The sequence below is a fragment of the Salminus brasiliensis genome, chromosome 2 (assembly GCF_030463535.1).
Source record: "Salminus brasiliensis chromosome 2, fSalBra1.hap2, whole genome shotgun sequence".
NCBI lineage: Eukaryota > Metazoa > Chordata > Actinopteri > Characiformes > Bryconidae > Salminus > Salminus brasiliensis.
Genome location: NC_132879.1, coordinates 9,452,268 through 9,523,072, shown reverse-complemented (window position 1 = coordinate 9,523,072; position 70,805 = coordinate 9,452,268). Strand labels below are relative to the sequence as shown.

Genomic DNA, 70,805 nt, shown 5'->3' with positions numbered 1-70,805 from the left:
TGGTCACTCCACACCAACAAAGCAGTGAGGTCTGCCCGTCTGCGCCTTTCCTTCCTGAGAAGGCTCAGGAAGTTTGGTCTGCCTCCTGACATTCTCCCCAACTTCTACAGATGCACCATAGAGCGCATCCTCACAGTCTGCATCACTGTCTGGTACGGCAGCTGTACTGCCTACGACCGCAAGACCCTGAAGAGAGTGGTGAGGACAGCAGAGTCAATCATAGGCAGCAAACTTCCAGACCTGCAGGACATCTACCGGTCCCGCTGCCTGAGAAAAATTCAGAAGATCCGGATGGACTGCAGCCACCCAGCACACGGCCTGTTCACCTTTCACCAACACCACTGCACTCGGACACTTTATTATTAATACTCTATATATCACTGATATGGACAACATCCCTAAGTCACTTTATACAACAGGAATAGACATAAACATACATATTTATATTTAGGTCCACTCTCTCTCAGACTATACCTGTCTCATAAATGTACATATCAGAGAATGTATCATATCAACCTGAGCCTCACCACAAGCATTTCAATGCATAAATGTCCTGACATGTTCCGCAAATGACAAATAAACCTGAAACTTGAAACTTGAACTTGAAACTAATGTATTTTATCTATTGTTTAATTGACATTTTTTATTAGTTTCTTTTTCAACTCCCAAAAAATCCTGAAAATGTTTCACTGCTGCCTAACTGCAGTATCCTGTCTGTTCAAACTTCAAAAACCCTGTACATCTCATCTATTATGAACTATAGGAAAAATAGTTCTACTCACCTACTGTAGATGCAGGACCTACAGGAAAATCGGAGAGAGAGATATAGATTTCCTATCATATCGCATATCAGTCTCATCTGCTGTTCAGGGGGGAGTTTCCCAAAAACTAGATCTTAAATATGTTTGTTAATTAACTAGCGATTCCCAAAGGGGACTTAAGTAGTATGTGAATTTGCTTCCCTCTTTAGGTGAGTTTTGCCTGCAGTTCAGCACCTAAAGCCAGGGGCCGCTAATTCCCAGGGAAAGGATAATAATTATATTATTATTGCTGTCATTATTATTAATTGTAACAGTCCTCACAATAATCCTCACATCCTTTGTCAGTTGGTTTGTTCATCAGTAAAAATTGATTGCTTTCGGGAAACTCACCCCAGAATGTTGGAATCAATGTTTTAATGCACTGTGACACCAGGATATTTGTCCCAGGACAAATGTATAAATACATTAATTCAATTAAAATACTTGAATATACTATGAAATGATTATTTTATTATTATTATTATTGATTTGTGACTCCATAGCCCATCTGTGCTTTAAACACTAATTCATAAAATATTTATAATATGTTAGTTTTATCCCTAGGTTTTTACTCATTTCAGTAACCCTATGACATTCCCGCTTGTGGAAAATTTGGAAAGAGCCACAAGTCAGCAGGACGATAACTTATAACTTATTAAACTTACGGCCCAGCAATCCATTTCCACTTCCAGAGTAGCAGCGCCGATATCGCACTCTAAGTGATGCTGATGCAAAGAGAAGAGAGAAATATTTACAGAAGAAACATGATAAACACAGCCCAGCTCTAGTTCAGAGTAGAAGATGAAACATTCTGTTCAACAATTTGAGCAAGATTAGCTATTTTTGAAAAAGTAGACTCCTGTGCATTACACTTTATTATGCAATAAAGCACTAAGGTGTACTTTTAGCCATGCTAATGGTAAGTGCACTTACCACAGAATGTTAAATGGAACAAATATTTAGCTTATTATATATATACACACACACACACATTTTATATACATTATATATTTTATGACATTAAGTTTGCATTCAGTGAATTACTGTGGTAGCTGTTTTTAATCTGCTTTGCCAAAAAATTTACATTTTTACTATATTGTAAATACGTACATACTAGTCTGCTAGTATATTTACAACAAACTTAGTATGTTGCCAAAACCTTTGACTTTTCTTTATTTTGAAACTGTAAAAGATGGAATTAAAAGCATTAAAAATCTTGTTTAAAATATTAAAGAATTGTCTCATCTTTAACAGGTCATATTTTACTCACTTAGCTATTCACAATCACATCTCAAACTTTCACATCATTGTATCTTCCTCTTTTTGTTTCTGGTTCACCCTATACCTCTTTTGCTGTGAAGAAGCACATCCTTTCAACCCAGATATTTCACAATTACAAACACACACACACACACACACACACACACACTCACACGCATAGCCATGTAATCAGAAATAACAAGATTTTTTTTTTTATTTGATGTTTGGCTCTCTTTTAAAAGAAAAAAAAACATTATTCTCATTGTTCTTTAGAAAAATACAACATGCATGCACATGTCCTAGTTCAGCATGTAAGCAACTACTTCTTTAAAATAAGTGTCTTCTTGAGGGGTACACACATTGGTTTTGTTAAACAAAGTGACAGAAATTTCAGAACCTTGTGAAATCTAAAACAAAGTTTCCTGAGAGTGAACAATACACATTTCAAATAGTTAAATATGTGTGTTATTGGATTCAGACAAAAATACAAAAAAAATATTTTTTTTTTTTCAATGGTTTCATTTGATAGAGTTACTAGAAACAAATAGTACCCATTCTGTGGAAAGGCTTTTAGTCATTCTGTATTTGTGTATACATGTATAACAACAATGAAGTTACTTGCTCGCTTACTTAACTTAGAAATTCCTATAGAAGATCATTACAGGACATTACTGTATGTACCCATCACTTATTATTAACCTATTATTGCTGCCAAAATACATTCAATTTGGATTAGAGCAGCAAAACATACCCTATGTTGTGTAATTTAGAATATTTAGATTTGCATTCTGTTGACTGTTATTGTACATAAAAGCTAATCACTTTAAATTAAAAGTATAAATCAGCACTGTCCTTTAATCTGTGCATACACTTAACACACACACACACACATAATAATATAGAAGATGTAGCACTGATGTCACTGAGTAAATTTGTTTTTACTTACCAGCCTCAACTAAGAGCAGGAGAGAGAGAAAGACACCACACTTCATCACACACTCCATCTTCTAGAAGTAAATGACTGAACAACCACTTGAAAGAGGAAGCCGTGGAGATGCTGTGGTCAGTGTGTGAATGTTTGGTATGTGTTTGTTCTGCAGTTGATGGCTACAGAGAACATGCAGATCTGCACATGCAATGAGCACATTCACAAGACCAAACCAAGGTTCATGTGTATTGTGTATATTTGTGTTCAGAGAGCTTAGAGAATGTGCAGAGCAGCTGGCAGATGTTCTCTCAGTCTTCAACATCTCTTATCCCTGCAGTCATCCCTACGGGCTTCAAGAACACCACCATCATACTTGTGCCCAGTGTACAGCCCTATGAAAAAGTCTATGAAAATTAACAAATGAAAGTCAGACATTGATTTTGAACCATGATTCAACAGAATTATTTTAAAAAGTAAACTCAATAAACAGGCCTGGACAAAAATGATGGTACCCCTAAAAATAATGTGACCAAAAGGTCATGTTAAATCAAGGTGTGTCCACTAATTAGCATCACAGGTGTCTACAATCTTGTAATCAGTGAGTGGGCCTATATATAGGACCACACTCAACATGGACCAGAGGAAGCAAAGGAAGGAGTTGTCTCAGGAGAAGAGACAGATAGAAAGAAAATTATAGACATGCATGTTAAAGGTAAAGGTTATGAGACCATCTCCAAGCAGCTTGATGTTCCTGTCACTACAGTTGCACATATTATTCAGAAATTTAAGATCCATGGGACTGTAGCCAACCTCCCTGGACATGGCAGCAGGAGCAAAATTGATGACAGATCAAAGAGACGGATAATACGAATGGTAACAAAAGAGCCCAGAAAAACTTCAAAAGCTCAAGGAACATCAGTGTCAGATCGCACCATATGTCATTGTTTGAGCCAAAGTGGACTTCATGGGAGATGACCAAGGAGAACACCATTGTTAAAAACAAATCATAAAAAAGCCAGACTGGAATTTGCCAAACTACATATTGAAAAGCCCCAAAGCTTCTGGGAGAATGTCCTATGGATAGATGAGACAAAAATTGAACTTTTTGCCAAAGCACATCAGCTCTATGTTCATAGACGGAAAAATGAAGCACATCAAGAAAAGAAGAGTGTCCCTACTGTAAAACATGGAGGAGGCTCTGTTATGTTCTGGGGCTGCTTTGCTGCATCTGGCACAGGGTATCTTGAATCTGTGCAGGGTACAATGAAATCCCAAGACTATCAAGGGATTCTAGAGAGAAATGTGCTGCCCAGTGTCAGAAAGCTTGGCCTCAGTTGCAGGTCATGGGTCTTGCAACAGGATAATGACCCAAAACACACAGCTAAAAACACCCAAGAATGGCTAAGAGAAAAACATTGGACTATTCTGAAGTGGCCTTCTATGAGCCCTGACCTAAATCCTATTGAGCATCTTTGTAAGGAGCTGAAACATGCCGTCTGGAAAAGGCACCCTTGAAACCTGAGACAACTGGAGCAGTTTGCTCATGAGGAGTGGGCCAAAATACCTGCTGAGAGGTATAGAAGTCTCATTGACAGTTACAGGAATTGTTTAATTGCAGTGATTGCCTCAAAAGGTTGTGCAACAAAATATTAAGGTATGGGTACCATCATTTCTGTCCCGGCCTGTTTCATGAGTTTATTTTTTTGTTATAATTCTGTTGAAGCATGGTTGAAAAGCAATGTCTGATTTCATTGGTTAATTTTCATTGTATTTTTATTCATTATTACTTTTGTGAGATTCAAGTTATTTCTGTGACCATTGTGGGGTTTTCTTTCATTAACCGAGAAGTACCAACAGTTTTGTCCATGTGTGTACATGGACTGTGTCTCCCTGTAGTTTACATTGATTGGTTTGTAGATGTTGGAATGTTGTCAATTTGGCAGGTTTTCTTTCCTGGAAAAAACAATGAACAGAGTGATGTGGTTTCTTCATATGGCCAGAGCAGAGCAGAACTTAAGGCTAGTTCCATTTCTCCAAATAAAACATGCTTGTCTGATTTTCCAGTTCTGTTTCTTCTTCTGTTGTATTGATGATATCATGCCTCAACTTCCTGCAATTGGTTCGAAAGTTCAAACCATCTAAAATAAAGTGCTTTTTATGCTGCAAGATATACATACATGCACACATACCCACACACACAAAAAAAAAACACTTTTGCTTAACCCCTAAGCCCGGTGGGCTAAAACTTCTATTACCGAAGAATAGCCCCACCAGTTTGTACAGAAGCTTCTGTAAATACTGAGTAATACACCTTAGTCTGTAATAAGCTTTGCTGCATTAAGGGGTTAAATGGGTGGTTGTGTTGAGCTTCACAGATCCTGTCTAGCAAAAAAGATTAACAAATAAACAATCTTTTTGTTGTTGTTTATAGATTAAAGTTAGTGTGATGGGATGGAAAGCCAGACTGAGGGATGCACACAAATCACAAACAGTAATGTTTTTATTTGGAATAAACATAACTTGATCACTTACAAAAAAAAAGTATGTTATTCTTTATAAAACAGTATTGTGTCATAGGATATTAGCAAGAATGCCTAAATTAACAGCTTGAAGCTTTGGCAGATGTTTATTTCTTAAATGAGAGCAGAGTAGAATAACTCAACTACTGCAAACCATGTATTAAAGCATAAAATGTAACATCACAACAATAAGTGAACATGATAACAATAACTAAAACATGATCACTGATCTAAGTCATTATTCCAACATGTTTATTAAATGCTGAGAGGGAAAAGAACCTTTGACGTCTCAGTATGTAAAACAAATCTATTATCATGAATTTTCCTCAAAGATACATTGAGGAACAATCTAATTTCCAATATACTTGAGTAAACCATAAGAAAATAAATAGAAAACAGATCAATTATTAAAATAGAACCTTAGGAAGGATTTCTTTTTCAAAAACTGTTACAAATAGCACAAGTGACCTGTAAAATAGACTGAAGACTATAGTGTCAGTCCTATAGCTCAAGTGACCAGACTGAAGACTATAGAGCCAGGCCTATAGCTCAAGCGACCTGTGAGATAGACTGAAGACTATAGTGCCAGTCCTATAGCTCAAGTGACCAGACTGGAGACTATAGAGCCAGGCATATAGCTCAAGTGACCTGGGAGATAGACTGAAGACTATAGAGCCAGGCATATAGCTCAAGTGCCCTGTGAGTTAGACTGAAGACTGTCATACCAGTCCTATAGCTCAAGAGAACCGAGAGTCTAAATACTATAGTACCAGTTCTATAGCACAAGTGACCTGTAAGTTACACTGAAGACTACAAACACAAGTTTGACACCACTGTAAAAAAGACTAAATGAAAATCAAGAAGAGATAAGCTTACTATTCTGGATTTTCTGAAACACAAAGATGTCCCGGTGGTCGAGCAAGCATCACTCTAAACACTCTCTCTACCAGTTGAGATTCACCTAACACTAAGATGGTTTTGGAAAACTGGACCCTGCTTCGCTGCATTTACAGATCACACTATAGATCACTTGATAAACATCTGCTCTGTAAGCATTGCATTTATCAGCTTTAAGGGAGGGAGGTTTTCTCTATGCCGAGAAGCTGATTTGAGTTGCCTGTCTCCCTGCTCTCCAGCCTGCCAACCAGACTTGATGGAGCATCACTCTGACTGCAGCTACTGTAGCCAGGAGAAAGACCAGAGCAGCCAGTCCAACCCCACCAAACATCAGCACTCTCTCCACCTCAGTCACTTCACCTGTAAGGGATGGTGGGGGTAATTGGGATAAGACTGCATTACAGAAAATCTACAGTGTTTTTCAAATATGGGGCAGTGCTGGCTCAGCGGTTAGGGATATCGATAACAGGGTTGTGGGTTTGATTCCCAGGCGTGTGTGTGTACTCACTGCCCCTAACACATGTGTGTGTGTGAGTGTTTTAATTCTGATCAAAAAAATGCACCAAAGTAAATGAGAAATAAACTGTAATATAATGTCACACTAAAATGATAAGAAACTGACGGACAAGACTCAACATCTGACAAGATTGGCTGAGAGAAAGCAGTCAGTTTCCTTGCAGTCCTCGTATCTCATGCCCTCAGTAAAGTTAGTGGCAGAGCTGACTAGCTTATGGATCCACATGGCTACCAGATCCGCAGAATCTAGAAGAGGACATTTCAGTATTCGGATATGGTCAGCAATTTGCTTCAGTAGTCTGACCTAAACACTGCTTCAACTGCTTTGACAGAAAATGTACATAATTCAAAATATTTCTCACATTTTTCCATCATTAAATAAATAACATGCTATAATGAAATGTCACTTAAAGGTTTGTGACCTGTTTCAACAGTACGAAATATTGAAGAAATGGAAATCAGATTCACAAAAATGACAGTGTATTGGTCTCTGAAGGTTTAGAAAGAGTTTAGCATGTGAGAACAAACGATTAGTCAACATATAGTCCTTCTGAAGGATTCAAGGATTCAAGGAGACTTTATTGTCATTCGCATCACATGTGGTACATGGGGTGGAACGAAATTGTGGTACCCAAGGACCCAGTTTTACCCAGACAGCAGTACTTAAATAAATAAAATATACATAAATATATAAAAATATATGTAAAAATGAAAATAACAGAAAATAACTGAAATGACAGAGGCTTTAACTGATCTAAAGTGTTATGTGTACCTGTAGTTGTCAGGGTGGACTCAGTGTGTAGGAGGATGGATGTGAAGCTGGGCATGAGACTGGATGCAATACTTGTTAAATCTGTTGTTGTCTCAGTAGCAGAATGCTCTAAAGACGTGTGTGGAAAGATTATTGTATTTCAGTTTTACATTTAGGGCATATTTATTGGTCCATTCACAATTAAATGTGCACACAGTGACATTTTAATGACATATAAAAATATATATAAATAAATAAACTGAAGTTTTTTTCCATCACATTATCAAACAAAACCCAAATATGATAATGTGATGTATCTGATGTAGTCTGCATGTTAGAACATGAATTGCTCCATAAGTTGGGGTTGGAGGCTACTTGTTGGGAAACACACGCATAATATTAATGATAGATAGATAGACTGGTAGATAGATAGTGAAGTGATATCTATCTATCTATCTATCTATCTATCAATCTATCAATCTATCTATCTCTGTCTGTCTACCTGTCTTCACTGTCTATCTATGGCAGATAGACAGTAAAGCACTTTGTAAGTCGCTCTGGATAAGAACGTCTGCTAAATGCCTTAAATGTAAATGTAGACAGATAGATAGATAGATAGATAGATAGATAGACAGATAGATAGATAGATAGATAGATAGATAGATAGATAGATAGATAGACAGACAGATAGATAGATAGATAGATAGATAGATAGATAGATAGACAGACAGAGATTGACAGACAGATAGACAGATAGGTAGATAGATAGATAGACAGACAGAGATAGACAGTCAGAAAGATAGATAGATGAAGTTCTATCTATCTATCTATCTATCTATCTATCTGTCTGTCTGTCTATCTATCTATCTATCTATCTATCTATCTCTGTCTATCTATCTGTCTATCTATCTATCTATCTATCTATCGACTATTTATCTATCTGTCTAACTATCTATCTATCTATCTATCTATAGATAGATACTGACTATTTATCTATAGACAGTGAAGCACTTTGTAAGTCGCTCTGGATAAGAGCGTCTGCTAAATGCTGTAAATGTAAATGTAGACAGATAGATAGACAGATAGATAGATAGACAGAGATAGACAGACAGAAAGATAGATAGATAGATAGATAGATAGATAGATAGATAGACAGACAGACAGACAGATAGATAGATAGATAGATAGATAGACAGACATAGATATAGATAGATAGATAGATAGATACAGACAGAAAGATAGATAGATAGATAGATAGATAGACATAAATAGATATAGATAGATAGATAGATAGACAGACATAGATAGATAGATAGATAGATAGATAGACTCATCATCTACCCACCTTCTGGAGACGCAGAACCCACAGTGAGATTCACTACAGGAACACCATTGCAGTAGTAAATCCCAGAGTCAGAGTGAGAGACATCTTTGATTACCAGTGATAGATCACTAGTTAACACTGTGTATCTGTCTTCTGGATCAGGTTTGTGTTTCATGGGATTTTCTCCATGTTCAGCAGTGAGGATGGCCACTCTGCGTCTATCTGTGCCTTTTTCCCATGTCACTTTACCATCATTAACACAGACCAGGCGGGTGGTTCTTCCCTCTGTGGCTCTCTGATTGAACTCAACTGACAAAACAAATATAGATATGTCAGAGCTGACTAGTGTATGGATCCACATGGCAACCGGATCAGCAGAATCTAGGAGAGGACATTTCAGTAAAGTATTCAGACACAGACGGTCGTCAGCGGTTTGCTTCAGTAGCCTGACCTAAATACTGCTTCAGTGATCACCACAATAAAACCATATTTCTAAACACTCAGGTCTCTGCCATAGCCTGTGTCTATCTGTGCCTATGGTCTAGGTCACTTTACCATCAGATGGTAATCCCCTGTGTGACTCTTTGAATAAACACAACTGACGAAACAAAAAAGCTCTGTTTACATAAACAATAATAAAACAACAAGTTTTGGACACAGTATTGGATGCTGCTTACAGTGTATCACAAACGTGAGTACACCCCTCACATTTCTGCAGATATTTAAGCAAGTCTCGAAGTGTCTTTCGTCACTTCGAGACTTGACTACTGCAACTCTCTTCTGGCTGGTCTCCATCTGCACACCATCAGACCCCTGCAACTTATCCAGAATGCAGCGGCACGGGTCGTCTTCAACGTTCCTAAATTCAGCCATGTCACTCCACTGCTGCGTTCTCTTCACTGGCTTCCTGTAGCTGTCGCCAGCATCAGATTCAAAACCCTGACACCCCCGTACTTGATGGCAATGGTCAAAAGCCGATCCGAACCAAGAGCCCTTCGAGCTTCAAGTACGGCCATCCCTCAAAATCCACGGAAGACAAGCGTCCAGGCTTTTTTCTGTGGAACAAGCTTCCCCTGTACTTTTCAGTCTTTTATCAGTGATGAGTAAAACCTCTTTTTAGACTATGAAACCCTTCTTGAGATATTAGTGGTTATTAAGTTCAATTATTAAACTCAATAAACTCACATAAATCAATAACCCTGACATCTAAAACCCACATTATTCAAAGTGCTGCCAATTATTTATTAATACAATTTTAATGTCTGTAATAATTCATGCTCAAACATTTGCAAAACAGGGTGTGTATCCTTCATTATTACAACTACCAATAAAGTAATTTGGACCTCCAGTTATGTTCTACCAAAAGATCATGATAAATAGATTTTAATATATAAAAAATAATATAATTTAGAAGTGTCTAATTCAGGCTGCACTGAAGAACAAGGTCTTATTAAACCTCTTGGGTTCCCTACAAAAAAGTGTTACTAAGAATTTTACCACATCGATCTGATTATACTGATGTTTTCAAATCTGAGTGAATCCTTCTCACTTACCAGCCTGAACTGAGAGCAGGAGAGAGAAAAAGAGAACACACTTCATCACACTCTCCATCTTCTGTCTGACACAGATCTGCAACCCTTATAACTCTCACACTAGTGTGTTATTAATTTTCCTCCTGTGCAAAGTTAGATGAGCACGGCAAAAAGTAGGAGTGAACCAAACCCCTGTAAACTACTGAACAGAGACCTGGAAGAGGAAGCAGCAAAGCAGTGTCCTAGAGCTGTGTTTCCGGTGGGTGATGGTTACAGAAACCACACAGATCTGCACATCTGTACATTTTTAATAACTGTTTGTCAGGCACTCGGTATCGCGCCCTCCCCCTGGGCAATTCCGAGCCGCCGTCCACAGGCCCAAATAAGGACTTCCGCCTTATTTACGTTCATGTGTTTGGTTCAGTGTATCGATTCATGTTCATTTGGTTCATGTGTTACACCTGGGACTGGGGGGTACTTAAGGAGCCTCGACACCATCATCAAGTGCCGAGAATTTAACTTATTGGAGCCTTCAGGACGTCCTGCCGTTCCTCTTTGGTCTCAGGTGTGTTTAGGTCAGCTCAGGCGATTCACCCTCGTTCAGGAGTAGGATATCCCGGTTACTCACATGTCAAGCAAGGCTCACTCGCTTCAGGTCTGGATACTCAGGTCACCCATGCCAGCGCACAGCTGGTCCCAACTCCTCCCGGTCCCAGGTTTGTTATGTTCACCGTTTGTGTTGTCACGTTTCGGTTTTGTTCAGGGTTTTGCCCTCTCATTGCTGCTCATGTTTTTCGTACCCTTGGTGTTTGTGTTTGTTTTTTTTAATAAACCCTCTTGCATTGGATTCCATCTCTGCAAGTGTTCATCCTTTCACGTCTGGCCTAGCACGCCATGACACTGTACCTGCATAGGATTATGACACCACTGCAGAGGATTATACACCACTGAAAGTCTTAATATCGCAGGAAAAGCTGACTGTAGCCATAACTTAAAATACGAGTATTCATGCTGAATATCTGAGCAAACGAACAGAGAGTTGAATTGAGGGAGTAAACTGAGAATCACGTCTAGCAAGTGAACAGAGAGAGGAGTTGAGCGAGTGAACAAAGAATCAAGTCTAGCAAGTGAACAGAGAGAGGAGATGAGCGAGTGAACAAAGAATCACGTCTACAGAGAGAGGAGTCGAGCGAGTGAACAAAGAATCACGTCTACAGAGAGAGGAGTTGAGAAAGTGAACAAAGAATCATGTCTAGCAAGTGAACAGAGAAAGGAGTTGAGAGAGTGAACAAAGAATCACGTCTAGCAAGTGAACAGAGAGAGGAGTTGAGCGAGTGAACAAAGAATCACGTCTAGCAAGTGAACAGAGAGAGGAGTTGAGCGAGTGAACAAAGAATCACGTCTAGCAAGTGAACAGAGAGAGGAGTTGAGCGAGTGAACTGAGAATCACGTCTAGCAAAGTGAACAGAGAGAGGAGTTGAGCGAGTGAACAAAGAATCACGTCTACAGAGAGAGGAGTCGAGCGAGTGAACAAAGAATCACGTCTACAGAGAGAGGAGTCGAGTGAGTGAACAAAGAATCACGTCTAGCAAGTGAACAGAGAAAGGAGTTGAGAGAGTGAACAAAGAATCAGATGTAGCAAGTGAACAGAGAGAGGAGTTGAGCGAGTGAACAAAGAATCAGATGTAGCACAGCAATTCAGTGAGTCAAGAATAAATCAATGTGAAGATACAGGAGGGAGCAGAGAAGTGAAGAGCCAGGTCTGACAGTGCCGGGACAGAACAGCCGGAACACTTGAGAAAAAAAAGAGAGAGAAAACAGAAGGGCGGGAAAACAAAGGGGTTAGGAGGAGCGCAGCAAAATAAGGGGGGTTAACTGTGTTAGCGGTGCAAGGATGACCAAGAGGGTAGGCACCAGCACCCAACCACCAAGAGCAGCATTCACTGTAAAAAAAAACAAACAAACACCATTTACAGTTTTGGCAAATCACCAAGGCCCTGGATCCACACTACCAGCACCATTATTAAAAGGAAGGAAAAACAAAGAGGTTTGGGGGGGGGGGGGGGGGGGGGTACAGTGGAACAGGATGACCCAGAAAGTTGGCACCAGCACCAGCCACTAGAGAGCAAGAGCAGCATTCAAGGTTCTGATATTTATAGCAAATCACCAAGGCCGTGAATCCCTACACCACCACACTACCACCACCATGTTTGACTATACATTGGTACAAGGTTCTTATTGCAGAAGTTTCAAATGAATCAGGGTAAGCTGACTATATGTAGTGTATCACAGTTCTTTGTAACCAAGCTCTGTAATTTTTGTAACAATAATAAAAAGATGAAGCTCAGAAATAAGTGACTAAAACCGTCACCATGAATCACTTAACCCAGGTAGAAATGGCACCCACCTGCTGCTGTTGCAGGATTCACCATCAGAAAGACCACAGGGATGTGGTTGCAATAGTAAACCCCAGAGTCAGAGATGGAGATGTTCTTTATCACCAGTTTTGAATGTTCCGCTATGCCATACCGCTCTTTCACATCCCGTCTGTATTTAGTGATGTGTCCATGTTGAGCAGTGAGGATGGTGGATCTTCTCTTATCAGAACCTTTTTCCCAGATCATTATACCAGTGTTTTCACAGGCCAGGCTGACGGTGCTCCCCTCGGTCTCACTCTGATGTAATATAGTAGCTGACAAACCCAACAGGAGATATTGTCTTGTTATAAAACCTCTCATCTCAGACACTCTCATCCAGAGTGACTCACGTTTGAGTCATGTAACACACATATATAAACTTGTATTTATATATACAGCAGTTAGTTCCGGCCACACTAGCTGATCTAACCGTGCTGTTATTTCCCCAAACACTGTAGAATTCGCTGAGTGCTGTTGCTAGAGCACCAGGCTATTAATGACAGGCTTGTAAGTTCGATACCTAGGCTTGGTGAGCTGCCACTGTTGGGCCCTTGTGTGATGGCTGACCACCGCTCTGACCATGCACTTGTTCACTAGTGTGTATATATGTGTGTGTTCACTGCACGGATGGGTTAAAGGTGGAGGCCATATATTATCTGTGTCCAACACTAATGGTGAATATGATTGTCTTGTCTGGTCTATAAATCATATAATAGCTAAAGTAATATAAATGCCCTGAGCAGAAAGAAAACAAGCGTGACCTGAAACAAACGAGGGGGAAACCGTGGTGAATTTGTTGGTCTCTGTAAGGAGCTGGGCCCGGTTACACCAGCTGTACGTGCATTCAGACACAGGCTAGTTGTAACGTAGCTAAGTGTGTAGTTCAGGTTAGTTTAGGATTACGCAAACAGGTATGTACGTAGGAGCTAGTAGCTACAAAATATTTACACCTGAGCAGGTAACCAACGGCAAACATTGCTCGTTTGGAGACAGGAATCACTTTTGCTGCCGAGCGTTAAGAGACAGGCTACGTCCTTTACATAACTATGGCTGCTTTTCCACCGCAGGGCCGAACAGGTCTGAGTGTTCCGGTGGCTTTCACATACGGATGCGGTTCAGCACCGAGCTGGGCCGATTCTCAAGCTGCGTTCTTGTCTGTATTTGCGTCCCTGTGGACTTGTGACATGTCATCAGTTGCAGCCCAAAATTTCACATCTGGCCAAGTACAGTCCAAAAGCCCAGGTTTGTTCTTGTTCCGCCCGTGTTATCGAAGACACCTCAGGACATGACTTGTGTGGACTTGGCACAGTCGAATATCCCAGAATGCATTACGCACATTAGCGTCCTCCCGTCCAAGTTGAGCTTGCCAAGTCAGTAGTACTACATACACCAGTCCGAACCTGCCATACTTTGCATTGAGAACCCCCCTGGGTCCGGTTTTCTCAGAACGGTTAGCTAACCGTACTTGAGGCCACAGGACCGTTTGCTGTGAGGGCTTAATGGCTTAGACCTGGAAGAGTCTGATTGGTTCCATATTCACATCACCTATGCTATATAGCTTAGCATACTTCGTTGGTTATGCCAAGGCGGCGTTGGCACGGCTCGGCTGATGGATAGTTTAACAATGCTACCGCAGCGTTATCACAGCCACCCTTCCAGGCTTATAAAACATCAGCATCGCTGCGTTAGCACGGCCCAGCTCGCTTAGTTGAAGCTTGCAAATATTACCTTCGCGAGGCAAATACTTATAGGTTTGCAGGGCTTCTGCATGTTGGTCTATATTCATGTTTTGTGACTGTATATCATCTTCTATGCCAGGACCACGCCTAGAGCGTAGTGCTAACCGCATGCCAAAGTCATCACATATTCGCATCAAATCCCATTGAGTTAGTTTCAAGCATTGCATTCTATGCATTCAGATTACACAATGCTAACGTATGAATCACGGCCTCTGTGAGTCAGCTAGCGGTAGCCTACAAGTTGTAGTGCAAGACTAAAGAGCGAAACTGTTGGATAATTATTGTGAACTTGTGAACTCCCTGGTCCTGGTTTGAGGCCTTTTTAACAGTAGATCTACAAAAGCAATGAACTCACAAACAAACTAGCACAAGCTCTTGCAAGACTTTCTTATTACTCCAGAGTTCTGTGTTTTCACTTACCGGTCTGAACAGAGAGCAGGACAGACAGAGAGACAACACACTTCATCACACACTCCATCTTCTGTGGTGATACAGAGAGAAGGGAGAAGCTGCAACACTGTCAGGTAGATGGAGATGGAGAACCATTAGTGAGAGAATTTTAGAGGAAGACTGAGCTGTGAGGTGAGAGGAAACAATATAGATGCTGTGGTCAGTATGTAGATGTGTGTGTGTGTGTGTGTGTGTGCCTTCCTGTAGGTGATGTCTACGGACACCACCCAGCTCTCGATGTGTGAAGTGGGTAGTTTGAGTGCCTCTTAGAGTTAAGAAAGTAATTGATTGTAACATTTTTAATTAAATAATGAATCTAATTCATTGTGAATTGTAGATTTCACAAAACACCCATAATATGAATATGAATCAATTATGAATGTATTGTGATTTGCATCCTCTGAATCACTACAGTTAATAATCATGAGACAAAAAAATCAGTTACATTAGTCTACAAACGCCAGGACTTTTTGAAAGGGGCCATCTAAAAATTACAGGACTTATTTTCTGAAAGGGACAGTCTACAAAATGCTGTACTTAGTTTCTAAAGGAACTATATACAAATTGCAACACTTACTTTCTAAAAGGGGCCGTCTACAAATTACAGCACTCACTTTATAAAAGGGGCCGTCTAAAAATTACAGCACTCACTTTTTAAAAGGGGCCGTCTACAAATTACAGCACTTACTTTTTAAAAGGGGCCGTCTACAAATTACAGCACTTACTTTTTAAAAGGGGCCGTCTACAAATTACAGCACTTACTTTTTAAAAGGGGCCGTCTACAAATTACAGCACTCACTTTTTAAAAGGGGCCGTCTACAAATTACAGCACTCACTTTTTAAAAGGGGCCGTCTACAAATTACAGCACATACTTTTTAAAAGGGGCCGTCTACAAATTACAGCACTCACTTTTTAAAAGGGGCCGTCTACAAATTACAGCACTCACTTTTTAAAAGGGGCCGTCTACAAATTGCAGCACTCACTTTTTAAAAGGGGCCGTCTACAAATTACAGCACTTACTTTTTAAAAGGGGCCGTCTACAAGTACAGCACTTACTTTCTAAAAGGGGCCGTCTACAAATTACAGCACTTACTTTCTAAAAGATTTGTTTATCCTCCACGTCTCCTCCCATCGTTTGACCATATGAAACATAAGGGCTTCAGTCATTTTGTCATTAACTGCATAACAATAATAATTAAAACAGTAGTAGTTTTTGTGGCCTGTATATTATTAAATATTTGATTTTATTTTATTTTTTCCCCCAAACCATATCAAGAACCAAACCACAAGCAGGACTCTGTAGCCTGCACATGAAAATGATATGTTTACATTTACTAATTCCATTTATTGAAAAAACAACAACAAAGAAATACATAAAACTCATGATTTCACATCGGTAGAAGGTGGTAGAGTTTGACCATTTCAGCCCGCAGCATCTGCCAGGACACAGCTGCTTTTAACCACCAGGCGGCGGCAATGTACACCGATTAGAAAACACTTTGGGCTTAGTGAGCTTTAGACTGTGTACCCACAAGCTAAGACACAGTACACAAAAAGTAAAGGAGACAGTAGTAGAGTAACAGCCATGTAGCAGCACCCAGTAATGATCACATATGTGACAGAATTTAACCTTCGCTACGTGAAAAAGCTGCTTCATCACGACCACTTGAGTTTTAGGCTTAATCGTGGGCTAGGAAATTGGCCTAGACTATTCACACAGTTTGTAAAATCTCCATAGAAAAGCACAGAACAATAAAAAAAGAGACACCAAGTAGCTGTAGATGATCCTAAGATCATCATACCCAATGCTGAGTGTGGTCTAAAGGGGGTACAAAGCCACCCCAGCACTGAGCTGTGGAGCACTGAAACTGTGCCGGTTCATATTCAGTACAGAGACTCATTTTTATTGGCTGATATAGTTTTTCCAATCATGAGTCATGAAAATCTGCATATTGTAATAAATACTGAACCCTCAAAAAGATTCTGGAGGTTATTTCTACTCTGGATTTTGTGATTTGTATGATTCTGACTTGTATAGAGTTTTTTGATTGGACGTACAGGTTCTGCATAGCAACAGATGTTTCCCCCCCATAGGGGTGAGACAAAGGTTTGTGCACCCTTCCTATGCCACAATGATACAAATACACTAGTAACACCCAACCAACCACACGAGGTACCACAATAACCACATGGAAACACCCTAGTGGGATACCATAGCAACCACCTGAAATGCAATAGCAACCACTTAGCAAAACCCTAGTTACCATGGACACAGTTACCATTTTTCTTACTTTGATAATCAGACTGTTTAATGTAAGAAATCTATATTTGTGGATTAGTGCAAATATAGTGTATACACTATGTCCAAAAGTATTGGGACACTTGCTCATTCATTGTTTATTCTGAAAACAAGGGTATTAAAAGAGTTTACCCTGCTTTTGTTGGATTAACTGTCTCTACTGTCCAGGGAAGGCGTTCTACTAGATCTTAGAGCATTGCAGTGAGGATTTGATTGGACTTGGCCACAAGAGCATTAGTAAGGTTGGGATGCCAGTTGATCACCACCTCACCTCAAGCCCAACTCTCCAACTCATCCCAAAAGTATTGGATGGAGCACCAACCATCATCCCAAAGGACACAGTTCCACTGCTGGGGGCTTTATAACCCTCTAGCCCACACCTGGCTTTAACCATGGTGCCATAGGCATAGGTTCCTGCTTATCCTCTCTAGAGAGTCCTATTCTATTGGCAGTACTTCTCTACAGGGACTAGGCAGGCCTGTGTGTGCATTTGTGTGTGTGTGTCAGCAACTATTGCAACTTTAAGTTGCTGAATGCATTTATTAGGAGGGGTGTCCACAAACTTTTGAACATACAGTAAAAGTGTCTATATGAATGTGCAGCGCTCGTGCTTGCTACATTACGATACATCCATATAAAATAAATTAGCAAAATGGAAATTTAACAAAAAAAGGAAACAAGTATTTGCTGAAACTTAACATATACAAGGAAAAGTCTAATTCATAAAAACAATATTTTTCTTATGTTGTTTTTCATTGTTTTCCAATACTGTTTATCATCCTTACCCTTAATAGTGAGGCGAAGAGATGAACTGAAATTCATATTTACATCTGAATTTATATGAATTTACATAATATATGTATGTGCATATCACATACATCACACTGCCATCTGAATTTATTTATTTTTTTGTTTTCCTTACATAAAAAATCGTAAAGTCGTATATTACGGTAAAGTCGTATATTACGGTAAAAGAAGTTCAAGTACTTTAACAGGCTCTTCTTGTTGGGCATCCTCCTCATCCTTAATAGTGAGAGAAAGAGATCAACTTTGTGTAACGATTTCCACAAATTGCACTTATGTATATAATATTAAAACATATAAAATCACATTACCAATATCTGGATATTTATAAATGCACTTTGTAGCGTTTTGCAGGATTGCACTTGTGCATACCATGTGTATCAATATAAATCATATTTAAAATGTAATCTGGGTTATTGATATATGATATATTACCTCGTACAATCATAATTGATAATGGCATTATCAATTTTTTCCTTCATTAGAAAACTCACAAAGCTCACACGATGTAAACAAAGCTATTGTCCTAATGTCAGCTGCGCTCCTTCTCGCTACATTACGGTAGGGTTTGGTCTTTGGTGCTGATCCCTGACAGGGGAAGCCCTGCCCACGTGTTCACTCTTCCTCCTCCTCCTCCTCCTCACTTGCTGCCGTGCTGGGGATCACGAACTCCGTCCAAATCCCCACAAAAAACGTCCAGCAGCTCCGATCAGACCGTCCGTCTGTGAAAAGCGGCGGAGGGAGAGGCTCGGGAGCGCGCACAGGGCGCGCACTGCACACGCCTGCCTTCTAACTTCAGCCCCTGCTTATAAACAGGGCTGCATGACGCTGCTGTCCCCCCAACGCCTTCTTCCTCCACTCCTTTATGACCTGGACCTACACCTGGCCGACGTGAGCTTCAGATAGCTTACAATCATGATTTTAGAGAAACTATCGAGAGCAAACTTCGTCCTGCGCTCCACGGTAAGCAGCCAGGCTCGGGTCACGTGACCATCTGTTGTACACTGTTGTTTTTATTGCACGTGCGCGAAGTTAAACTAATGCAAAGTTAGCAAACTAGTGCACAGCAGCAGAGCAGATGCAGATTTGGTGTTAATAATCTTGAAAGTTGACGTTAATAATGCACTAATATTACATAGCCTGCAGTTTGATTATGTATGCAGTGCATTTTGGCAGTAAACAGCCCAGTCTGGCCTGCTGCTTCAGCCTAACAGCTGACCTTTAATGCCCTACTTCTGGTCCAGACAGCTGTAATTGACTTTTAGGGTCATTTTGTCAGTGAAATCAGTGTGTTTTCTTCAGTCATTCCTATGAAATGACTGTCGTTTGGTTCTGTAAGGTTTGGTGAGATGCATAAGGTAAGGCGACAAATGTGCCAAAGTGTGTTTTCCCAAAGCTTAAAGCTTGCAATTCAGTGAGAATATGGATTATTAATATGGAAGAGTAACATACTATTACATATACTATCATGTTTTATCAGCACTTGTCTGTTTCCACATGTCCGTGTTGAGCAACATGATGCTAGTATTTCTAGTATTACGAAATAAATGTTTTGTGTGCGTGACTTACCACCCCGTCACGCTAACTTATTTCGTCTATAATGTGCTGTTGCTTTAAATTACATCACAAAGAGGAAGTGATATCATTGAAGCCTTTGAGGCAGCCAGGAACAAAATCTACAAAACCCCATCGCCCCAGAATATCTGGACAACAGCATTGCGGTGGTCAGGAACTGACCATAGACAGATGGGGTAGAGGGTGTGACAATCTATGCAGCAACAGATGGACTAATGTTTCACACTCGGTGGACTTGGTAAGTGTTTCCAGGGAAGTGGCTGTGAGTGAAAGTAGAAGAGTGGTGTTTCTAATAAAGTGTCCACTGGATGAAAATCTATCAAAATCTACCATTTTAGGATGAAACCACCACCCCGTCACATACCGGCCAGTCGAATACCACCCTGTCACATTTGTATATGATTATGGGTCCATATATATAAATGATAATGTTAATGAGGACTTTATACCTAAGGTGGGAAAATGTTTTTTGGGGGTTTTTGGAGGATCAACTTGCCTTTCATGTTGGGGATGTTGATAAAATTTTTTGAAACTTGCAAAATCTTTGTAAAAGTGCCTGAAGCTAAGCTTAAGTTTTTATTCCTTTGTCTTCTTTCAGGCCTTGGTGAGACAGGCCAACTCTTCTTCATCCTCTACCTCGGTGCCTCCTCAGCCGGTGCCTCCCCTGGCCCAGACCCTGCAGAAGTACCTGAATGCCCTGCAGCCCCTCTTGCCGCCCGATGAGCTCGAGCACACCCGCAAGATGGTCCAGCGCTTTAGCAGCCCGGGAGGTTTGGGTGAAAAACTGCAGCAGGGCTTGGAGAAGCGAGCCAGGCACTCCCACAACTGGGTATGTGTGTGTGGGTGTGGGTGTGGGTGTGTGTTTTTTTTTTTTTTTTGTTTGTTTGCCAGTTTCATCGGAAATCAAGAGCATTAATTGAGGGTTTGTCCCTCTTTACTACAGTTAAGTATTTGCACTAGATGTTGGAGCATTGCTGTGTCTTGAGAATTTGAGTTTAGAGACAAGAGCATAGTGAGGTCAGGTGCTGATGTCGGATGATTAGTTTTGCTACTCTGACCCATCTTAAAGGTTATTAAGGGTCAATTCATGTTTTTTTTTGTTGTTGTTGTTGCTTACGTCAGTGTATAAGATGTAAGCAGACATCCAGAGTGGGGGGTTGGTGTAAACTGAGTCATTATAAAGAAACCTACTGACTCTTATTTCTGAACAGTGGTGAGGAATGGAACCAGGTGTTGCCATGACGACAGCACACACATACTTAAAGCCATTGTATTTCCTAAACCCATCAAACCCACCAGTGAAGCTACCACCACCACGTGTCTTCTTAATATGATGATGGTAAATCAGTGGCAAATCTAAATACATATACATCTATATAATATATTTGTGGACTATGATTGGCTGTAATCCTGTAGAGTCTACGAACACGCTGATGTGTCAAATTTAATGTTTCTTGCCATTTCTATTAATATCTTTTTGATGACCCGTCACACAGCACAGCACAAAAACAGCACAAATATCGTTCATTCATTTACTGAATCTGTAGAGCCCTCATTTGCAGATTGTATGTGACTCACATCCGAAGTTTTGGGGCTATGAAGACAAGTCGAGAGACTGTTCTCTGCCTCTCGTCGTGTCTAACTGGTTGACTTGTGTGTCTGTCATTTGCCTTTCGTCCGTATTTTCTGGATTTGTGCTTCCATCTATGTGTGAAACTGACCAGTGGACAAGAAGAGACACGTCTTCTGCTTCTGCTTCAGACACTTCTGTATGTATTCGCACATTCTGGTGCTTTTGTGAGACCCAAACAATTCGCTCACATGAGTAAAGGCATGTTTTCCCAAGAAATGTCAGAGTCAGATTTATTGGCCAAGTATGTTCACACACACAAGGAATTTGTTTCCGGCTGTTAGTGTTTCTCTAGTATTAGCAATAAACAGACAAACATATAATTTACAGGTTTGGGGTCAAAGTGTCTCTTTACACAGTGCTTTTGTGGGTATTCTCTTCTATGCAGGTGCGTTTTTAAGGAGAATTTAAGAAGATCTGAAAAAATTTAGAAGTAGTTCTATTATGGCTTAATTTTGGGGGGAAATGGACCACATCCTTACTCCTCCTGCTCCCTGCATAATCCCTCCACTCTCACTCCATCTTCATGTTAAACAGCATCACACCCACTACCACCCCGTCCCCTCCCTTCTTCCCCGCCATTCACCTCAACCACGAGAGTGCAGGTAGGTTTGAAGCTGCCCTGCACTTCTGCCCAGCACACTTCTGAGTTCGCCTCCCCAGGCCAGCTCTAGAGTGTGGTCCTTACTCGCAAAAAATGCCCATAGACTCCAAGAGGGGTAAATTAAGAACAAGTCAGGCCAAAATCTTCAATCTCAAACCCATCATTAAAGACAGTGTCATTTTTTTTTTCATCATTCATCATCAGGCAGCAGGTTCATAACCATGTACTGTAATGTACTGCATTTATCAATTAGAAATAGTGTCTGGATGTGTTTGCATGTATAGCGTGCATTACGTAAGCAAGGATTTGACTGGGAGAGGTTGTTGGTGCAGTAAGAACACTGCTGATCTCTACTGCTGATTTATAGACACTTACCGTTCACTTTATTATAAAGACTGGGTCAGTGTATATACACTCCCACTCACTGGCCACCTCATGTCCACCTAGCTTGTATGCACATGGATTAGCCCTGTGAGTTAGTTGTTAGTCATTAGGCAAAATATTTAATTCTACCACCGTCGGTCCAGCCACTAATGACTCTAATTAAAGATCCTCGCCGTCCATGTTCTTAGAAAGGCATGTTGACCATAGATGCTGTGTGTTTTAACCTACTGGTCACTTCATGAGCGTCACCTACCTTTTTAAGTCTACTGTATAGCTGTGCTGGTACAGAATGGTGGGCCATTCTCAGCACAGCAGTGACCCTGTCTCCTTGAATCCCTACCTTCTTCTCCCACTCACTGGCCCCTTTATTAGAAACACCAACCTTATACCAAGTCCACTAAGTGTGCAAAATTAGTCCATCTGTTGCTGCATCTGTCTTTGGCCAGTTTATGACCACAGAAATGCTGTTGTCCAGTTATTTTGGGGTTTTGGGGTTTTTACACATGTGTGCTAGGTTGAGAGTGGGTCTGCCACCCACAAATATCCAGACAAGAGTAGCTCTGTGGTCTGAAACTGACCACTGATGAAGGTCTGGAGGAGGATGAACACAAACTGTGCATCAACAGATGATCTATAGTCTCTAACTGAACACCAGCAAGGTGGAGCTACAAGAGAGGGGTTTCTGATAAATTGCCCTTTGAGTGTGTGTGTAACTCGAGGTGGATTGTGTGTCAGTGTGTTTGTCTTTTGTTCTTCTCTTGGTTTAGTGTGTGCTCTGTGGACTGAGCACAGCTGCTGCTGATATTTTGGTAACAGAATGTTATCTGCTCTGCTCTGCTGTGTGTGTGTGTGTGTGTGTGTGTGTGTGTGTGTGTGTGTGTGTGTGTGTGTGTGTGTGTGTGTGTGTGTGTGTGTGTGCGCGCGTGTGCGTGCGTGTGTGCGCGTGTGTTCACATGTACCTCTTCTTCTTTCTCTTTTTTTTCTATTTTTCTTTTTCAGTATTTTTCCTTATTTCTTATTTTCTTTCTTTCTTTCTTTATTTTTCTGTCTTTCTTTTACTTTTTTGTATTCATGGCTTTCTTTTCTTTATTTATTTTTCGGCCTGTTTATGTATTTATTATTCTGTCTTTTTCTTTCTGCCGCTTTCTTCTTTCTTTTTGTTTTCTTTCTTTTTTTTCTATTTATTTATTATTTTTCTCTTTCTATTTTTATAGTTTTCTCTCTTTCTCTGTCCTCTTGTCCTTTTCTGTGTTTCTGTCTTTATTTATTTATTTATTTTTAATTATTTTTTTATTTTCTTTCTTTCTCTGCCTTTTTTTCCTTTTCTGACTTAATTTCATTTTTCTTATTTTTTTCTTTCTGTTTTGTTCATTCTCTCTATTTAATTTCCTCTTTCTGTAGATTACAGACTGGTGGGTGCAGTGGGCGTATCTGGAGAGCCGTCAGCCACTAGCAGTTCACTCCAATCCAGCGATCTCCCTACCCAGACGAGACTTTACTGACTGGAGGGGACAGTTAGTGTGAGTCACAGCCCCAGTCTATGAGCCTATGTATACACACACACACACACACACACACAGACACACAGACAAACACACTCAGACATATAGATCTGTTCCTGCACATTCCTATTTGTATGAGGGTCATATAAAGGCCGTCTGGGTTATAGAGTCTCTATGGTTCTCAGTAGACATTGTGCGTCAGTGTGAGGTCAGCAGTTTGTCCAGATAAGAAACTCTGAGCCTGAGCTGGTTTTGTTTATGGTGAAAAATAAAAGGCACTTATTAAGGTTATAATTTTGCCTATGTTTACCAGATTGTCTGCTAGTGTAATTGTCTTCACAAGGTGCTGTGAATAACTCAAACTGATGTCATGAGTATTTTTTTTTGTGCTGACTGGTCTGATCAAATCAAGGACTGTGTCATCAACATGCGTCAGCACGCATCACATAAAAACACACGTGAGCAGCTGAGCTGCGTTTCAAACTGTGTTCTGAATTAAAGTCAATAAAAGATTTGTGCTAAGCAACCTAATCCTACTGTTACCTACAAACTACATGGGAAAATATCTGGAATCACAGCGTCCAGTGCTGAGAGTTACTGGACACGTCATGAGCAACGCTGTTCACTAGAAATTACCAGGGCAATGTGGGACACTACAACACTACTGTTGCTTAGAAACAGCTGGAAGCACAGCCCAAAGCAACCTTTAGAAAAGCGCAGTGTGAAGTTACTATCCACCTTATTCTGCCACCTTATTCTATTTCTGGTAATTTCATATCAGATGGTTTTATGGTTGTATCTGGGTGGCTGGGAAGTGCAACAAATGTACTAAAATAAAACACGTTTACAAGCTGTGAAACACTTTTACCAGCCTGAAACGCTTTTACAAATGGCGAATCAAACGGAAAGGGTCGGTACAATACACAGACAGTGCTGCTGGTGTGTCAGTTACACTGCTTCGTGGGGAAGAAGTGAGTGGAGTTAGGAGGGTAAGTTCAAATAATGTTTAAAGGAGGAACGACCGGAGGTTGGAGGTTCACAATTTGTCACTTTGTACTGAACTCTCATTATTCAACTATGCCAGCATAACTACAGTTTTCCATTCTTGGCCTTTAAGGAAAGATTGGCTTTGTCTTTTCAGGTTTGCAGCGAAGCTCATTTCCGCAGTGCTGGACTTCAAGGCCAGAGTGGACAGGTCTGTCCTGCCTCTCATTATTACAACAGAAAGATTTAGTGAAGCTCAGCTGTGATCAGCTGGACTGTCACTAAATCTAGATGCTAACCTGTGGTTATATATATATTAGTGTGTGTGTGTGTGTGTGTGTGTGTGTTTCTCAGCAACAAATGCTAAGAGTGATTTTAATGGTGTTTCTAAATTTAGTGTTTCAGTTACTGGATCTGTATGAAGCCGTCTGTCCGTCTGTCACACTCTCTCGCGCTCACTTGCTCTCTCACCCTTTGGCACTCTCACTCTCTTTCTCTGTCTTGTGCTTTTTTTTCCACGCCTGTTCTTTATTGCTTACTTTATGTCACTAATGCTCTCTCTCTTGCTTATTTCACTCACTCTCGCTTTGTCTTACTTCACTTTTACACTCTCTGTCTCTCTCTCTGTCTCTGTCTCTCTTTCTCTTTCTCTCTCTCTCTCTCTCTCAGTGATGGTTTGCCTGTGGAGTACATGCGAGGCAGGCCGTTGTGTATGGAGTTGTATCCTCAGCTCTTCTCGTCCTGTCGGGTCCCTGGACCAAAGCACGATCACGTAGTCCATTACGGCCGGCCCCGCCGTGGCCCCACCCACATCACCGTTGTCCGCAACTACCAGGTGAGCCCACATGACACATCTGACTCTACTTGTCCATTATACCCATCTAACCCACACTTTGCATTAGGCTCATGTCCAGCTACTCCAGAGCTTCCTGTTCCGGAGAGAACCAGAAAGTGCCTGAACTCGCTCATTAGAAGGGTGTCTGGATACTTTTGGACATAGTGAACTTGTCAGGTATATCAGAGCAGGGAATCCACTCCACTGGTTTTTGTCTTGTGTAGGCGGCCTGATCCTCAGAAGCTTGAACTTTACTTCCAAATGGTTTGAGCGTGGCTGCTGGTTGGAGCGTCGGGTGACTGAAATGTTGAGCATCTCTGCAGAGTCCGAGCATAGCTTTGAAAAATCTCCAGGAGTTGATCCTTGGGATGTCCATTCTAGCATAGTTTTAAAACCTCCAGGAGTTGAAAAAGCTCAGGATAACATGTCCTTGTGTTATTTCCAGCACCTTCAGTGAGAAAAAGCAACAAACCTCTAGCCATCAATCCTTGGGATATCTGTTCTAGCATCATTTTAAACCTCCAGGAGTTGATAAAGTTTAACCTGTCCTTGTGTCATGTCCAGCATCTTAAGTGAGGAAGAACAATAAAGCTTTAAGCTGTTAAACAGTCCTTGGGATACCTGTGTTAGCTTAATTTTAGCACGTCCAAATTGTTAGTGACGCTTAGAATAGCATTTTAGAGTTACTCAAGTCTTTTCCAGCACCCTAAGTGAGGAAGAGCAACAGAGTTGCCACTTTCTCCCGTTGGAAAGCAGCTATAAATAAAAGTTACTGCTTAACATCATTCCCAGCCCCTCAGTGTGGGAGATAAACAGGTCTAAACAGCCAATAACAGCCATTACTTTATTTGTACTGAAATCTTACTTTGAGGTAATACCAACCTATAAGCTATTAGACTGATGGGTACAACAGAACAGAGGGAGGCTCCTGCTGTCATTCAGCACTTTGGCTGTGTTGCCAGAAAGGTTCTCTAGAGACCGCGAGCTGTAGCAAGGCTGAATATTCACATTTCACTCTGCTCTAGTGAACATTAATGGACAGTTCTTTTTTTTTTATACAATTATTTTAATAATTTCTGCATAATTAGATGACCAAGATGTTTGGTTAGTCAGAATTGTTCACAGTGGTGGAAGAAATGGCCTTGTCAGAGTTTGCTACCCATATGAAACTTGGTAGTCAAGGTGAAGCCATTGTGAACGTTTGGTCTTGCTGAGAATGTTTTCTTGGGCTCCTGGAATGTCTGTCTAGACTCTTGTTCACACTGACGTCAGTTTGGAGCATTTCTATTGGTCTATTCATCATTGAAGTTTGGCACTATGTAAAAAAAACTGTCAGATTCTCATTAAGTACAAAAGGAAAAAAACAGCTTAAATGGACATGTAAGGTGTTTGTGATGGTGACGGGGATGATATTTTCATCTGTTGGAGTCGGGGGTGAAAAACTGGGATTTAACATGTTGTAAAAAGCTGTGTGAGGTGAATAAAATTCATTCAGTAAGTACTGCTGAGAGGCTTTGGAAAAACCCAGCCCTGGATGTGAGACAAAATAGGCTACAAAATCTGGTTCTTCTGGAATCTTTTGGATGTGGTGTTTAAAAGGTATGTGAACTATTGTGGTTAACTCATTTGTGTCTGTGTGTAGTTTTTCCAGCTGGATGTGTACAACAGTGACGGCACTCCGCTCACTCAGGGTCAGATTCACGCTCAGCTGTGCCGCATTCGCTCCCAGTCCTGGAAGACCGATAAAGAGCCCATGGGCATCCTGACCAGCGAACATCGGCATACCTGGGGCCAGGCCTACAACCGCCTGCTGCAAGGTACATATGCACACACAACCTCACTGCCTCACCACTAAATTAATAGAATAAAAAAAAGTAATAGGAGTATAGATGATTCTCTTATCCAGAGTGACTTACATTAGAATCATGTGATACATGTAGGAGAATGTAGAGTTAGGAGTCTTGCCCAAGGACCCTGGACCAGCAGACGCTAGTGCCAGACAGCATTGCATTGGAATGACGTGAGAAGAAAATACCATCTACCCACCCTGGAGAGAGCAAGGCCAATTGTACAGCCACCAATGGTTAGCAGCAAGACTGGGATTCAAACCAGCTGTACTCTGGTCATAGTGACCGCGCCTTATTCTGCTGGACCACTCGGGGCCCTTGCCCAAGTACTCTTATTGGTGTAGTGTGCTTGTCTGGCTAAAGGATAAAAGATAAAGGATAAAGGTGCACGTATTCGTCACTGTACAGTGTGGACTGTACAGCGAAATGTGTCCTCCGCATTTAACCCATCTGGTAGTGAACACACACTCACACACGTGTTAGGGGCAGTGAGTACACACACACACCCAGAGCGGTGGGCAGCCAACTCCAGCGCCCGGGGAGCAGAGAGGGTAAAGGGCCTTGCTCAAGGGCCCAACAGTGGCAGCTTGCCGAGCCCGGGAATCGAACCCACAACCCTGTTATCGATATCCCGGCGCTCTAACCGCTGATAATTAATAAATTATTGACTTACTCAAGGTTTATAATTTAGGCTTATATTTAGAACATTTAATTCGTTTGGAGTTTGGTGGTGCGCTGCTGGTAACACCCCATTCTCTGACTGAACAAGCCGTGTAACATAATTTCATATGTAAGTCATTCTGGATAAGCACATCGGCCAAATGCCATAAATGAGTTCAGTCCCTACCTTTGACTAACGGACTGTAGTCCTCTGATGGACCTGCTCTAGTGGGACCCTCATGTTGAATGTGGATGACTCTCTGCGCTATCTACTCTCCTCTCTTCAGACAGGATTAATAAGGACTCTGTGAGGCTGATCGAGAAAGGCCTCTTCACACTGTGTCTCGACTCTCCCGTTATGAGGATCTCTGATGAGAAGTATGAGTGCTGCCCACTTATGTCTCGTTTTGAATTAATTATTTATTTAGTTAGTTAGTTAGTTAGTTATATGTTGGGGTGGGGGACTGTTGGGTTAGTATTATGTGAGTTATTTTGTTAAATTATTGTATATTTCTATCTTTTTGTTTATTTATTTATTTATTTATTTATGGACAACTTGTTTCATTTCTTGTGTGTTATCGATGATTGGCAGGTATGCAAGCCGAATGGCTGCTCAGATCCTACACGGAGGAGGAACATATTCCAACAGTGGGAACCGCTGGTTTGATAAAACGTTACAGGTAGGCACCTGTGGGATTTATCTGGTTATTTAAATGTATCAGGATATTTTGGCACACAGACGAAACACACCACTTAAAACCGGAGTACAGTGATTTTAAATTCTGTACACTATATGTGCAAGTATTTGTGGACACCCCTTCTTATGAATGCGTTCAACCACTGTACGTTGCACCCATTGCTGACACAGTTGTGCAAATGCACACAAACACAGCTCGTCTTGTCCCTGTAAAGAAGTATTACCAGTAGAATAGGACTCTTTAGCAGATAAACATGGGCGCCACACTAGAACCATGCTTAATGCCAGGCATAGGCTAGACGGGTATTAATTGGAATGGTTTTCTGTGGAATGATGGTGCTCCATCTAATACTTTTTGGCTAAGTTGGGGAAGAGGTAGGGTGATAAACATCCAACACCCTGACCTCACAAATGCTCTTGTGCCTGAATGCAATCAAATCTTTACAACACTGCTCCTACAGACACACAAAAGGTTAAGGTTAAGCTATTTTTTTTTTTTATACTCTGGATTTTGGAAGAGAACACTGAATGAGCAGGTGTCCCTATACTTTTGTCCATATAGTGTATTTGGTACAAGTAAAGTAAATGATGAATCCGTTGCACAGTTACCTTATAAATAATGAGAATTGAGGACGGTTGTGAAGTGTGTGTGTGTGTGTGTTTCTCTCTTTAGTTTGTGGTGGGTGAGGATGGTTCGTGGGGTCTGTTGTATGAGCAGGCCACAGCTGAAGGGCCTCCCATTGCAGTGCTGCTGGACCATGTTCTGCAGTTCTGGTATAAACACACACTGTTAAATTACTGTCTATGTGGACCTGCATTCAAATTCAGTAGCTTTGATGGGTTTTCTAGATATGTACATGGAGAAAAGTGCAATGTTTGTTTGAGGTACAGCCACATATACTACAACAGTCTCCTGTTATCATGAGTATGCTGGGTCCAGGAATACAGGAATACACATTTATGAACATTCAGACTACAGTCAGTGTACTGCCTACACCTCAATAGTGCTTGTGAAATGTTAGTCCTGAACTTTAGAGAGTGTGTGCCGAATCCTCTTTGACTCTCTGACTTGTTTAATCTATGATTAGGTGTAATCTGTGTCTGGGAAACAGGCGTGTGGGTATTAGCATTGATTCTTACAACGAAGACTGACCGCTCGCTCTCTCTCTCTCTCTCTCTGTTGCTTTCTCTCTCTCTCTCTCTCTCCAGTAAAAAGCCTGAGACCGTTAGAGCTCCTCTTGTTCCTCTCCCGATGCCAAAGAAGCTCTACTTCTACATTGACCCAGCGATCAAATGGGACATTGAAATGGCCAAGCAGAATCTGGACATGTGAGTTTAGCTCACTGTGATTAAACATGCAGCATACTTGTACAAATGAATGCCAGGATCAGACTAAAATAGGTAAAAAAAAAAAAAAAAAAAAAAAAAGGTGCACGTATTGTGAAATGTGTCCTCTGCATTTAACCCAACTGTGGTAGTGAACATACACACACACACACACACACACACACTAGTGAACTAGGGGCAGTAAGTACACACACACCCAGAGCGTTGGGCAGCCAACTCCAGCACCAGGGGAGCAGAGAGGGTAAAGGGCCTTGCTCAAGGGCCCAACAGTGGCAGCTTGCCGAGCCCAGGAATCGAACCCACAACCCTGTTATCAATAGCTCAGTGCTCTAACCGCTGAGCCATCACTGCCCTGTACTACACTACCACTGACTACACATTTCCTGACCGATTTTGCTCATGATTTGGTCTGAGCTACCACTGGGCGGAGCACCATTCATCATTCCAGAGAGCACTGTTCCACTGCTTCACAGATCAGTGCTGAGGGGGCCCGCATACCCCTCTAGCCAAGTGCCAGTAGGTCCCATGTTTATCTGCTCCAGAGAGTCCTATTCTGTTGCCAGTACTCCTCAACTGGGACTAGACAGGCTGTGTTTATGTGCATTTGCACATCTGTGTCAGCAATGGGTGCACCTTAAAATAGCTGAATGCATTCATTAGAAGGGGTGTCTACAAACATTTGGACACACTATGTATATAAATGTAGCTTCTTCTGAGCTGAGGATGAAGCCAATGATCAAATAATGTTCTGCCCTCAGCCTCATCAATGACCTGGATATCAACTGCTTCAACTTCCAGCGCTTCGGGAAGGAGTTCCCCAAGCAGCTCCACCTCAGCCCCAACTCCTTCATCCAGGTGGCCATCCAGCTGGCCTACTACAGGTCAGTTAACTCCCATTCCTTTTGCAGACGTAAATAGAAACCAGTCTAGCCAGACCAGCCCAGTCTGATAAACATCTGTTTAGCTTAAATATAGGGTGCAGGTTTGGGCTACTGTAGCGAAGGAGTTTGTGGATGTGATTTGAGTGTAAGGTCACAACCCAGAACAGTTGCATACTATCTAATAAGGGTGAGGATCACTAGAGCCTGTACAGGATGCAATCATCTCCAGCCCGTTTCATGGCTATTTACCAGTAAGGAACAGGCTTGTAAAAACTCCAGATCTCATTAAAACAGATGCAGGCAAACATAAATACAGTAAAAAGAGCAAGAATTTCTCATTCTGAAGAAAGTAGGTGATCCTGTGAGCTAGTTTGAAGAACAAAGCTTGGTTCCAGGTTTCTCCTGAATGCCCCCAGCAGCCAGGACCACGTGGATGTGTTCAATCCCATCACCAGCAGCACCTGATTTACCATCATTAAGCACTGATTTACCAAACCAGGTGTTGAATGATTACTATAAATAATGCTAGACTCCATGAGGAGAACTTTGGTGATGTTTTAATGAACACAGTGATGAAAAACTACGACTTTCTGTAGGAATGTTATTAGTATTTATTCTAATATTAGTGTTTTACTCATTTAAACTTTTGCACATTACTGTATGTCATTCTAGATATCATCACTGTGGTCAAAACACCTTGCAAAGAAAATGTTTATAAACCTTCAATGAAAGTCAATGTAAAAAAATAAAACTAATAAAAAAATGACAAATTATTTAGGAGCTTTTCTATTCATTCATATTTTACTAGGTGCAAAACTACGACTACATGTAGGAATGTTATTAGTTATTATAATATTAGTGTTTTACTCAATGGAAGTCAATGTAAAAATTTATAATATTTATGACTTTATTTAGGAGCTCTTCTATTCATCCATATTTTCTTGGGACGATATAAAGAACAACTGACAGATTCACATTTACAGAGATACAAGGTTTTTGCAGGACAGTGGCAATTTGCATATTCAGCATGGGATTTTAGCCAATGTGATTTACAGAGGTAGTTGAATGTGACTTTAGAAGACTTTCTAAGAACTAAGGAATCAAACCCTGGCCTTGGTCTCATCATGAAGAAAAACAAAACACTACACAGCACCATCTAGTGGACTAAGGAAAGCAGTGCATTTTGGTGTCGTTTCAGTGTGGTAACAGTGTGATTTACGGACCTGACAATATCTGGGTGAGCTGAAGGCAGTGAAATATCGGGCTTTAGTCCTTTGTCTTAAAGGTACACTCTTAAAAATAAAGCGTTCTTTGAGTGACCCCATAGAAGAACCATATTTAATTTCTTAAAGAACCTTGTTTGTGAAATATATGAATATAAAGAACCATATTCACTTGATTTTAAGGTTATTTGCTGATCTAAAGGTTCTTCACACCAACACTTGAGTCTCTGTGTGTGTGTTTAGTGAATGTTTTTGCTGTGTATTGTCAGAGTGCACAGTGAGGTGTGCGCAGCGTGTGACATTGCCTCACTCAGAATGTTTCGGGGAGGACGCACTGACTATATCCGCTCGCCGACCAATCAGATGCTGAGCTTCATCCAGGCCTTCGACGACCCTGCAGTTTCTGTGAGTCAAAGAAAATGCTAAAAAACCCTCCTCAAAGTCTTCACTGTAGAGTAGAGGCTGTCACTGCAGTAAAGAGGCACAGACTCAGTATCAATACACTTGACTGAACCGCTGAAGGAGCAGGACGTCTTAAGATACGTTTATTTAAGTATGAAGTTAACAAAAAAGCACATCTAAGAAGAGTGTCTGTGAATCCAACTGTCCGTGTACTTCTGGACATATAGCATACATGAGCAGCCATAACATTAGTACCGCCTGCCTTTTAAGTAGGACCCCTCCTCCTTGTGCTACCGCAAAAGTTCTGAGCATTCGAGGCATGGACTCCACAAGACCTGGTAATAAGGCGTTAGCAGCAGATCATTAAGTCTTGTAAGTTGGGAGGTGGGGCCTCCATAGATTGCATCTGTGAGCCTAAACACTGGAAATAACCCACAAGACCTGCCTAATGTTTTGTTCTGACCCAGTCATCCAGCCATCACAGATTGGCTCTTGGCAGAATGGCTCAGATTTTTACGCTTGCCAGTTTTGTCCTATTTTTAAAACCACCAGTACCTTGCCTAATATATCCGCCACTGTAAAATCAGTGTTTTTTCACGTTACCTGTCGGTGGTGTTAATGTTATGGCTGATTGGTGTATATCCATAAGGCTGAACAAGGACTGAAGATTAAAACAAAGAGGTTGAAAACTGAAGATTCTTAAAAGAGCTTAAATGTTGAAAAATGTGTGTGTGCTTGTTTTCAGAGAGAGGCCAAGATCGAGCTGCTCCGAGAGGCTGTGGAGGCTTACAGTCAGCTCACAGATCAGGTAGCTGTGTCTCTTTACCGATCAATGCTATCGATTACATTAAGCTACGATTACTCAGGTTATGAAAGGAGTGGTGCCTTGAGAGCTTCTTGACCATCTGATTTCTGGTGTGTGTGTGTGTGTGTGTGTGTGTGTGTGTGTGTGTGTGTGTGTGTGTGTGTGTGTGTGTGTGATTTATTTATTTAAATCCAGGCGCTTCATGGGCAGGGTATAGATCGCCACCTGTTGGGCCTGAAGCTGCAGGCTATCGAGGAGGGACTAAGCGTGCCCAGAATGTTTATGGATACGGCGTATGGACTGGCCACGCACTGGAAACTCCGAACAGGACAGGTACCAATACAAAGATATGAACCGATACATACAGAACATCACTGAGACGGGTGAAACTGGTATAGTGGAGTCTGTAACATCGCCGCTGTCCCCATGGCAGACTAGGGTTCGATTCTTTCATTACAAAACATTATTGTTTGTGATGCACCAATCAGCCATAACATTAGGTGAAGTAGAAAACACTGATTAACTTCATCTACAGTGGTATCTGTCAAGGGTTGGGATATACTAGGCAGCAGGTGAACGATCTGGGCCACCTTGACAAGGGCCAAACACTGATGGCTAGACGACTAGAGGTCAAATCTCCAAAACATCAGGCAGGTCTTGTGGGGTTCTTTCCTGGTATGCAGTGGTCAGTACGTACCAAAAGAGGTGAACTGCCAACAGGGTCATGGGCACCTAAGGCTCATTGATGCAATCTATGGAGGTCCCACCTCACAACGTACAGGGCTTAAAGGATCAGCTGCTAAATTCTTGGAGCCAGATACCACAGGATGCCTTCAAAAGTCTTGAGGAGTCCATGCCTCAAACGGTCAGATCTGTTAGGGCAGCACAAGGGGACGTACTCAACATTATGGCTGATCGGTGTATATTCTGTATACAGTGTGTGCAGAATTATTAGGCAAGTTGTATTTGAGAGGATTCTTTTTATTATTGAACAACAACTATGTTCTCAATCAACCCTAAAGACTCATAAATATCAAAGCTTAATATTTTTGGAAGTTGGAGTGGGTTTTTTTTTAGATTTGGCTATCTTAGGAGGATATCTGTTTGTGCAGGTAACTGTTACTGTGCAGAATTATTAGGCAACTTAATAAAAAACAAATATATACCCACCTCACCAGGTATTTATTTTCACCAGGTAAACCAATATAACAAAATGTAGAAATAAACATTTCAGACGTTCAAAACTAAACCAAAAACAAATCACTGACCAATATAGCTACTTTACCATGACACTCAAAAGCCTGCCATCCATAGATTCTGTCATTTGCTTGATCTGTTTACGATCAACATTGCGTACAGCAGACACCACAGCCTCCCAGACACTGTTCAGAGAGGACCACTGCTTGAAGAAGGTGTCTTCCAGAAACTGGCAGTAGGTCTGGGAGCTTCACTCCGTCCTCAACCTGAAAAGGTCCCACAAGTTCATCTTTGATTATACCAGCCCATACCAGTACCCCACCTCCACCTTGCTGTCGTCTGAGTCGGAGTGGAGCTCTCTGCCCTTTACTGATCCAGCCTCGGGCCCATCCATCTGGCCCATCAAGAGTCACTCGCATTTCATCAGTCCATAAAACCTTAAAAAATCAGTCTTAAGATATTTCTTGGCCCAGTCTTGACGTTTTATCTTATGTTTCTTGTTCAAAGGTGGTTGTTTTTCAGCCTTCCTTACCTTGGCCATGTCCCTGAGTATCGCACACCTTGTGCTTTTTGATACTCCAGTAACGTTGCAGCTCTGAAATATGGCAAAACTGGTGGCAAATGGCATCTTGGCAGCTTCACGCTTGATTTTCCTCAATTCATGGGCAGTTATTTTGCGCCTTTTTTTCCCAACACGTTTCTTGCGAATATCCTGTTGGCTATTTGCCATGAAACGCTTGATTGTTCGGTGATCACACTTCAAAAGTTTGGCAATTTCAAGACTGCTGCATCCCTCTGCAAGACATCTCACAATTTTTGACTTTTCAGAGTCCGTCAAATCTCTCTTCTGACCCATTTTGCCAAAGGAAAGGAAGTTGCCTAATAATTAAGCACACCTTATACAGGGTGTTGATGTCATTAGACCACACCCCTTCTCATTACAGAGATGCACATCACCTGATTTTACTTGATTGGTAGTTGGCTTTCAAGCCTATAGAGCTTGGAGTAGGACAACATGTATAAAAAGGATGATGTGATCAAAATACTCATTTGCCTAAAAATTCTGCACACAGTGTAATATAGAATACGTCCTGAAAAGTGATTTTAGCAAAAGAACGCAGGAACCCATGATCAAAAACGCACTGACAAACTAGAGTGAGGCATGAGCCTGAAATCAAGAAAGCGAGGGATTTGATGAATAAGCTTAAATGTGAAACTGCGCAAACAGGTCACAGATTCTTTCAAATGCAGACGCGTGAAGGAGCTAGGAATGTGACACTGTTTGTACTGTCACGCCTTCCTCAGCAGACTTGCTCCAAGGCTTTTATGCCCTGACCGAATTCGAGAATACTATTGTGGATCCTGACAGTTTTCAGAGTTGTAGGCTTTATTGATCATAGTTTAAAACTATGCATTTTATTAAAACACCAAGAAAAAAGGAACCATTGCAAGTTGAGTTTATTTGAATAGTGTGTCGCTCAAACAAAGGTATAGAAGTCAACACAGAGTGGTCAGGACACAGCTAAAGGCGCAATGGACACTGAAACTGTAGTAGGTTTTGTAATCCGTTGCATTGCTGAAAGAAAAATGACGTACGGCACATTGAATAGCAAGAGTTCGCCAGTATTTACACAGAGGAAAATAAATGACACACAGTTTGAGGATAGCTAAGCTTGTCCTCATTGACTCAGTGTAGCTGAGGGGCATGATAGTACCTGCAAAGTGAAAAACACAGACAACTGGTAACGTAACCGGTTCAGGCTATGAACTGCCACTGTAAACTAGCATTAAACACTGATCTAGCTCACCAACTTATACACACTGAACAACACTGACAATATATGGACATAAGTATTGGGACACTTGCTCATTCATTGCTTCTTCCGAAATGAAGAGTTTATCCTGCTTTTGTTGAAGTAACTGTCTGTACTGTCCAGTGGAGGCTTTCTACTAGTTTCTGAAGCATTGCTGATGATTTAATTGCATTCAGCAATAAGAGCATTAGTGAGGTCAGGATGTTGGATGATCACCACCCCACCTCACCCTCAGCTCTCGCCAAAATTAAAAAAAAGTATTAGATGGAGCACCAACCGTTGTTCCAGAGAACACAGTTCCACTGCTCCACAGTTCAGTGCAAGATGAACTCGTTTTATTACCCTCGATTTCTGAAGAAACAGGTGTCCCAATACTTTTGTCCATGAAGTGGACATGGATGACATTTATAACATTGCTCCTTTATATGATAAACAGAGGATCTGCACACTGTTTTGAATGCTGAGTCCCAGTCTTGAAGGGGTACCAATTGTAAAATAAATAAATAAATAATAATAATAATAATAATAATAATAATAATAAAATAATGTAAATGTGGAACAGATAGTTAGGAAAACTGGTTATGTTTTGCTGGCCACTCTTAACCACTGTAGGATCTAACAGCACACTAACACTCTGTCCACAAGTTTGTAGACACCTGCTCATCCACAATTCTTCTAAAATTAGTGAATTATCAGCAGTGTTTTGATGCAGACCATATCGCAGGTCATCAATATTGATATACATTTTTTAAAGCAGCATTATGGAAAATTGGTATTTTTGGCTCCTGGACTCCCCCTGTTGTCTGGAAGTGTAATTCACCAATAAATTACATGCTTTTCTGGACTAGCTGGGAGATATATAGCCTTCACTAAAAGTGAAAGAAGCATGTGGACTGCGGCATTGGAGTAATATTACAGGGTTTGATACAAGTATGGTTACGCCACGTTATGCACTTCTGGAGAGAGGTCTTGTGCGGCTTCACCAAAGTTTGTTAGTGGAGTAGCAACTATAGAGACTTTCTCCCTATTACAGTCAGTGGAGCATCTACATGATCCTGAATCTGCTGTTTTAAGGTAAAAATGCCACATGGTCTTGCTTTAAAAATAAAGGTGCTTCACTCAACCATTAGAAGCACCTTTATTATAAGAGCTTCTATTGGTTAGGCCCTAATCTTTGGCTGAATCTTTGGCCAGTTTATCTCCACTCACTCCTGTTTAAAAACCTTTCCTAACCCCACCTTTCCCTGCAGGTTCCTACTAATACGGACAGTGTGATGTGTTTCGGGCCCTTGGTCCCAGATGGGTATGCGGTGTGCTACAACCCACAGCCAGACCACGTTCACTTCTCCGTCACGGCCTTCAACTGCTGCGAGGACACCAACGCTGAGAAACTGGCAGTCACGCTAGAGACCACCCTGTGTGACCTCCAAGACTTGCTGCAGCCTGCTGTGTAGAGCTGCTGCGGTGATCTCGTCTCTGATTGCTCTTGTATCCTAAGGGCTTAATGAACCTTTAAAACCTTTCTGAGAGCCTCCTTGTCGTCTCATCTGATCTTCAGGAGCACTCCACTTTATGGAGAGTGGTCAGGAATATAAAATGAGTGTCAAGCCAGCACCAGCCTCCGTTATCTTGTGTGTTAAGAGGCCTTGTGTTCTATGAAAAGGGCTCGGGAGTATAAAAGAAGCATCAGACACTAGTTAAACTCCTCCTTTGTGTGTTACTGGCACATAAAGATTAAGAATAAATAATGATTAAGAATAAAAATAAACAGGAATTAAACAATAAATAAGCAAGATCTGAATTTCCCATTAAAACGGGAAATTGTAGGTAGAAGTAGGAAAATGGCACAAATTGGAGGTACCCAGTGTTTGGAAGCTGGGGAAATTCCTTTTCAACTTTATATCTTCATCTAAATCTGGCATCTAGCCAAAACGATGACCAGTGGTCAGACGGTAATCTTCAGTCAGGCTGGTTTGACTGCAGAATAGTTAAAACTTTTGAGCTTTGCCATAGTCATGGTATGTTCATGATTTGTTTTTCTTTTCTCTCATTGTTTCATGTTTTCTTGAGTAGAACCTGATTCATCTTGACTACATCACAATTTGCCATTGCTTTAATAACAGGTTTTACCTGTAGTCATGGGAGGACCCCCTATCCCCAAAACATTTTAGTGGTTAACTGCTCCAACTCACTACGGGCTTGTTAATTGGTTGAATAGCTGGGTCAGGTCTGTTGGGAGCAGAGGGTCCTCCAGGTTCAGGGGTAGGATCCACAGCTCAGGCTCAGTAAATCAACATGTATTACATTATGCATTAATTAAGACTAAAAACATACAGCAGTAGTGGGAGACTGAAGCTCAGAGCAAAAGGGGGCTTCATTGGACTGTCTGAAATGGATACGACCAGCCAGTCAGCATCCATGAAGTGCGTCTGCCATCAGCAAGCACCTGACTAAGCATCTCCTCTGAGGTGAAATGCAGAGTCTACAGCAGGGAACTGATGGCCAGAGTCCAGCACCGGTTGCTGAATTAGCTGCGGTAGCACACCTACTAAACCTGAAAACTTACGGGTGAGGTGAATCGGGTGTGCTTGAGCAGGAAAGTCCTCCACCCATGGTCTGCAGAGCCGTGGTTCCCAACCCTGGTCCTGGGGGACCCGCTGCCTTGCCCATTTCAGTGTTTACCCTGCTCCCAATACACCTGATCCAGCAGATCAACCCATTAATAAGCCCCTCTTGAATTGCAGTGGTTGTGTTGAAGCTGGGAACCCACTAAAATATGAAGGGCAGGGTGCCTCCAGGACCAGGGTTGAGAAACACTGGTGTAAACAGCAGTGGTTCCGAACCCTGATCCTAAAGGACCCGCTGCCCTGCACATGTTGGTGTTTACCCTGCTCCCAAAACACCTGCTCCAGCTAATCAACCCATTCACAAGTCCTTTCTGAATTGAAGGTGGTGTGTTAGACCAGGAAACTCTGAAAATGTGCAGGACAGGGAGTTCTCCAGGACCAGGGTTGAGAACTGCTACCCTAAAGTGTCTGACTTGGGCTGAGCTGGGTCTGGTTGAAGTCTGTGTAAAGCTTATACATCAAACAAGTACAGCATTAAATATACTGAACCCTTGCTGTTGTGCATAGTTGAGCTTAAGAAATGCAGTGCTAAGCAAATGAGCAATGGAAAACTTGTGGAAGTGCTGTAATTCACCAGTCTTCCCACCTATTTCAGTCTTAGTGCTCAAGTACATTAGTATAAAACCCTTCATCTCAACATTTAAGTGTGTTTTGTTTGTAAAAACACCATTTATCATTAGAATAAATACAAATAAAGAGAACTCCAGAATGTCTTGTTTACAAAAGTAGTTATCCTTCAGGCTTTTGGGCTTTTTAGCCACGTATTGGACGATGACTACCAATAATACTGGGCTTCCATAAGCAGAACTTTTAAAATACATAAATACATTGATATACATACAATTTTATTGATGTCATTTGTATTTATTCTAAAGTTAGTGGCTTACTTATGCAAAAACGCTTCCTTTTCAGATGCACACCAGGGCATTTTTGAGCAGTATCCTTGGAATTGTGCTTAAAGGGAACTCTGGCTGTTAAGATTTGTAATATGGTGTACTTACTAGTCCTGTAATATTAAAATATGGTCCATCAACCACACAGCACCATACGAAATACTTTCTTTGTAGTCCTCTCTTAGTCAGCTGCAGCATCTGCTGTTTGCTTTGTTTTGTCTACCACATGAGGAACAGCAAGTTAATTATCTACCAAAAGTAAATCATTCACCTTTCCATTTTGGCTAGAGCACCACTTTGCTTACCACTTTAAGCATTTCAACCATATGTCATCATTATAGTGTGAAATTGAGACTCAGTTGTGAGATTTTGACTGTTTGTCTTGTTGTAACTGTATTTCATTGTTTGTTTTTTTTACATTATAATCTACATATGGACAAAAGTATTGGGACACACCACTTATTCATTGAATTCAGGTGTATAAAACCAAGCGCCAAGCCAGGCAGTCTGCTTTTACACACATTAGTGAAAGAATGGATGGTTCTAAAGAGCTCACTGAATTCCAGTGCAGTACTGTAATAGGAAGTCGGTTGGTGAAATTTCTTCCCTCCTAGATATTCCCCATCAACTGTGAGTGGTATTGTTGAAAAGGGGAAGTTACTGAGCGGGTCACAGACCCGATTCAATAACTGCGCAGTTCCAGAGTTGCTGTTAGAGCCGAAAAGTGGGGACCAGCTCCATATTAATGCCTATGGATTTAGAATGGGATGTCATGAAATCTCCTGTGGGTGTAATGTGGAGGTGTCCCAATACCTGTGTCCTTATAAAGTATTTTAATAGTATCACACATGGACACCATTTTCGTGCCTATGATTCATTACAATGTTCCCTTCAACAGAATGGATGTTTAGTAGTTTTTGAGTAGGCCAAGTTTGGGGAAGTGCTGTGGCAGTATGTGGGAAATCTTGCTGTGGAGAATCCTCTTGGTTAATGGTTCATTTAAGTCTACTGGTGCAAGTGGTTCCTGGGGAAAACACACTCTACACTCTTAGAAATAAAGGTGATTAAAGGTCATCTTTCAAATTAAAGGATCTTCACAGTCACACATCTCTATTAGAAACATGGTTCCTTGTGGAACCAACAGTATTACTAATAGAACCATTTGACCACCTTTATTTTTAAGAGTGTATATCTCCAAAAGTATGAATGTGGAATTTTATTAATCTGCCTGCAGTTACAGCCTCTACCTGTCAGAGTAGTAGTAGATATTGGCTTGACTGGAGGGTTTGATTGCATTTAGCCTCACAAGAGTATCAGTGAAGTCAGATGCTTTCAACTCATCCCAAAGGTATTGGATGAAGGTCTATTACTGCAGAGAATACAGTCCCACAAAGCCCCCGGCATTGAGCTGTGCTTCAGTGGAACTGTGCTCTCTGGAATGATGGTAATAGTGAATGATGGTGATCCAATACTTTTAGGATGAGTTGGGGTGAGGTTTGGGTGGTGATCATCCAACATCCTGACCTCACTAAAGTCTCTGAATGCAATTAAATGCTCCAAAAGCCTGCCCATTGTTAATAGCGGAAACAATGATTGAGCAGGTGTCCCAGTACTTTTGTCCATATAGCATATGTGTTGATTTTCATTTGGGGTGAACTACAGACAGATTCTATACAGTTCCACGTTGCTTTTCCATAGTACTGAACCAGACAGGTTTCATTGGACAATCAGATGTGGCTGGTTGGCGCTGTGGAGCTTTATTAATTCAGCTCATGTTATCACACATGCATCATGCTGCCTGAGACAGGACCAAACCGTACAGCCATGTGTACTTTGGCATGTCAGTGTATTGGAAAGGCTAATATGGAGGTTCGCTGTATCCGTGAACAGTTCTTGACCGTATACACAGATGAATGTGCTTGCATGTGTGGGTGCTTTTGGAACCAATGCAATTAAATGCTGCTTTATATTGAGTTTATGAATGTTGTCATTTCTTGATACACGTTATTTATTAAGTATCCAGATACCCTGACTAATTTTTCATTGCAGCTGTTTTAGCCAGATGTAATTTCAGAAAGGGTAAATATCCTAAATATAATTTTTTTAAATATCCAGAGTTTTGTCACTTAATTGATTTATCATATTAAATTGGTCACACTCATTGTTTTTAAGAAAATCCCAAAAAATCTTTTAAATAAAATGATAAAAATGATGTTATCATGATGTAATAGTGCAACATCATTAGAGCTCACTGCAATTAGAGGAGAATGAGAACTGCAGATTCTGTTACGTCAGCTAACAGATGCCAGTGTTGGTCTCTTGATGATCAACAGGATCAACACTTTTTCTATTTTATAGGTATATGTATGTTTACGTATGTTTACTGTCTGTTTCTACTTATGTATGTATACAGTCTTATGCAAAATGTTTGTGCAGCCCTGTTCAAATGACTCAATGACATGAGGCTCTAATGCTCAAACTATTCTTCAGGAAACTACTATAAAACATACACATTTAAAGTGCCACTACTTCTGCACATGTCATATTTGTGATTTGCCAAATGTGTTCAGCAAAATATGTCCAGAAATATTGCCAATATAATAGGAGCAGAATAACATGATCCTACTGGCACCATGCCTAATGCCAGGTGTGGGCTAGAGGGGTATAAAGCCCCCCAGCTTTAAGCTGTGGAGCAGTGGAGCTGTGCCCTTTGGATTAATGGCACTGCATCCAATAACTGAGCTGGGGGGAGGTGGGAAGATCATTCAACATCCTGACCTCACTAATGCTCTTGTCACTGAATGCAATCAAATCCTCACAACAATGCTCCCAAATCTAGTAGAAAGCCTTTCTTGGACAGTAGAAGCAGTGAGTGGGCAGGTGTCTCAGGTGTCTCACTTCTGTCTCTCTCTCTCTTCTCTATCATTTTAATGCACTCTGTTTATTTGCAGAATAAAATAATGATAATGTCTCATTATTATAATTATTGTTTTTTTGTTAAATTCAGTAAATAAATATATATATTGGGTAAAATGTGCATGCTAAAGTTTGTTTAGGTGAGGATTTGTTCAGTTATTTACACTCAGAAAATCAACATGTTTCATTTGAACAAGGGCGACCAAACCTCTGAACACAAATCAATATTATTTATCATTAAACTCATTACTGGTTAAAATATGGTATTTTCCATTATTTTATTATTTTAAATTTATTTTCTCTTTTTTGCTTTTCTATTTCTATAAATATTCAGTTATTTATCAATAAATATATGACTGATTAAACGTGTATTATTAATTACTTTCTTCTTCTTCTTCTTCTTCTTCTTCTTATTATTATTATTATTATCTCATTGAGGCTTATCTCATTATTGCTGTATTGTTTATTATTTATTTATCATTATTATGAAACGTTTTACTGGTCATGATTTTCTTATAGATAATTGGTTAATATGCTATTATTCCATTATTATGAATTATATCTAAAAATATACCTATTGCTGTGTTTATTATCTTTTTCTTGTTTTTGTAATTGTATAATCTCATTATTATGATAGTTTTCTTAATTCGTTTATTTTTTTTATTAAAGTTATTAATAACTGATTATTATGCTAATACAGTTTCCCCTCTTTGTCCATTCTTCCGTTATTATGAATATTATTTTATTATTCCTGTGTTATTTATTATGTGCTTATTATTAAACGTAATGGTTCAAACTTTAGTACTGATTAATATGCTGAAGTATACCGTTTTTGCCTTCCTTCAATTCTTCCGTTATTAGGACTGATTATCTGATTATTAATATATTATTAGCGTTAATAAAGGCTGTGTATTGTTGTGAAGGGGTTGAAAGGCGGAAGTGACGTCACATGCGGGTACATGTTGGTGTACGAAACGGGAACAAGCACGGTCCCCCAGAGGCAAATCGGTTTCATAGAGAGCAGCAGAGGCGGAGGCGGAGGTACACAGCTGGAGCAGCTGGAGCAGCTGGAGCAGGTCGGTGTCCGTCCTTTAACCCTGCTGTGCAGTTCAGAGTAGTGAACCCCGCGGTCATGCTAGCCTGTCTGTAACCCGGAGGAGGAGGAGGAGCAGCGGAGAGAGAGGAGACCCGCTCCGAGAGCTGATCCAGACCCAGATCGGACCGTCCCTCTCCTGATCCGGGCTGAGCAGGGGCAGATGGGGCAGATGGGGCTGCTGGGGCTGCTGGTCTGTCTGCTTGCTTCCTGCCTGCTGGCCGCAGTGCTGTCCCACAGACCGGTCATCATAGTGCACGGACTCTTCGACAGCTCTGCGGACTTCATCACCCTCAGACGCTTCATCAACCAGGTCAGAGTCTTCACTCTCTCCACTGTGTGCACTCTGCTCACTCTCTCCACTGTGTGCACTCTGCTCACTCTCTCCACTGTGTGCACTCTGCTCACTCTCTCCACTGTGTTTACTGTGTGCACTCTGCTCACTCTCTCCACTGTGTTTACTGTGTTCACTCTGCTCACTCTCTCCACTGTGTTCACTCTGTTCACTCTCCACTGGGTTTACTGTGTTCACTCTGCTCACTCTCTCCACTGTGTGCACTCTGCTCACTCTCTCCACTGTGTTTACTGTGTGCACTCTGCTCACTCTCTCCACTGTGTTCACTCTGCTCACTCTCTCCACTGGGTTTACTGTGTTCACTCTGCTCACTCTCTCCACTGGGTTTACTGTGTGCACTCTGCTCACTCTCCACTGTGTTTACTGTGTTCACTCTGCTCACTCTCTCCACTGTGTTCACTCTGCTCACTCTCTCCACTGTATTTACTGTGTTCACTCTGCTCACTCTGCTCACTCTCTCCACTGTGTTTACTGTGTGCACTCTGCTCACTCTCTCCACTGTGTTTACTGTGTGCACTCTGCTCATTCTCTTTACTGTGTTTACTGTGTGCACTCTGCTCATTCTCTTTACTGTGTCTATTCTGCTCACTCTCTTCGCCGTGTTTACTGTGTTCACTCTGCTCACTCCCTTCGCTGTGTCTACTTTGCTCTCTCTCTTCGCCGTGTTTACTGTATTCACTCTGCTCATTCTCTTCGCTGTGTCTATTCTGCGCACTCTCTTCGCTGTGTTTACTGTGTCTACTCTGCTCACTCTCTTTGCTGTGTTTACTGTGTCTACTCTGCTCACTCTCTTCGCTGTGTCTACTCTGCTCACTCTCTTCGCTGTGTCTACTCTGCTCACTCTCTTCGCTGTGTCTACTCTGCTCACTCTGCTCACTCTCTTCGCTGTGTTTACTGTGTCTATTCTGCTCGCTCTCTTCACTGTCTACCCTGTTCGCTCTCTTCACTGTGTCTATTCTGCTCACTCTCTTAGTGAGTCAGTCTTAAACTGCTTCAGATACACTGATCAGCCATAACATTAACACCACTGTCAGGTGAAGTGAGAAACAGTGATTATCTTCATCCACAGTGGCTTCATCTGTCAAGGGATGGATCTGTTAGGCAGCAAGTGAACAGTCAGTTCTTGAAGCCAATGTGTTAAGAGCTGGAAAAATGAGCCAGCATAAGAATCTGATCCACTTTGACAAGAACCAAACTGTGATGACTGGACGACTGGGTCAGAACGTCTCCAGAACATCAGGCAGGTCTTGTGGGGGTTTTCTGGTATGCACTGGTCAGTTCCTGCCAAAAGTGCTCCAAGAAAGGACAACTGGAAAACTGGTGACCGGGTCATGGGCACCCATACTCACTGATGTTATTGAAGGCCCACCTCACAACTTGGAGCACTTAAAGGACCTGCTACTAACATCATGGTGCCAGATACCACAGGACACCTTCAGAGGTCTTGTGGAGTCTGCGTATTTGATGGGTTTGGCAGCGTGATGAAGACTGACATACTATTAGGCTTTAATATTTTGGCTGTTCTGTGACATTTCCTTTACCTGTCTGGCACCTTATTTTTGGCCCACAGTAGCCAGACATGCTGAGTACTGTAGTCTTTTCTCCTTAAGTGAGTGTTTTTCAGCCTGGCTGTTTGCATAGCGCTGACTGCTACTGCTACAGAAAGCAGACCTCGATAAGGGTCTTTTGTGTTCGACTCAGGTGTTTGCACACGGTTGTGGGATATGTAGCTAATTTGGATTAAATGGGACCCTTTGAGAAGAAAAGAACTCTATAGCAGTTATGCTTCAGGAATGTTGATGGACTGTGGTCTGATCGTTTGTGGCCTTTAGAAGAACAGAACTGTAAACCGCTCAGGACCATCAGTATGTAGTGTAATATGGGCTGATTCTTCACTGTATTCACTGCTCACTTTCCCTGCCTCTCTACACTGTGCTCACTCTGTTCACTCTCATCTCTGTTTATACTCTTTACTCTTTTCACTCTCATCAATGTATTCACTAATCAATTTCCCTGACCCTTTACACTGTCCTCACTCTTTTTTTACTTTGCTCACCCTGTTCACTCTTCACTTTCCCTAAGTCTTTACACTGTGCTTACTCTTCTCATTCTGTTCACTCTTTACACTCTTCACTCACCATCTTCTCTGCTCACTCTTCACTTTTCTCACTCGCTTTGCTTTGCTCACCCTGTTAACTTTCCTCACTTTCTTCACTCTGTTCGCTCTTTTACACGCTTTACTATCTTCACTCTGCTCACTGTTTTTACTCTTAACTGTTCACTTTCCTCTTTTGTTTTTACTCTGCTCACTCTCTACTCTGTGCTCTCTTCACTCTGCTCACTCTTCACTTTTCTTACTCGCTTTACTTTGCTCACCCTGTTCACTTTCCCTTACTTTCCTCACTCTGTTCACGCTTTACTATCTTCACTCTGCTCACTATCTTCACTCTTAAATGTTTACTTTCCTCTTTTTTTGTTTTTACTCTGCCCACTCTCTACACTCTGCTTTCTCTTCATTCTGTTCATTCACTTCACTGTGTTCACTCTGCTCACTCTTCACTTTTCTCACTCGCTTTACTCTGCTTACTCTTTTCACTCTACACTTGCCCTTATTCTCTTTTTACTGTTTACAATCCATGCTGCACACACCTTTCCACTATGCTCAACACACTCTTCACTGTGTTCAGTATTCATTCAGTGTAAACTGAACTGATATTTAACTCCAGCTTCACTTTAATATGCCCATAACTATAGCTTCCTGTCCTGTCCTGTGGTGTGGTGTGACCTGAGTGGTGTGTTTTCCAAGTTATGGGAACATGGTGTAGATTACCGGGTCCATGTGAGATAGCTGAGACTGCTGACAAAGGGTTTTTCAGGGCAATGGCTTGGGGATCGTAAACATGAGACGCACCCGGCCCTGGCCAGCCACTACAGGGAATTTACCAGTTGTTTTTTTACAACATAAGCATGATTCAGTGGTTGAGATGTAAACAGTCATTCAGTGTGGAAGTTTGGTGTGAAATAATTAATTGTAGAGAAACTTAACAACTTAACTTAAAGGCAAGGCAAGTTTATTTGTATAGCACCTTTCATACACCATGAGAATGTTAAGTGCTTTACATAAACACATAAGGAAAATGACTGTGCTACAATAAGTATTTAATTTAATTTAAAAGAATTGAAAAAAAAAATAAAATTAAGGGGTCACCATGACCTTTTACCATCCAAAACTGTGTCTGCTGAAGTTTATAAGATGTTGATGGTGGTAAAATAATGGGAAATATATAAATGTAGGTATGTAGGTATGTATGTAGGTACTATTTTTCCCTGTGAATTGCCTGCTTGGTACCTTCCACCACAAAATAAATATGTATAATAAATACATACATATTTATTTCAAAATAAATAAAAAGATTAAGGCATAAACCTTCAGAGAACCATGGTAAAACAGTGTCAGTCATAGCTTCAAGCTTTTCATGTCTAGTTCCATTTATCACCGTCGTAAACAGTATGACTCTGAATGGCTCTGAATGGCCTCTCTTACGTCTTAGCCGTTTAATTATGCAGAAAGTTTGGAAAATCCAATAATCTTTGTCTCATTGCTTTGTCATCTTTATTGCATTTTACCAAAAGAGACATCCCTCATGATTTTGACCAGGTGCTACTGTGCTTAGGTTACTTATTAACAGACTTAATTGTTTGTATCATAAATGTAGCTGGAACAGCCTGTCCAGAACTACATGAAGATTTTTTATCTATTTAGTAGATTAATAAGTTAATGGAGCTGGATTTGTCACTCTGTTGGATATGATCCATAACATTGAGCCAAAACATGACCACCTGCCTAATACACTGTTTGTTGACCATATGCTGCATAAGCAGCTTCGACTGAGGCGAAAGTGCCCTGTTTGATTTGGCACCAAGATGTTACAGCAAGTCCTGTAAATTGTGAGGTGGTGCTGCTGGGATTCCACGAATTCTAGATTGGGTTGAGCTCTGGTGAGTTTGGAGGCTAAGTCAACAACTCTTTGGCATGTTCATGTTCAAACAATTCCTAAACAATGTGGCAGGAACATCATCCAGAGGCCCTGTCCACACATATCCAGATATTTTTAAAAAGAGTTTTTGTCTGGGTTTTGGCCACCTGTCCACAAGAAAACACAGTTTTAGATCACTGAAAACGGAGCTTTTCAAGAACGCTCTCCAAGGTTGTCAGCATTCTCGCTTAGACTGGAAAAACTGAGCTTTATGAAAACACTAACAAGTCATAAAGTCATAAAACCACCACATCTACATCTGAAGTCTGGATACGTGTGGACAAAGCCTCTATAGACCGCTGTGATGAGGGAATACCACTACCATGAAGGGGTGTACTTGGTTCACAACAAGATTTAGGTAGGTGGCATGTGTCAAACTGACGTCCACATGAATGCCCAGACCCAGAGTTTCTTAGAAGAGCATCACCAGAGCATCTTCCTCCATTAGCTCATCTTCCCACAGTGCATCCTCGTGCTGTCCATTCCCATAGGTAGTTGGTGCACATGTACCCAGCCGTCCACGCAATCCGGCTCAGACTCAGTCCATCGCTTTAGTCCTTCGCTCTCAAAATCCACTTCTGACACAACTTCCCCATTTGCCCATTGAATGTCCTTTTGATGGTGGACAGGGGTTAGCATGGGGCTACCCAGCCCCATATGCAACAGGGGATGCTGCACTGTGTGTTGTGACACTCCTTCTCTCGGTTTGGCCCAATGAATTGCCTTCATTGCCTTTGGTCATCAGTGACCACCTTGTCGCTGGTTTGTTTTTTGTCCATCCTCGGACCACCATCTCCACTAGCCTTGCCGTTTTGGAAATCCAGTAGTCAGACCAGTAGTGCAAAAAAATAACATGCCGTTTATGTGATAACAGTTCTGTGTATCTTTGTAAAACCAAGTGGTCTATGTTGACTAAAGAGCTGATCCTGGATCAGTTAGCTCTCTACAGCTTGAGGAACAGTTTTGGGAACTATCCCCACTATACAACTCCCCATTTTCCTTTCTCTGTTCAGGTGTTTAACATCTCTGCTTGTTTCTCTCTCTCTTTCTCTCTCATTTCAGTCTCATCCAGGGACGAACGTGTCTGTCATAGATCTGTTTGATCGCAGTGCCAGCCTACAGCCATTATGGAAACAGGTGGAAGGCTTCAAGGAGGCCATCTATCCCATTATGCAAAATGCGGCCGATGGAGTCCACCTAATCTGCTACTCCCAAGGTCAGTGTTCATCTGTGTTTCTCATTACATCTGCATACAAGCAGGAGGACTGTATGTGAGATATGTGACTGTACAGTGTATCCGTACACCACCTGTGTCTGTTATCAGGACTGTGTACAGTAGGAGGATAAGCAGATGGTTATCTTTACGCTGCCTGTGTTATGCTCTGCTGTTTTTGACCCTTATCCTGTCTCATCACCCACACATCCTGTTCCTTCTATCTCTCTCTTTTTCTCCCCCGCTGTAGGAGGCCTGATATGTAGAGGAATCCTGTCTACTCTTCCTGACCACAATGTTCACTCCTTCATCTCCCTTTCTGCGCCTCAGGCTGGACAATATGGAGGTCAGTCTCTTCTCAGTTTTCTACTGAACTCTATTTTTTTTTTTTTTTTTTTTTTCATTTTCTATGAATTTCTCCTTTCTTCTGGTCTCCTCTTTTCTCTTCTCTTTTTCTCATCTCCTCTCTTATCTCCTCTTTTCTTCTTTATTATCTTCTCTTGCCTTCCCTTCTCCTCTTTTCTGCTCTTCTTGTTTCTACTGGTCTTCTCTGGTCTGCTTGCTTGTCTCTTTCTTTCTCTTATGTCTTCACTTCTTTCCCATTCTATTCTATTGCCGAATCCCCTTGTCTCTTTACCCCTGGTCGCATGTCTTCTCCTCTCATCTCATCTCATCTTGTCTCATCTCATCTTGCCTCGTCTTCTATTCTCTTCTCTTCTGGTCTCTCATTTCTCTTCTTGTCTCTTGTCTCTTTACCTCTTTTCTCTTGTCTTCTACTGTCATATCGCCTTGTCTCTTTACCTCTGGTCGCATGTCTTCTCTTCTCATCTCTTGTCCTCTCATCTCTTCTGGTCTCTTCTCTTCTTGTCTCTTGTGGTGTCTTAAAGTCTTCTCTCATTTCTCTTCCTTTCTTTTGTCTCTTTACATCCTTTCTCTTGTCTTCTATTGTTGTATCCCCTTGTCTCTTCGTTCCTGGTATAATGTCTTCTCTTGTAGTCTCTTGTCCTACCATCTCTCTCTTCTCTTTTCTTCTGGTCTCTGTTCCTATTGTCTCTTGTGGTCTCTTCTAGTCTTCTCTCTTCCTTTCCTTTGTCTCATCGCCCCTTTTCTCTTGTTTTCTATTGTTGTACACCCTGTCTCATGTCTTCTCTTCTTATCTCTTTTCTTCTAGTCTATTCTCTTGTTCTCATCTCCTCTCTTAAGTTCTTCTTTCTTCTCTTCTATTTTGGTATCTGCTCTTCTTGTCTATTGTGATCTCTTCTAGTCTTTCTTCATTTCTCTCTCTTTCTTTTGTCTCTTCACCTTTTTTTTTTTGCTTTTGTCGTATCCCCCTGTCTCTTCTCACCTCTTCTCCCCTGGTCTCTTGTCTTCTCTTTTCATCTTTTGTCCTCTCATATCTTATCCCATGGTCTCTTCTCCTCCCTTTCCCCTCTCTTATCATCTTTTCAGTTTTATTATCTCCTCTTCTGGTCTCTGCTCTTCTTGTCTCTTTTTTTTTCCTCTTCTCTTTTTACTTATTTTCTCATCTCCTCTTTTATCTTCTTATTTTCTTATCTTCTTATCTTCTTTGTCTCTTCTGTGTTCTTCTTTTTTTCTTGTCTGTTTTATTCTCTTTTCTTTCACCTCCTGGGTCCTTCAGGAATGCAGTCTGACCACACCCAACACCAGAAATGTTAATAACATCGACTTTTTTTTTTTTTTTCTGCCTGTTTTGGTTAGACACGGACTACCTGAAGTACCTGTTCCCACAGTTCCTCAAGTCCAACCTATATCTCATCTGCTACACAAGCGTGGGCCAGAGAATATCCATCTGCAACTACTGGAATGGTGGGTATATTCAGCTGTGTTTGTTTCAGTGTTAAAGAATTGACAAAAATGTTGCAGTGCCAAAAACCAACAGTGGTTCAGCTGAGTTTAAAGGGTTAATAGGAACATATGGGCAGTCCTGAAGAATCACAGCACATGACTGTTTAGTGCTTTGTCTGTTCTAACACACAGAAGGCAGCTTTTGAGGCTGGGTGAGAGCCAGGAAAACACTGAATTGTGCAGCGCTGGGATTGCCCAAGCAACTTCCCACATGTACCACACTATAAACCCAACACACACACACACACACACTTCTTCCTCTGAGTGTGACTGAGGGATATTCCTCAAAGATGCTGTGTTGTGATATTTTTGGGTGGGTTTTCCGTTTAGAAAAAGCTCTGTATCTGTTGGAGGAAAGAACTGGCACATTATTTCTGACACATCGCTCCTGACTCTGAACTTTGTCTTTCTCTTTCTCGGTCTCAGATCCCCACCACAGAGACATGTACGTGAACAGCAGCGACTATTTGGCTTTGCTGAACAACGAGAGGCCAAATCCCAACTGCACCGGTAATCCTGTCCTGAAATCCCTGATTGAAAATGTGAATGAAGGATTCTGGCTCTTAGTTGAAGGGTTGAACACATGCGCTACAGTTAGACAGCAGGGTGCTGTGACCAAGTTTCAAGAGGGTTTTAAACCAGATCAAGTTTAGGGCTACTTGCTATCTGTTACATATTATAAATTTAGTAGATGTTAGTAGTAGTAGTAGTAGTAATAATTCTATTTCATTTATGTAACCTTTTTAGTACCTTTGCTTTAAAACTAACTCCTAGGACAAGTAAGACAGTCAGTTGTCCGATTTGAGGCATTGACTCCAGAGCCTCCACGCAATGATGTTCAAGTTTGAGATGCTGTGCTGTAACTGTGTAGACTGATGAATGTCTCTCCACAACAAAAACGTCACTATTATTGGCAATGTTGGAAAAAAATGTAAGTAATGTAAAAAAATGGCAATAAATTGACCAAGAGGAAATAAGAGAAAGAACTGAGACAGGCCTGATAATTTACAAATGCAGCACAGCGAGAGTGAAAGCTAGCATTAATCATATGCAGCCATGCTAATAGATGCTAAATTGTCTGTGCTAGCTTTCTTTCATTGCTTGAAATGCTAAAAGATTGAAGAACTGAAAGTTTATCACTAAGATTAGGATTTAGCAACAAACTAAATGTTTAGTACTAAGATGAAGGTTTAATCAGGTTGAAGCTAAACATTTAGCACCGACCTAAAGGTTTAGCACCGACCTAAAGGTTTAGTACCAAGCTGAATGTTATCTCTAACCTAAAGGTTTAGCACCAAGCTGAAGGTTTAGCACCGACCTAAAGGTTTAGCACCAAGCTGAAGGTTATCTCTACCCTAAAGGTTTAGCACCAAGCTGAAGATTTAGCACCAAGCTGAAGGTTTAGCACAAACCTGAATGTTATCTCTAACCTAAAGGTTTAGCACTGACCTAAGGGTTTAGCACTGACCTAAGGGTATAGCACAAGGTGTCTCCCCAAGCTGAAGGTTTATCTCCGAGCACAAGGTTCAACAGCAGGATGAGTTTTTGTGTGTTGTGGTTAATGGTGTGAAATATCATTTTGATCATGCAGAATGGAAACAGAACTTCCTACGCATCAAAAAGCTTGTTCTGATTGGTGGACCAGACGATGGTGTCATCACTCCATGGCAGTCGAGGTTAGTCAACTCTTCCTCACACTTTAGTAGATCAGTAGACGATGCTGAACTGCTGAACTGAGCGAAATCATTGCTGTAACTTGTTTGTTGTGGTGGTCTGTTTTCTTCCAGTCAGTTTGGCTTCTTTGATGACAACGAAACAGTTGTGGAGATGAAGAATCAGGATGTAAGTAGTTTTTCCTGTTGAAGTACTTAGTAATGGAATAGAATGGTTGTCCAGCAGATGGCGCTGTTCCCATGACTCAGGTCTTGTGCATGTTTGAGCAGTTCTGCCGATAGCAGGAACTGATGCCATGCGGACAGTGAGGTTTGATGATGCACAGTGCTGCACAGTCCTCCAGAGTCTAGTGTACTATTAGCAAGGCCCTTCTAAAACTCACCATACCCATGACTCACACCTCACACCCATCTTCAGCTATTCCATGCATGAAAGTTTAACCCACTGGTAACTACATTTGACAAGGAGTATAGCATTGTTTTAAAAAATCTAGCTACAAGGTGTAATATATATATATATATATATATATATATATATATATATATAGTCTGAATAGGGCAGTCCACTCTCTAGGGGTCTGAATGCAGTCCACGCTTCATTTTTTTTTTTCCTCTCAGAACAACAGGCGTTACACTTTACTTTATGATCAAATAATTCCTAGTAGTTACTAAATGGATGGTAAATAATAAATAATTTGTAGTAGATATTGAATAGGTACTAGTAATTACTGGATCATTTATGATAGGTACTGAATAACCAATGGTAGGTACTGAATAACGTTTTGTAGATACTAAAAAATTCATCATTTGTAGTAACTTCTGAATATTTAATAGTAAATACTGAATCATGTATAGTTCTTGCTGAATAATCCATACTGGATACTGAAGAATTCATCATTTGTAGTAGTTACTGAATAACTAATAGAAGATCCTGATTAATTTATAGTAGATATTTAATCATTTATATTAAGTACTGAATAATTTATAGTGGATTAAGAATAGTTCATAGTAGTTACTGAATAATTCACAGTATTTCCTAAATACCTCATTGTAGATCCTAAATCAGTTATAGTACATAGAATATTTTATAGTCAATACTGAATTTATAGTAGGTATTGAATAAGTCCTACTAGATACTGAATAATTCCTAGCAGATAGTAAATAATTCATCATTTGTAGTAGTAAATAATTATTATAATATTTTATTATTAATAAAAAAATGATTACTAGTAGATTCTGATTATTGTATAAGAATTAAATAAAAATTCATAGTATATACAGAATAAATTGAAGTAAATACTGAATAAGTCGTAGTAATTGAATACAAAAGGTTAATCGTGTGTGTGTGTGTGTGTGTGTGTGTGTGTGTGTGTGTGTGTGTGTGTGTGTGTGTGTGTGTGTGTAGGTGTTTCTGAGGGATACGTTCGGGTTGAAGACTCTGTACGCTAGAGGAGATCTGGAGATGTGTTCTGTTCCTGGCGTAGAGCACGTGTACTGGCACTCCAATGAAACGGTATACAAGACCTGCATCGAGAAATGGCTGACATAAACACACACACACTCAGAGACGCGCACACACACACAGAGAACTATTTTTACAGACATGCTTAATAGCGGTCACTTTTTTTATCATTTCATACAATGCAGTCGAAGACGTATTTACCACGGTTTGTTACGGTACAGTGTTGCCAATTCAGTGTAACACTGAAGTGCATTTTTACTCCTGTGTGAGGGTCTCACACCAGCGTTTTACGTTTCATTACGCAAGCATGTTAATTTTTACACCTTTCAAAGTATATAGAGGTATAGAAGACTGATTGATTGAATGTGTGTGTGTGTGTGTGTGTGTGTAAGTGTGTGAGAGACACAAGCACACTATAGCTGTGCAATGCACATCAGTGCCTGGAGGACCTTTCTTGTCCCACATGTAAACCCAGTTACCCAAAAAGGGATGGAGTTAACTGCTGTTTGTAAACCTTTACACCCTATTTTATTTCTTTTAGGATTCATAAGTGAGTGATGTGTTTTATTTGTTTTTTGTTCAAATTAGATGAATTGGTGAAATGATGAGGAAAGCTATGGTTTTAGGTGTGGGTTTTAGGTGCAGGTTCTTTTTTGGCTGAACCCAAAATTGTGACAAATCATCTGTCCATAAAGCATCTAATTATTAGCAGGTGTGAAATGATGGGTATTCTCAAATGCTACTTATTTCTGGAGTCAAGTTCTCAGAACTAGGAGGAATTGTGGTTATGGTAGTGTTTGTGCTTTATAGGAACAGTTGGTTGCTGTACGAATCATTTGCCTTACATTTATTGTGTTTTTATAGTAGTTTTACTTTATTTTGAAAGTATTTTGTAAAGTATTATTTTGATCCACTGATATTTTCTCAATTTCAGAGTCATTCAGAGTCATTCAGAGTCATTCAGAGTCAGGGTTTGGTGTGAAATGGCTCACTGTAGGGAAATGTACTGACTCTGATGTCTTTACAGTGGTAGTGAATGGAACCATGTTTTATCATGACTACACTATCCAAAACCACCAGTCAACCGACCACCACCACGTTTCTCATATGTAATGTTGATGGTGATAAAATAGTGGTTAATCTAAAATAAATAAATAAAAAGGCTGGTTTCTTTAGAATGCTACATTTCACATCAGCCACACTGGAGGACTTGGTTTACATTTGAACCCTTTAATCGTGCACAACGTTCTGAACGCTTGTTGATTTTTCCCTTTTGTGTGTTACAATATGTTAGAATAGACTGTGTGTGCTGATATCATGAGTTAGGATGGGGCAGAAAAAGGGACAGGAGGCTAAAGTAGGAGATAAAAGGGATTAAGGGAGGAGGAAAGGGTCAGCTGCATTGAGCTAGAAATAAAACATCCGTGCTGCGTTACCTTTAACCATATTAACACACCTCTCACTTAGTATCATGTCAAAGCCTTATTGTATTTTTACATTTTACTCGGCCTTAACAGGCAGTTCCACTGAGCTTTATTAACATTTTCTGCATCGTCCAGTGGTTGAGCGAGTAAACAGAGTCCTTCTGAGTGGGATTTGGTGTGAAATTATTCATTTCAGAGAAACATTCAGGGGTGAGTTTTCCCAAAGGCTTCGTAACACTAAGTAATTTGTTAACTAGTTCTTAAAGGCATTCGTTAATTAATGAGCGATTCCTAAAATTCTATGTGAAGTTGCTCACAGACTAGTGAGTAACCCGTCCAACTCCTTACTCACAACATGCCCCCGCAGGTGGGTCTTGCCTGCAGTTCAACACCTAAAAGCCAGGGGCTGCTAATTCCCGGGGAAAGGGATCCACATGAAAACAGAAGAAAGGGAAATAAAATGTGTATTATCAAACAAAAAATATATTTTATATTTTAATTGTATCATTCAATACAGTTTACAGTTTAAGTTAAATTAAAAGTGTAAATAAGTCTCATTACGTTTACAGAGACTGCTCATTCTAAAGCAGAATAACTGTTTATGTCCCTAATACTTCATGTCTAAAAATATTCACTCTGTTGTGTGCAAAAGTAATGATACATATATAGTTTTCTTTCTTAGTTTAGTACAGTTTAGTATAGTTTATTTATTTTGCACTCTATTGAATTTTGAAAATGAATAGGATTTGTGTCAGAAATGTGCAGAAAATATTTAAGTTTTAAGTCTTCTTTAAAGGATGGATTCACTTATTCATTTACTCACATTCAGGGAACCAGTAAACAGTCTAATTTAACCAGGCATGGCCAAACGTTTACACAAGACTGAGAGAAAAATAAGGGAATAGATACACTTCAGTATAAATATTTTCTGCACATTTTAGACATCATTTCTTTGTATTATCTGAGTGGAACATAAAGTAGGATTTTATGTGTCATTACTTTTAAACACAGCACATATTCTTTCATTCTTAAATGTTATATTAAGCTACTAATTGTGCTTTACGATGTGCAGAAGGGTGTGTTCTCTGTAGAGGATGAACTTCTTATTTTCTATTAGAAAATTAAGAACACATGTACACACTCCATCAAATTATTGGAATGATGGAGCACCAACCATCGTTTCAGGGAACACAGATCCACTACTCCTCAGCTTAATGCTGGGGGGCTTTATACCCGTCTAGCCCACACCTGGCATTAGGCAGCATGCCTAATAGGTTCCACTAGGTTCATGTTTATCTGCTCCGGAGAGCCTGTTTCTATTGGTACTTAGCTACAGGACAAGCTAAATGCATTCATTAAAAGGGGTAGTGTACTTTATTATTATTATCATTATTATTATTATTATTATTATTATTAAATAATAATAATAATTATAAGGATGATGATACCATTTTAAATGCATTTTTAATAATCTGTGATATGAATATTAGTTTTAGTTTCAGTTTGAGAAGCTCTTTGGGACCCCCTCGTAAAACGGACTCACGTCCTTTATTATTGTTTCATTACTCGCCCCTAACTGATTACTTTACAGTGGTCGTGAACGAAAGCAGGACTATTAGGGACTAATAGGGACTATTTTGCTGACATCAACACAAACATCAACAAAAACACTTTCAAGATTCACTAGAACGGTTCATTTCACATCAACCACTCTGAGTGACTTTGCTTACATCTGAATCCTGTAATCCAGCATAGCTTTCCAAAAAAGGGGACATTACCCTTTAAGTGTTTCGGAATGTGCTATAATTGAAGGTGCGCTGATGAGTCGGAAAGCAGCAGAAAGATGGAGCACTGAGTAAAAGGAGTCGAGGGAGGGAGAAAGAAGGGACTGGATGCATTTACCAGGTTAACAAACCTCTCACTTATTATCATGCTGAAGTCTCAGGTCTTTTTTTAAAGATGTAGTTTGTTAATCTCTGAGCGAACGGCTCACGTTACAGATATTTTATCGCTGATGAAACGCTCTGGGAATCCGTCTGGGGGGGAGGCCTGTTTTAAGGTGGGTCGCATTTTTTTGTTGAGCATTTGAAAGGCACAGTTTTTACATGGACGGCTCTTAGCTCTGCACCACTGGGCTGTTTAAGGATATAAGCTGATAGGAAGCAAAGGGACGAGTATTGCACAAATCATCGTACAAGGTGTACAGGATGTATCTCTTAACGTGTCTCTGAGTGTCATATGTATGTTTCCCTGCGATCAGGACAGTGTTACATGTGTTTTAAAGCTGTTTAAAGTTGTTTGGGGTTTTTTTGTGTGTGTTTAATCTGCATCGGATGATTTAACATTGTATGTTTTTCATTTTAAAGACTTTTAGGGAATGTTCTTTTATTTTTGTCCACCTTTCTCTGTTTTCTCTGCTTTAACAGGAGAATTAATGTGGTCGGCCTCATGAGCGAGGTGTTTTAAAGGGATGTATGTATACTGTCTGAAGTCCCAATTAGTAGCTCTACTGATTTAGACGGTTAAATCTCAGTTCAGTCGTAGATTCTGTTCTTTTTTGCCACACAAAACCACCATGTCTAACTTCTCCACCCACTTATCTAGGCTGACTTACCAACGTGCTTTACGATTTTTACTAGAAAAGGAACTTTTCCGTGCAGATGGTCCCTGTATATTTTTGGAATACTAAAATGTGGCTTGTGCAACGTTGTCAATGCAGTTTTATTCAAATAAATAAAATACCAGTTTCAAAAACACTGTCTCTCGTATTTCTGCATTGTTGGGAGAAAGGTTGCTTATTTCACAGAAGGCTTTAGACGTCCTACATCACTTTTCCACTGGGCTCTCTATGTAAATCTGTCTTGATTGAGCTCCTGTTGTAAATCTGTTCATGATGAAGAAAACCGAGCATGAAGAACACTTAAGGGTTCTTTAGAAATAAATTGCATTGCATGCAGAGCCACCCCAATGGATCTGAAATGAAGCAATCAGAAGCTTTAATTTAAATGAAGGTTTTGCTCATTTTATTTAACAGAAAAGTTGCATTAATCATGTAGGAATTACAGCCGTAACGTAATTATACAATTGACTGACAACAGGTGTGACCTGTTCCCTTATTATCTAGTGACAAATGAATGAGATAAAAGGTCTGGAGTGCTACATTTGCATTTGCCAGCTGTTGGGAACTTTCAATAGAAGGCCCGGATATACATGTCTTATATGGACCTGACTGTATATTTGACAAGCAGAGTCTTGAGTCACATGACTTTCATGTTCAGGTTGACCTCCTGACCTTAGCACTGGAAATAATATCATGGAATTATTAAGAAGTAATAAATCCATCGCTTGTATCATCAAATTGGAGCTTATAAGCCTCCTATAGCAATGAACTACAATACCAGTCAAAAATGTGGGCACACCTGGTTGAATCTTGCGTATTAAAAACATTTGATCCAGGCCTGATTTGGTCATGTAGGCTATTAAGGCTATTTATTAGTCTTGCAAAATGAGATAATGTGTAAGTATTATTGTACATCAGCATACTGTAGCTGCATGATTTGCGGGGTATTTCCACCCTCACACATGCACGCTGCCACAGCCCTACAACTTAGGCCAAACCCCCCAGACATGACATCCCAACTACGGTGGAAATGTTTTTTTTTTAAGCTGATGATCAGCACACATTCAACCAGTGTGTGTCCAAACTTTACAGTAATGTACAGAATATAATGTAATTAATCACTAAATATTTTTATATAGATAGAAGCATTTGATAAAATGGCCCTGCTGTGATTTCATTTATGACCAAGAGCATAGAGCCTGACGTGCACTCTTTAAAAAAAGGGAGGGGGGTGGTTGTTCAAGGGTTCTTTAATAAAACTGGTAACTTTAGTAAAAAGAAAAATTAGATAAGATAAGATAAGATAATCCTTTATTAAAGGTGCACGTATTTGTCACTGTACAGTGTACACTGTACAGCGAAATGTGTCCTCCACATTTAACCCATCTGGTAGTGAACACACACACACACACACGTGATAGGGGCAGTGAGTACACACACACACACCCAGAGCGGTGGGCAGCCAACTCCAGCGCCCGGGGAGCAGAGAGGGTAAAGGGCCTTGCTCAAGGGCCCAACAGTGGCAGCTTGCCGAGCCCGGGAATCGAACCCACAACCCTGTTATCAATATCCCGGGGCTCTAACCGCTGAGCCACACAATGGGGAAATTCTCTGTGTCACAGCAGAAAGGGATAGCAAGACACTCAGTTACAAAAAAATGTAGATAAATAATTTACACTATATACACAATATAAATAAGAATTTAAAAGTAATAGCAATATTATTTACAAGTTATTGCAAATGACTCTTAATTGCACATGTGGGCAGGGGGGGGGGTATTGCACAGTATATTTTTTTTTACTATAGGACTAATTGGATGCTTAAACTGCTCTCTGGCTGATTGAATGGTATGATTGTAGATGGTTCTACATACAGCGGTATTTACATTTGCAAAGGAGCACTGACCACAACTGACCACAACTGACCACTGATTCTCATAAATACAATAATAAACATCTAATAAATAAATAACAATAAAGTCTAATAAATAATAAATATATATTGTGTGGTATCTATTTGTCACTTTTTTTGACACAACGTTATCTCAGTTTAATAAATTGTTGTCTCCATCCAATCCCCTAGTCTGACAGCCAGTCTTATTGAATGAACATGGAGCTGGGGGAGGTAAAAACTACAACACCCAGAATCCCATTCGGAGCGGAAACAAGCGCCAAAGCAGACATGCGCCGTGCGCGCCGAGCGGAGGCCCTTTCCTGTCTGAGCGAGGCGTGTAGAGAGATCGCGGACACAAGTAGGTGAAGAAAAACCTTCAAATTCAACTTAAAACCACCTCATAAACGGGCATGATCCGTCTGTGCGGCGGTATAAGAGTGTAATTTAACTATCATCTAAAGGTTGGAGTGATTATATAAGGTTTAAGGTGAGAAAAATGCTCAGAAAGATCACCGTGTTGTCCATGCGGTCCATGCGGCCGCGGCGAGCTCCGGCACGGCGGGCGCAGACCTTCCGTCTCCGGGTTTAAGCACGTTAAATGGGTCTGAAGTCAAGGTCTGGGCCACTGACCTGCTCAATAACACGCTGTTTGAGGCGTAGACCGGCTGTAGCTTCCCTGCTCGTATTATTTCGGTGTTAGCTGGCACGGTTAGCACGGTGCTCACGCTATCTGTGCAGTCCACCTTAAACGGGCAGGCAGCTGAATGGGAGAGCTGCGCTGTTTAAGGTGGAACGGGAAAATCGCAGGCACGGTGTTCGCGATGTTTACGCGATGTTTTAGTAGTTTAAACGTTTAAGTTCAGAGTGGATAATCAGCTTAAAGCTCAGTTGAGCTGCTGAAGAGATCGTGGACTGCTTAAGCGATGTGAGGTTCACGTTATTTGCGTTTTGTTGAGGGTGGCGCAGCTGCATGCAGCGTTCAGGTTATGAAATTAAACGTTTATTAAATATTTCGATGTTCATAGGTTTTAGAGGCTTTAATCGACCCTCGTTTTTGGTTCCTGTGCGCATGACGTTTAATTTTGATGTTTATTGTTGCTCAAACGTGTCCATTTTAACACTTAAGCTCACTGGCAGCTACATTTATTTATAGTATTATTAAAAATGAAGAAAAGCTTTTCAACGTTGTACAAATGTTGCCTGTAGAAATTAATCCGCCAATGACCGTTCCCCTCACTGGGCAAGACTGGCTGCTGACCGTCTTAATATTGTCAGTTCATTCATTATTGAGGCTCTTAGACATTTAGGTTCAGATCTTAAGCTTGAATCTGTTGAGATCTCTGATTTTAAGGATGACCAGGAGCAAAGATGCCCAATTTCAATCAATCTGGAGCTCACCTGGTTATTTTTCACCCAGATTGTCTCATTCTTTAAATGGTTGGTCATTAGGTGTCCCCCCCCCCCCTTATCCGGTGTTTTTGCGAGTAAGGATTGAGGGGGCCCACCCTGACTTGGCGGGAGGCTGCAGCCAAATCCTAAAGCTCCAGGTTGTGCTGATACCATTATGTTCTCTTGCCAGAATGACGGAGTGGGAGACCGCACCAGCTGTGGCTGAGACGCCAGAAATCAAGCTGTTCGGAAAGTGGAGCACGGATGATGTTCAGATCAACGACATCTCCCTGCAGGTGAGCAGACTGTGAAGGAAAGGTCCACCGCTCCACTTTTTGTGAACATGTCTGGAGTCTGAAGCTTGATGTGTATTTTTTTTTTTTGTTTATTTCTGCAGCTTTAGGCTAAATGGTTGTAATATAGGACTGAAACAGGGTTCTTTCAGCAGTGGAACCTTTTTTTGGTGCTATATAGAACTCCTGTTCCATAAAGAACCATCTGCAATGTATATGTGGATGTGTGGAGCTATTGGAGCCATGTCAAACTCCTTAAAATCAGTTTTAAAGACTGTATTTTGTAAAACTACTGATTGAAGCGAGACTAGAGTCACATCCTGATATTCCTCGTTGTCCTGGTGTGCTATAGTCCTCGCAGAGCAAGCTTTCTCTGCTTATTCATTGGCTGCTGCTTTTCATTGCTCAGCCAATCACCAGCTCAGAAACAGTTCTGATGAACCGATCCTCTTTAATCTTTAAAAAAAAAAAAAAAAGACAATTGTGATCTCTGTAAATGATGAAGTTTTGATTTGGGAAATCAACAGTATATGATTTGATTGGGCTTGTGGGGTCTTTCACAAAGAATAACATCTGGCCTATTGAAAAAGGAAATACCTGAGGGACATTTCTATTGAAAGGTCTTTGGATAGCTGAAGTAAAGTTTAGTATGTATGTATAAAAAATACATTTAAAAAATAATAGAAATTCTTAAAGGTTTAAGAACTATGAAGTTTGGGGGTGGGGAGGCACATTCAAAAAGACAATCTTCAGAGTATGGCCCCTGAGTCTTATCCGTTTCAGTGTGGGTCCTCTGGCCTGCTTGCAAATCAGCGCTGAAGAGCTTTGTTTTCCTCCCTTCAGGACTACGTTGCTGTAAAGGAGAAGTACGCCAAGTACCTCCCTCACTCCGGAGGGCGCTATGCCGCCAAGCGCTTCCGTAAAGCCCAATGCCCCATTGTGGAGCGCTTGACCAACTCCATGATGATGCACGGCCGCAACAACGGCAAAAAACTGATGACCGTGCGCATCGTGAAGCATGCCTTCGAGATCATCCACCTGCTGACTGGGGAGGTGAGCACATGGACACAGTACAGGCCATTTTTTTTATTTTATTTTTTTTTACGTGAACTAAGATTTTAAGGGCATTTTCAGATTAATCAGACAGGTGAGGTATTTGTTTGTGAATATACTCAAGGGTATATTTGACTTACTATGAGCCTATAACTTCTGATCGGCTCAGAGTCTAGAAGTCTGGAGCGAGACTAGAGTCACATCCTGATACAATCCATTGTCCTGGTGTGCTATAGTCCTCGCAGAGCAACCCTTCTTTGCTTATTCATTGGCTTCTGCTTTCCATTGCTTAGCCAATCACCAGCTCAGAAACAGATTTACTAAATGTCATGAAGATGTTGAGACTTGCACACAAACATTCAATATTGCTAAACTTATGGAGGTGGAGGTGGGTAGTATGGTTTTCGGAACATATTGGAAGTATTGTCAGAACCTGAGCACAAATGGTGCAAACATAGATTGGATGCTCCCAATAGTCTGGTTTTACCGGTTTCCACAACAGAATCTGGTGTATCAAACACACAGGTGTATTGGCATGCTGTATTTAACATCATTGCAATGTTCCAAAAGAGTTCCCTTCCCCTTTTTGATGCTGTAATGAAGTTGTTATACCCATAACAGCTAATTACCTGCATGCTTGCCTAGTCAGTAAGCCAGAGTAGTAGTTGATCAACACTTGTTTTCTGCCATTAGACTCATTTGCTTTTCTTGTTTTCCTTTCAGAACCCCCTGCAGGTGCTGGTGAACGCCATCATCAACAGCGGCCCCCGTGAGGACTCCACCCGTATCGGTCGTGCTGGTACAGTCAGGAGACAGGCTGTGGACGTGTCTCCTCTTCGCAGGGTCAACCAGGTACACAAACACGCTTGCAGTGACTCCACGCACCGAATTTATCCACATGCAGATACAGAGAGGCTATCTTGCATTGGATGGTTCAATACAAAATAGTCCAGATTAAACACTGAAGCAAAGCATCAGTAAAACTATTAAAGTCAAATTTTTTATTATTATTGAGGTTTTATTGCATTCAGCCTCATGGAAGAATCTGTGAAGTCAGGCAATGATGTTAATTTCTGCCACTAATTTTTATTACTTTATACTTTAGCTGATGCTTGGCATTGGACAGCTGCTCTGAGCGTGTGATTCGGTCAAAAGTGTCTTTCTATGGAGACCATAACCTGTGTATAAACAGTGAATTCACTCGTTTAGAATGGGTGTCTGGCTACTTTTTAATCACACAGCATATCTTTTAGAGTAGGACTAGTCACATCCTGGTATTGCTCATTGTCCTGATATTCTGTAGACCTCACAGAATAATCCTTCATGATCTTTTTTGTTTGATAATTAGAAAAATATGCAGTTATTTTATTAGGACTTTTACTGTATTAGTAATCAAGTAATCTAACATTTGTTTGAATTTACAGTAAGTTAGTTAATGTATAATTGTCATATTAAATTGAAAAATTGTAAAGATCCTATCAACTTCTGGTCAGCTTAGAGTCTAGAAGTCCAGAGAGCGAGACTAGAGTCACATCCTGACACTATCTATTGTCCTGGTGTGCTATAGTCCTCGCAGAGCAAGCTTTCTCTGCTTATTCATTGGCTGCTGCTTTCCATTGCTCAGCCAATCACCAGCTCAGAAACATCCTTTGTAACAATTTGAGTGATTTTTGTATTGGTTACACACTTTAGCAGAAGTTATCAGTTTAGAAATGGTAGTCCTGGCCTTTACTCAATTGTGGCCTGATTACTGGTCTGTCGCCGGATGGTCACTGGAGATATCAAGCACTGAGGAGTTGGTACTAGATGGTGTTTTTCCTTTGCTAACTGTCTTTGTTTTTGCCAGGCTATCTGGTTGCTGTGTACTGGAGCAAGAGAGGCCGCCTTCAGGAACATTAAGACCATTGCTGAGTGTCTGGCTGACGAGCTCATCAACGCTGCAAAGGTAACAGGACTACAGTACAGCAGTACTTGTGAATTATTCCCTTGAATTACTTGTCCTGGAGGTCTTGAGTTTGGTGATTAACCTGCTCAAACAAACCTGACTAAACTCAGCCGTTATACTGACCAAGATCACCAGGCCAGCATTACTAACACCAAGCTTATACTGTAAGCAACAGCATGGTTTTAGGAATCAATCGTCATGCTAAATAACCCTCACTGAGCCAGTTCAGTATGGCTAGTCTGAGTTCACAGTGATCTAACTGGATGTTTTCCGGAGAGCGAGACTAGAGTCACATCCTGATATTCCTCATTGTCCTGGTGTGCTATAGTCCTCGCAGAGCAAATGTTCTCTGCTTATTCATTGGCTGCTGCTTTCCATTGCTTAGCCAATCACCAGCTTAGAAACACCCTCTGTAAGGATTTTAGTGAATTTGTCCTGGTTGAACATAAGCTGAGGTGTTTGTTTGTTTTTTATTTATTTATTTTTCTCTCCCCCCTTCAGGGTTCGTCAAACTCCTACGCCATCAAGAAGAAGGACGAGCTGGAGAGAGTGGCCAAGTCCAACCGTTAAAACGCCTGTTTCTTTCTACAAAAAGATGAAATAAATAAATTTGAAGAAATTTCAGATGGTCAAGAGTGGTTGTTGGGCTGCATTGTTTGTAAAGGTGTTCTGCTTGAAGTTCTCTCTTACAGTACAATACTGTAACAGACCAGAGTGAAAATTAATTTTCCATAATTTCCAAATCTGTGTAAAATGAAGGGGAAACAATTGAACTAAATGGAAAGTAACAGGCATGACTTAGGAAAGAATATTTTGTTTATGTAAATCAAGTGTTCTTTCTACACTTTAGGAATTATTATTATTTTTTGTAATATTCAAAATTAAAGGTTTAATAGTGCTTCATAACGAATGTCACAGAAATCTTAACCGTACAACAGTCTTGCACAGTGCTTTGACTGTTAGAGGTAAAGGTAAGCCTCTAAACTACAAATTTCAGTTTGTCTACATTAAAATATTGGATTTTAAGAGTATATTTGGCTTTCTCGAGAATATTTAAGGTTTGTTTTGGTGTCAAAGATTCTTAAAGTCTTTTAAGGAAAGCTTTTGAGGGAGGGGGATTCTGGCCCCAGATCTACCAGAGCTTCATCCATTTGACCATGAAGACACTACATTTAGTAGATTAGGATAAAAAGGTAACCCTTCAAAAAATAAAAGCTTCTTAAAAACCTAGATTTTAAATGGTACAACTGGCAGTGGAATGCTTTGATTGTTCAGAGTTGACTGGTCACATGAGTAGTAAGATTAAAATATAGTATATTAGAATATGTAAAATGGAGCAATGGTCCTATAAAATGAAGTAAATTTATAAAGTAAAATGTAAAGAAAGAAATGACAATATATACACCAAGTTTCCACAAAACAGAAATGAGTGATGAGGTGAGCATTGCTGAGTGTAAAGTGCAGCTGAGCAGAAGTGATTGATGTTCAGTGAAAAAGACCTGTGTGTTGGTCCTGGTTAAGAACTGAATGGCCTGTGGGAAGAAGCTCTTCCTCATCCTATTTTGTGTTTGTTTTCAGGGAGAGAACTAGCATTACTTGCCGTAGATGGAGCTTGGCCTGGATTGTGCCACCTCTGGAGAGTCCATCTCTCCTGCTTGTTGCCAACTTACTTCCACAAAAAGTGGTTAATCTAAATGTATACTACAGTGCTTAAACACAGCTGAGAAGAGCTAAACCGCTGTTGGTTTAGCACCATGTAGCTTGCTAGCATTGGATATACACTATGTGAACAATAATACTGGGACACCTACAGCTCCATAAGCATTAATGTGGAGTTGGTGCCCTTTCACAGCTCTAACAGCAAGTTTGGAGCTCTGCAGTTATTGAGTCAGCATTGTTGGAGACGTTTCTGCACTTTGCTCAGCACTGGGCGCCCTGCTCTGTAACTTTACATGAGTTGTTGTGGTTCCTATTACAGAACCACGCTGAGATTCAGTTTCACTTTCCAGACTGACCTATTCTGTTACTTATGTTTGTAAAGCCACAGTGCAGGTTCTTTATTTTAATACACCTGTGGCAATGATCAAGAGGTGTGTCCAAATACTTTTGTCCATACAATGGTGCTATCAGGTAGCCTCTCAGAAGTCTAAAAGATCCACACAAGTTCTGCCTTATTCTAAAACATTCTATAAAGACTCTGGTGTGTGTATAACAGTGTGCTTGCTTTTTTACTTGGGGTCATCTTTAGCTTGTAAGGTAGGCTGGTTTTAAATATACTTCTAACTAGATTCTGCTAACACTCTTGTCTTAAGGTTAACATAGAAGCTTGGTGCTCACTAGTTGATTGAGGTGCTGATCCAGGTGTAGTTTCAGGCCAGCTAGAAGTGTGAATTGCAGAGGAGGAGCCAAGTGCCTCCAATCTTGATAAATTAGGTGTGGAGCACTGTGTGGTGCACGTCTGTAGCGGTTTGTTAGACGCCATGACTCCTAGCTAGAATATCTGCTGCAAAAACTTTTTTTTACTCAACTCTATTCTGTTGTACTTGAAGATGTGCTTTGCAATTCCTGTCCTCACCTCTGACAGCAGCCGGAGGTGCAGATACCGATGCAGACGCCGCAATTCCGGTAACCTCATTTACTCACCTTGTTCTAATACCAATGTGATGGTAACTGGGGGACTATGGACTTGCCAGTCTGCAGTGCAGAAGGCAGATTTCATTTCAGCTTTTGCTTCTGCTCGGTCTCTAAACTTCCTGGCACTGACTGAGACGTGGATCACCCCGGACAACTCTGCAACTCCATTTACATTTACATTTACATTTACGGCATTTAGCAGACGCTCTTATCCAGAGCGACTTACAAAGTGCTTTGCTATTTACCCAAGAAAACCTCAGCTAGTTAGAATAGACTAATACAAAAGATACCTCCAAGCTTAGACATTACTAAACACAATACAATAAGGCAACCATAGAACTATTCGTCCAAGTACTCTCTGAAGAGGTGGGTCTTCAGTCTGCGTTTGAAGACAGCGAGCGACTCGGCCGTTCGGACATCCAGGGGCAGCTCGTTCCACCACTTTGGTGCCAGGACAGAAAAAAGCCTGGACGCTTGTCTTCCGCGGATTTTGAGGGATGGTGGGTCGAGCCGAGCCGTACTTGAAGCTCGAAGGGCTCTTGGTGCGGATCGGCTTTTGACCATTGCCATCAGATACGGAGGGGCTGGTCCGTTCTTGGCTTTGTAGGCCAGCGTCAGGGTTTTAAATCTGATGCGGGCAGCTACAGGAAGCCAGTGGAGAGAACGCAGCAGTGGAGTGACATGGCTGAATTTAGGGACATTGAAGACGACCCGTGCCGCTGCATTCTGGATGAGTTGCAGGGGCCTGATGGTGCGCAGAGGGAGACCAGCCAGAAGAGAGTTGCAGTAGTCAAGTCTGGAAGTGACGAGAGACTGAACAAGCACCTGGGTGGCCTCTCTAGAGAGGAAGGGTCGAATTCTCCGGATGTTGTACAGAAGAAATCTGCAGGACCGAGTTACGTTTGCAACATGACTTGAGAACGATAACTGATCATCCATCACTACACCAAGGCTTCGGGCTTCAGTAGAGGGAGTGACCAGTGAGTTCTCGAAGGTGATGGCAAGATCGTTTCTTGGTCCAGCAGTTCCCGGGATGTACAGCAACTCCGTCTTGCTGGGGTTGAGTTTGAGGTGGTGAGCCGCCATCCAAGACGAGACGTCGGCGAGGCATGCTGAGATACGGGTGGAGACCTGTGTGTCAGACGGTGGGAAAGAGAGCATGAGTTGAGTGTCGTCGGCGTAGCAGTGGTAAGAGAATCCATGGGAGGAGATCACTTTACCAAGAGAGTGGGTGTATAGTGAGAAAAGAAGAGGACCAAGAACTGAGCCTTGTGGAACGCCAGTGGAGAGACTACAAGGAGCGGACGTGTCGCCCTGCCACGTTACCTGGTATGAGCGTCCCTGCAGGTATGATGCGAACCATTGCCATGCAGAGCCGGTAATTCCAAGACCGGCAAGGATAGACAGGAGGATCTTGTGGTCCACTGTGTCAAAAGCTGCGGAGAGGTCAAGAAGGATCAGAACCGAGGACAGTCTGGCAGCTTTAGCTGCATGGAGCTTCTCTGTAACTGCAATGAGAGCAGTTTCAGTAGAGTGTGCAGCTTTGAAGCCAGACTGGTGGGGGTCCTGAAGATTGTTCAGAGTGAGAAAGAGAGACAGTTGGTTGTAGACGGAACGTTCGAGAATCTTTGAGAGGAAAGAGAGAAGAGAGATAGGTCTGTAGTTGCCGATGTCCAAGCTGTCTAGAGTTGGTTTCTTTAGGATGGGCACGACTCTGGCAGACTTGAAGGCCGATGGTACCTGACCTGATGACAAAGAGCTGTTTATGATAGAGGAGATGAAGGGGAGGAGGTTTGGAGCGATTGTTTGGAACAGAGGGGATGGAATAGGGTCTAGTGGACAGGTGGTAGGATTATTGGAGGTGAGAAGATGTAGGAGGTCATCTGTGGAAAGAGGAGAGAAGCAAGTCAGAGAAGAGGGAGGAGGAGGGCAGTGTCTAGAGAGGGGGGTAGAGGCAGGGGGGAAGGATCGGCGGATCTTGTCAACCTTTTCTTCAAAGAAGGAGACAAAATCGTCTGCAGACAGGGTAGTGGGAGGTGGGGGAGTAGGAGGGTTGAGGAGAGAGGAGAAGATGGTGAATAGTTTGCGTGGGTCAGATGCAGAGGATTCCAATTTCCCCCTGTAGTAAGATGCTTTGGCGGCAGCAACTTCCGTTCTAAACCTGGAGAGAAGAGACTGATAGGAGTGGAGGTCGGAGTCGTGTTGTGACTTCCGCCACTTCCTTTCAGCCAGTCTTAGCTCTCTACGGTTGTTGCGGAGAACATCTGACAGCCACGGGGAAGGTGGAGAAGAATTTGCTGACCTAGGGGAGAAAGGGCAGAGAAGGTCGACAGAGGTGGAGATAGAAGAGAGGAGAGTGTCTGTAGCAGTTTCAAGTGGGAGAGAGGAGAAAGATTCGAGATGGGGAAGAGTGGTCAGGACAGTAGAGGCAAGAGCTGAGGGGGAAACAGAGTGAAGATTGCGGTGAAGAGTGGAAGAACTTGCAGAAGTGGTAGTTGAAGGAGCAGAGAGGGGGAGTGAGAAGGAGAGAAAGTGGTGATCAGAGAAGTCCAAAGGAGTCACAGCCACATCCAGAGCAGGGACAGGTCTGCTGAAGATCAGGTCCAGAGTGTTCCCTGCTCTGTGTGTTGGTGCAGACTGGTTGAACGCGAGATCAAAAGAGGATAGGATTGGGAGAAGGCATGAAGACTGGAGTTTCTCTGATGGAAGGTTGAAGTCGCCAAGTAGAATAAGTGGGGCGTCAACAGGGAGTCCACTCAAGAGAACATCCAGTTCATCAATGAAACTGCCCAAAG

The 70,805-nt window shown here is 41.2% G+C and overlaps 3 protein-coding genes, 1 long non-coding RNA gene and 4 other non-coding genes across 10 annotated transcripts in view; 7 read left to right on the top strand and 1 right to left on the bottom strand.

The window, feature by feature from the left end:
• The window catches only part of LOC140549793 (uncharacterized), a 5,036-nt gene extending 1,962 nt beyond the window's left edge, over window positions 1–3,074 (bottom strand). The window contains exons 1-3 of the long non-coding RNA XR_011979031.1: window positions 3,007–3,074; window positions 1,466–1,525; window positions 783–800 (exon numbers count right to left, since the gene is read on the bottom strand). This is a non-coding gene — a long non-coding RNA (uncharacterized lncRNA). The remainder of the gene's footprint in view (window positions 1–782; window positions 801–1,465; window positions 1,526–3,006) is intronic.
• Window positions 3,075–18,882: 15,808 nt separating this feature from the next.
• On the top strand, window positions 18,883–42,117 carry cratb (carnitine O-acetyltransferase b). The gene is made up of 15 exons (XM_072674298.1): window positions 18,883–19,200; window positions 20,411–20,641; window positions 23,832–23,950; window positions 25,074–25,127; window positions 25,586–25,751; window positions 27,394–27,568; window positions 28,546–28,636; window positions 28,851–28,938; window positions 29,629–29,729; window positions 30,165–30,284; window positions 31,061–31,183; window positions 32,676–32,811; window positions 33,554–33,616; window positions 33,809–33,946; window positions 37,875–42,117. The coding sequence occupies exons 1-15, from the start codon at window positions 19,153–19,155 to the stop codon at window positions 38,076–38,078; spliced, it is 1,857 nt and encodes a 618-aa protein (XP_072530399.1). The 5' UTR covers window positions 18,883–19,152; the 3' UTR covers window positions 38,079–42,117.
• A 1,919-nt stretch (window positions 42,118–44,036) lies between these two features.
• Window positions 44,037–58,937, top strand: ppt2b (palmitoyl-protein thioesterase 2b). 2 transcript variants are annotated; one of them, XM_072674296.1, is made up of 8 exons: window positions 44,037–44,466; window positions 49,608–49,761; window positions 50,009–50,104; window positions 51,478–51,585; window positions 52,051–52,134; window positions 53,216–53,300; window positions 53,412–53,466; window positions 54,703–58,937. In XM_072674296.1, the coding sequence occupies exons 1-8, from the start codon at window positions 44,317–44,319 to the stop codon at window positions 54,844–54,846; spliced, it is 876 nt and encodes a 291-aa protein (XP_072530397.1). In that variant the 5' UTR covers window positions 44,037–44,316; the 3' UTR covers window positions 54,847–58,937. The 2 variants fall into 2 exon arrangements, with proteins under 2 accessions (XP_072530397.1, XP_072530398.1); XM_072674297.1 differs by having other exon boundaries at window positions 53,416–53,466; window positions 54,703–54,793.
• A 2,068-nt stretch (window positions 58,938–61,005) lies between these two features.
• On the top strand, window positions 61,006–65,995 carry rps5 (ribosomal protein S5). Of its 2 annotated transcripts, none has more exons than XM_072674295.1 (6): window positions 61,006–61,054; window positions 62,276–62,381; window positions 63,222–63,431; window positions 64,155–64,283; window positions 65,278–65,376; window positions 65,878–65,995. In XM_072674295.1, exons 2-6 carry the CDS (start codon window positions 62,277–62,279, stop codon window positions 65,944–65,946), a joined length of 612 nt encoding a protein of 203 aa, XP_072530396.1. In that variant the 5' UTR covers window positions 61,006–61,054; window position 62,276; the 3' UTR covers window positions 65,947–65,995. The 2 variants fall into 2 exon arrangements, with proteins under 2 accessions (XP_072530396.1, XP_072530395.1); XM_072674294.1 differs by having other exon boundaries at window positions 61,028–61,058.
• On the top strand, window positions 62,679–62,811 carry LOC140550491 (small nucleolar RNA SNORA3/SNORA45 family). Its single transcript, XR_011979186.1, has one exon. It is a non-coding gene; the product is annotated as a small nucleolar RNA SNORA3/SNORA45 family (small nucleolar RNA).
• LOC140550492 (small nucleolar RNA SNORA3/SNORA45 family) lies at window positions 63,616–63,748 on the top strand. The gene has a single exon (XR_011979187.1). It is a non-coding gene; the product is annotated as a small nucleolar RNA SNORA3/SNORA45 family (small nucleolar RNA).
• LOC140550490 (small nucleolar RNA SNORA3/SNORA45 family) lies at window positions 64,947–65,079 on the top strand. The gene has a single exon (XR_011979185.1). It is a non-coding gene; the product is annotated as a small nucleolar RNA SNORA3/SNORA45 family (small nucleolar RNA).
• Window positions 65,653–65,785, top strand: LOC140550493 (small nucleolar RNA SNORA3/SNORA45 family). Its single transcript, XR_011979188.1, has one exon. It is a non-coding gene; the product is annotated as a small nucleolar RNA SNORA3/SNORA45 family (small nucleolar RNA).
• Window positions 65,996–70,805: the final 4,810 nt, after the last annotated feature.

Bases quoted from the DNA above. Each gene is read 5' to 3' on its own strand.
- rps5 (XM_072674295.1), top strand. From the start codon at position 62,277: ATGACGGAGTGGGAGACCGCACCAGCTGTGGCTGAGACGCCAGAAATC. The intron at 62,382-63,221 runs GTGAGCAGACTG...TCCTCCCTTCAG, and splicing joins TCAACGACATCTCCCTGCAG to GACTACGTTGCTGTAAAGGA. The intron at 63,432-64,154 runs GTGAGCACATGG...TTTTCCTTTCAG, and splicing joins TCCACCTGCTGACTGGGGAG to AACCCCCTGCAGGTGCTGGT.
- cratb (XM_072674298.1), top strand. From the start codon at position 19,153: ATGATTTTAGAGAAACTATCGAGAGCAAACTTCGTCCTGCGCTCCACG. The intron at 20,642-23,831 runs GTATGTGTGTGT...CTCTTTCTGTAG, and splicing joins CCAGGCACTCCCACAACTGG to ATTACAGACTGGTGGGTGCA. The intron at 32,812-33,553 runs GTGAGTCAAAGA...GCTTGTTTTCAG, and splicing joins TCGACGACCCTGCAGTTTCT to AGAGAGGCCAAGATCGAGCT.
- ppt2b (XM_072674296.1), top strand. From the start codon at position 44,317: ATGGGGCAGATGGGGCTGCTGGGGCTGCTGGTCTGTCTGCTTGCTTCC. The intron at 52,135-53,215 runs GTAATCCTGTCC...TTGATCATGCAG, and splicing joins GCCAAATCCCAACTGCACCG to AATGGAAACAGAACTTCCTA. The intron at 53,301-53,411 runs GTTAGTCAACTC...GTTTTCTTCCAG, and splicing joins ATCACTCCATGGCAGTCGAG to TCAGTTTGGCTTCTTTGATG.